Genomic DNA, 55459 nt, shown 5'->3' with positions numbered 1-55459 from the left:
ATATATATACATTCAGCGAAATCAGTAACTTATAAATGGGCTTGTGCAACTTACCGGACCAAGATATTTGATACACTGTTGTTGAAGTTTTGATCTACGACATCTCTCTAGATTTACTTCTCTACCGTCTCCAATGTCTAGCATGAAGTGTTAGAGTAGATGTCTTGTAAGCCAACTGTTGGCTGGGGAATTTATTGACTCAAGTGTAATAAACAATCTTTATTTTAATATAATTTACTTTTTAATGGTTTCGTTTTACTTTATCTGTATACCCATGCAAGCAACATAGATAAAGTCCTTGATTATGCTTTAATACAAATGAATCGTAATTCGATGTTGAAACTCATTTGTAAACACTGCATATTCTAAATTCTTTCTTAGTCGATTCAGCTGCCTAAAACATGGATAAAGGTCGCTTGAGCTTGAGATTAGCATCTGTGATGTTGTGTGCTGCGTTTCTTGGTAAGAGCATAGAGATGTCCAAACATGCAGATGGGTGGTCATATGATGATTATACCAAACAACCCTCCGTCGGACTTTCCAAGTGATTATCATTCATCGAGAGGATAAGTCCGTGGTTATGATTGTACACCATTAGTCCTTACGACCCGGGACAACACTGAGGCTCTATATGCTAGGGCTGTGCTTTGACTCGTTTACCGGCTCCAGGAGAGTCATAAGGTAGCGATGTTGGGTATAGTTGCGACACATATAGTGTAGTCGGGGATTAACACTCACCTACGGGTGTGGATATCCTATGTGATCTGAAGTAATAATAGTGCATGGAATCTCTGGCCAGAGTATGAGATGTACGTTGGAGAAGGAGTTTTCCAAATAGTACACGCGATGCCACTATTATATGTGTCACATAGTTATCGAATTAATATGCAACCCTCGATGAACCAATGGTTGCAGATTCGATCGGGATATATGAGATGAAGGGACAGTACTGTACGTTAATCATAATCGACTGGTTTTTGTAGGCACTATCAGTGATACATAGGGGATCATGGGGTGATGCTACTAGACGCTCTTACCATGATCCGATGGGTGCAATCAGAAATGAGTTCTGACATTCTTGATCAAGGTGTTGATGAAAAGAATGGGGCTAACTAGGGTAAGCCCGAATAAGAATAAATGTTATTCTGAATCACAAGGAGTTGTGAACCCACAGCTAGCTGTATCCCTGAACCATTGAGGGTCACACAAGCACTGGATCGTTTGTTCCCGTTGAGAGAATAAATTCAAGGAGTTGAATTTATATTATGATATAGTAAATTCAAGTAGTTGAATTTATGATAATTAAATTATGAGATAGTAAATTCAAGAAGTCCAATTTATGAAATTTGGAGAGAATAAATTCAAAGAGTTGAATTTATAAAATTTGAGAATTTAATTTTTTAAACTCAAATGTTGAGTTTATTAAATATTAAATTTTGTAGGTAATAAATTCAAAGAGTTGAATTTATAATTTAAATGTTAAATTCAAATGTTGAATTTATGATGGATTTAATTTATTAAGCTCAAAAGTTGAGTTTATTAAATATTAAATTTTGGAGGTAATAAATTCAAAGAGTTGAATTTATAATTTAAATATTATATTCAAATGTTGAATTTATAAGGTATTTAAATTAAAAGTAATGGGTATATGTATAATGGGCTTGTAGGAGTACAAGACCAACATACATATTAAGGTTTTTAATTATACTTTAAAAGATTAATTAATTAATTAAACTTGTTGGACTAGAATAATTAATTGATTAAGCTTATTAAGTATTTAATTTTATTAATGAGCCATAAGCTTATATATATTTGTATTAGGCTTAAGGTTAAACACAATTCATTCATAATTTTTCGAAAATCCTCCTCCTTCTCTCCACAAAATTTCGGTCACTTCCTTTTAAAGGAGAAGTTTGAGCCGTCTCTCGTTTTCAATCTTCAACGTAAAAACTTCTTCTAATTTTTCTAGTGCAAATTAGAAAAGGAACAAATAATCTAGTCGTGGACCTGATTAGAAGAATAAAGAAAGGATTTTTCGAAAAAAGTTCGTAGAGATTCATCAAGAGCTATATCCGTCTAAACCGGATAGTTGGAGCCAAGTGATTTAATTCACCAAAGGCATAAAATTCCAACGTTCTATGAATGTTTAATTATAAAACCATACGAGTGCCTAAAACAAATAAATTTTGATTGTCAAAATAAAATAAAAATTTTAAAACTTCTGCTGCGTTGGGCACGAGAAAACCGATATCCAACAGTGGTATCAGAGCCAAGGTTTTTCTGAATCATATGGTTTTGATATTGAATAACTTGTTTCTAACCACAAAAGAAAATTTTTCAGAAAATTGTAGCACCATAAAATTATTTTTTTTTTCCAGAAATCAAAAAAAAAATTTTGAATCTGCCCGGAATTGTTCCGGGCAGTCCGTGCGCACGGCGTCGGACGCCAGCGCGCGCAAGCGGAGTCTGGCAAGCCAGCGCGGGCGCGTCCGGCATGCCAGCACGCACTGTTCCTGCCTGCGCGCGGCACGCCTGCGCCTGCCTGCGTACGCCTGTGCGGGCGCGCACAGCACGCCCACCGGTTCCCGATACGATTGGGCAGCCGGCAGGTGGTGCGGTCAGCTGCCCAGGAGTGTCTCGGGAACCGTGCTGGATAATGGGCCTGAATTGTTTGGGCCTATGGTGCGATTTTCTGATTTTCTGGATAATGGGAAAATGATGGAAGCACCGATCTCTAAGATCACCTGGGGCCGTTTCGAGAATGCGGCAATATTATATTGCTACCTTGATCGCATCAAGTGAAAAGTTTTACGCAATACTCTAAGAGGAGCTTCCCAACAATGGTTTGATAAGCTTGAGCTCGAGACAATCACCTCGTTCGTAAAACTCAATAGCAGTTTCCTCCATCACTTTAATAACAATAAGAGGAATAAGAAAACCAACTTCGATTTGTTTGATGTCAAGCAGGCCACGGATGAACCCCTAAGGGAATACATTCGAATATTTAACATCATGGAAGTCGTGGTACTTAGGTGTCCCGTCGAGGTCCGAATGACAACCTTTTACTCAGGGATTCCGAGGTGGAGACCTCTTCTGATTCCTAGGAAAGAAGCCGCTACTGGACTTTGATGATCTGTTGACCCGGGCGGAAAATTATAACAATTTGGATGAGGCGTAAAAACAAAAATGGGAAGACAAACGATATAAAGGAAAGCTCGAGGATAATCCACCTCTATGGAAAGAGAAGAGGTCAGGAGAGAAGGGGGATTATTGAGGCGTTTTTCTCATTACACATCCATGAAAGTCTCAAAAGGAAAATTTGTGCAATTTTGTGAAGAAAAACAAGCTTTCCAAAGGCGACCTGTGTTAGAGTAGGTGTCCAGAAAGCCAACTTGTGGCTCGGGATTTATTGACTATAATGTAAAACAATCTTTATTTTAATAATATTTTACGATTTTATTTGTTTATGGCATTATACTTTATCTGTATACCCATGCAAGCTGCATAGATAAAGTCCTTGAATATACAATAGGTACCATGAGGTCTGCGTCGCAACGTAAGATCATAAAACTCAGTAGAAAGTGTACCGTATATTCTAAACAGGTTCCTAGTCGAATCACCAGCCTAAAACAAGGATAAAGGTCGCTCGAGCTCAAGACTAGCATCTGTGATGTAAACGCCATGTTCCATTGGCAAGGACATGGAGATGTCCATTCACACAGATGAGTGATCATATGATGACGCACTGAACAACCTTCCCTCGGACTATCCAAGTGGTTCCAACTTATCGAGTGGAATAGTCCGCAGTTATGGTTGTACATCATTAGTCCTTTGACCCGGGACAATGTAGAGACTATACGTACTAGCATGCAATTTGATCCGTTTACTGACTCCATTGAGGGTCATCAGGTGGCGAGGTCGGGTGTAGTTTCGAAATACGTATGAGCAAATGCATTGTGGTCGGAGATTCACCGTTCGCCTACGGGTGAAGATATTCTATGTGATCTGATGAGTTAATAGTGCAAGGAGTATCTGGCCAGAGCAAGAAATGTACTTTAGGGAAATGTGTTTTCCTAGTTGCACATACCATGCCACTATTGGTATTCAAAAATAAACCGCATCGTTATCGAATTCATATGTAACTCTCGATATACCAATGGTTGTAGATTTGATCGGGATATATGTGTTGAAGAGACCGTACTATACGCTAACCATTACTAAAGGTTCTTGCAGGCACTATCTGTGATACCTAGGGGATCATGGAGCGATGCTACTAGACGCTCTTACCATGATCCGATGGGTGCAATCAGAAATGAGTTCTGACATTCTTGATCAAGGAGTTGATGAAAAGAATGGGGTTAACTAGGGTAAACTCGAATAAGAATAAATGTTATTCTGAATCACATGGAGATGTGAACCCACGTCTAGTTGTATCCCTGAACCATTGAGGGTCACACAAGTATCGGATTCTGTGTTTCCGTTGAGATAGTCAAATTTCAAGGAGTAGGAATTTGGCGACTATAGTTTGATAGAGATCAAACAGGAAGCTTATAAAGGAGTTTATGAGCTGGTTCCATAGGATGGAAGAAATGGAAGTTAACATGATTGCTAAATAAGGAAGGAGAGTGGAACTGCCTATTTTGTGAAGGAGTTCACTAAAATGGCAGCTGCCCAATATGGTAAGTGAAAATTTTGATCTTCGAAATTTTCGATTTTCATTATATGAACAAGATTTGTATCCTTGGTACATCGACGCTTTCGGATCGTCGATCGGGGTTATAATGAGTTCGGAATCATTTTTTTTGGTAAATTTAGAATTTACTAATTAAATTATTGTGCTAGTAGTGGTGACTACTAACATACATAAATTCTCATAAATATTTTAGAGGAGTCTAGAATTAAATTAACTAAACAGTTAGTTTATAAATTAAATAATGGTTATTTAATTTAATACACATATACATGTATATATTTTATATGGTGATATAAAATATGTGTATATGATATTATTATATCATGTATTATTAAAATTTAATAAATACATTATATATTAATTATATATATGAGAGTTTTAATATAATGAAATTATTAGAGTCCTTGTGGGAGAGGGACTCCTAATTGGATTAGGAGTCTCACTCGATATATACACCAATAGGACTCATAATTTACACCCTAATTTTTGCACACAAAGCAAACAAAAAATATTCCCTTCCTTGATGAAAAAACCCACGGTCATGTGTAGGAAGAAAATCATGTCATGGAACTTATTTTGGATTAATGACATAATTAGCTTCTATAATAATTGATTAAGAATCAATTAATTCCCACCCTTGAATTGATACTCTCGGCCAATTTCAAAAGATTTGGGAAAATTTTGGCCAAGTGATTTCCTTCCACCACCGCGGCGTCGACGCTACACCGTCATCGGATTTATGAAATTCGGATACTGCAATCTCAACGCATAAATCGTTTGGATTTTCTAGTGCAAACCAAACGAGGAAAACAGTATCTGATCGTGGACCTAATTAGGAGATCAAAGTTGAAGAGCCGTTCGTAGGGATTTACAAGAAGGACTATCTCCGTAAAAAAATCGGAATAGTTTGGAGTCCAAGCGTTGAGAACGCAAATGTATAATTCTAAACACCCTATGAATGTTTTTAAACACACGACGCCCAAGAACAAAATTTTTAAACTTCCGCTTCGTCTTGGGTGTGAGAAAATGATGTTTCAACAACCTTGACTGAAGGACACTTTGAAAAAAACTTCTGGAAAGTATGTTCATTCCATTAGCTATACGATCACGACACAAGTGAGTTCTAGAAATTGGATAAAGATTTAGAGAAAGTAATCAATAACAATACCCAAGTGAAGTCCTTGTTGACTGAGTACGAAGGTACCAACGACAGAAACCTAAGGAAGCGAGTGCGGGGAGAGAAGAAAGGAGGGAGGAGAGGAGAACAGAATGAAAGAGAAGGTTGAGACAAACCCATCCCAGGTGTCATCAATATGATCTCGGGAGGGTCGACTGGTTTTGACTCTAATCGGGCAAGAAAGGCGTGGAGCAGAAAGGGAGTTTGGAGGAAGTAAACGTGGTTCAATAAGACGGGCCTGTGATCAGTTTTGGGCCAAAAGACACGGAGGGAGTACGAGCACCTCACAATGATGCTTTAGTCATTTGGGAAACGGTAGCCAATTATGAAGTGGATGCGTGTTGGTGGATTCAGGAATCCCCACTACGTCATTTTACGAAAGGCATTCGACCAAATGGAATCGGAAGAATACAAACTACAGCATGTGCACACTGCTCTATTTGGATTTGCAGGCCACAGCGTTTTCCCAAATGGAGAGATCACACTACCCCTCTTGATGGGATCAGATGGCTTGCGAAAGACGAGGTTTACACTTTTCATGGTTGTGGAGGCCTCTCTTTCGTATAATATCATCCTCATAATGCCGACCATGATTGCCTTCATGGCCATCACCTTGTCATGCCATCAGAAGATCAAGTTTTTGGTGGGTAGCAAGGTCGGCAAAGTTCGAGGAAAATAAATCCCCCTCAAGGAAGTGTTATACTTATATTTTTAGTTTTCTCTGTTTCATATGCTAGTAGTTATTTGAGCGTCGGAGTGGTAACGCCGCAAAATTCTTCTGACGTCCCATTCACAATTTCTTTGTTTGAGTTTGTGTGACAGAGCTCCACTGTTGGAGCTCGGTCAATACCTGTAGATCTCAGGCATTATTTCTGGAGAGAAGGCTTCTAGCTCGGGAATCAGACACCAACTCTACCTTATTTTTTTCGAGCTGCATCAACTATTGTTATGATGTGGCTGAAAATCGATATGTTTTTACACATAGTAGTATATGAACGATCAAATTAGGGGTATCATAAGTTTTTTTTCCAACAACGCCACTCGTACTCAGACTCAAATTAGGAAATGTATATGAGAGAAAAATATGCATACTCCCGTGTATGAAAAGGTTAATGAGGACTCAAATTTATGTATTTGATATATTAAGACACCGAGAAAATTCTTGATTTTTCTTTATCTACAAGGATTTATTATATTTTGTTGAATTTTTATTATATTAATTATATTATATTATATCAAATAAAAGACCAAGGGAAAATAGGGAAATTTAGGGAAAAGGGACTGGATCGTACCTTATTTAAAAAAAAAGGATCCACAAGTTAATTTACATAAATGTCTTTTTGTTTAAGTGTAAATATACTATTAACTTAAATTCTTAACATTGAATCCATCTATCTCATTCAGTCGACTTCAAACTATGTTTTTCTTCCGTCGATCTCCTTTCATTTCCTTTCCGACGACGATTCTCAGTGCAAATCGTCTTTTTCTTCCCATCAATTCTCGATACAGATCCTTCCAATCTAAGCAAACTCAATCGAACAAATGACTGACAAAAATATGATAATATTAACGTTTATTTCGATTTATTGCTTCTGTTTCTTCGACTCGCTTGAAGAAGAAATAGTCGAACTACAAGCCGTAGACCAAAATTTTGATCTACCCAACATTTTATTTGAGTCGACCAAGATTTGTTCTTGTTCGACCAAAATATTGGGTCGACCAAGTTTTGAGCTTGGTCGACCAAGAGCTTGGGTTGAAGCTTGGTCGACCAAGAGCCGACCAAGCTCGCCGATCAAGAGCTCGGTCGACTCTTGGTCGACCAAGATCTTGATCGACCAAACCAAACATTTTTGGTCGACCAAGCTTATGGGTAGACCAAGCTTGGTCTACCCATGGGTAGACCATCGGCTCTTGGTCGACCAAAGAGCAAATGTTTGGTCGACCAAGCTTATGGTCTACCCAAGCTTGGTCGACCAACAAGCTCTTTGGTCGACCAAGAGCCGACCCATGGGTAGACCAAGCTTATGGTCTACCCATAAGCTTGGTAGACCAAAAATGTTTGGTTTGGTCGACCAAGCGCAGACTAAGCTCGCCGAGCAAGAGCTTGGTCGACTCTTGGTCGACCAACGGTTTTGCTTGGGTAGACCTAAAATTTGGTCTATCCAACATCGACCCAGTGCTTGTTGATTAGTTTTTGGGTCGATCATGGTGATTTCTGGGTCGGCCAGGTTACTTCTGGGTCGACCATGTTAATCTCTCGGTCGACCCATGTTGATTTTGGGTCGATCAAGGTTGCTTTTGGGTCGACCATTTTTCTAACATATGAATTCATATATTTGACAAATATGACCGATAATTACTTAATTTTGACGGATAATTAAACAATTTTGACCAATGTTGCATGTTTTTAACATATGAATCACATAATTTCATAATTATGTTCTATAATGTTACATGATTATGTTACATGTTATGACATATGAGTCACAATTTCACAACTATGTTACATGTGTTTTGACATATGAGCCACAATTTCACAATTATGTTATATGTTTTAATATATGAATCACAATTTCACAATTATATTATATGTTTTAACATACGAATCACAATTTCACAACTATGCTACATGTTTTAACATATGAATCACAATTTCACAACCAACTATGTTACATGTTGTTTTAATATATGAAACACAATTTCACAACTATGCTACATGTTTTAACATATGAATCACAATTTCACAACCAACTATGTTACATGTTGTTTTAACATATGAATCACAATTTCATAAGTATGTTATATAATATTACATGTTTTAACATATGAATCACATATTTAGCTGGGTCGACACAAAGTAGACCTTGTTGTTTTTGGGTCGACCTTGTTTCTTTGCTTTTGGGTCGACCCAAAGGTATATCCTACAAAATTCAACAAAAATTAAGAGAATAAGATAATTAGAATAGACAAAAATTAATAATAATAATAATAATAATAAAAAACAAACCTGACATAATTGTGGATTTTCTTAGTCAAACAAAATTAGTTGACCAAAAAAATTTTCTTGGTTTGGTCGACCAAGATGAAATAATAATAAAAAATAAACATGTCATAATTATGGATTCTTATTGGTCAACCAAAATTAGTTGGCCAAGAAGAATTTCTTCTTGGTTTGGTCGACCAAGATGAATTGTTACTTGGTCGACCAACTTAATTTTGGTCGACCAATTCTTCTGGGTGGACTCTTATTTTTTCTCAAAGTAGATTTTTGGTCGACTAAATTGATTTTGTGTCGACAGATCTTGATTTGGGGAAAAAAAGGTAGATAACTCATAAATTTTAATTGGGGAAAGATGTGTGACAATCAAGAAAAAAAAAAAATGAAAATTAATTAAGTTAAAGAGTTTAATTACAGTTAATATAATAATCAAAAGTCAACTCCTTGTTTCTTAAAAAAAAATCAGAGTCCTTATTTTTTAAATACTTTCTGTCTCACTCCTATTTTTTTTAATTGGCCCAAGAAAATGTCGACCGACCGCAAATAGGGTAAAGGGGACTCGCAGAAGCAATAATTTGATTCCCTGAATTTCCATTTGTCCCGAACCTTCTGATGGCGGTATCGGAACATGAATCTTCTTCATCAACATCAGCAAGGCAAAACACTAACTGTAACTCGCGATCAGCCTCCAACAGCAACGCCGGGGCTTGTTATTTGGCGAAGACGGTCCTCAGAGGCAGCGTCGTTCTTCAAGCTGTCCGCGGTCACTTCCGCTCCCCCTCTTCCTACGACGTCGTCTTCGGCAAGGTTTTTGTTTGTGTTTATATGTGAATTTTATTTGCTCGCAGTGTTTTTTGATTGCCTATCAGAAATTCGAGGTAAGCATTTAAGCCGTTGAGCTACGTTTTGGTGTTTGTGTTCGTGTGCGTGATTTGATTTTACTAGGTTCAATCATTTTGTTTTATAATTTGTTATTGATTTTCATGGAAAGATCGTCGGTTTTGTCACTGGCGATTGATTGAGTCCAAGGACCCTATCGGTTTGGTTCGAAACAGTAACAATGATCATGAACTGATCGAATTAACTGCTTTTTCTGAACAAATTGAGTGATTTTTGTTCCATTTTTCTTGGACACTTAATGTATGTTGTGTATTTTATCAGTGGCTAGATTCTATTTCTCTGTGACCATGACCAAAAAATGTGCATGTCAGCATCTACCATATTCAGCATGTCATGACAGAATCACAAAATTGCTTTACAGGACTTCAAGTTGTTGATGAACCTTAATCAATAACTTCTATTGAGCTGGAATAAATTTTTCAGAGATGCAGCCATAAAATTCTTACTTTGTGGCGAACCTTGTTTCAGGAGACATCAATAGAGCTGGCTATAATAGATGAAGACGGCGTTGTGCAATCTATCACCGAACAACCTGTGTTTGGTACAATAAAAGATATTGCAGTACTTCCTTGGAATGAGAGTTTTCAAGCACAGGGTTCAAAGGTTTTTATGCTAATTCATTCTTTTTTCGTTTACCAATTTTTTTCTTGTAAATTGTTAATTGTTAAGGATTAATTGATTGATTGTTTGGTAGTTACTAGGGAAGGATATATTGCTTGTCATTTCTGATTCAGGGAAGCTGTCGTTTCTTTCCTTTTGCAATGAAATGCACAGGTTCTATTCGGTGATATTTTATTGCCATCTTTGTCTTGAAATCATTTTTTCTAGTTTGAAGCTTCAAGCTTATTTCACAAAGTAGTCTTCTGACAGTGGCTGCTTATTTATTAATTAATTAATTAAATCTTGCAGGTTTTTCCCATTGACTCATTTTCAACTTTCTGCTCCTGGAAACTCAAGACATGAAGGTGGAAGGATGTTGACTGTTGATTCCAGGTGATTTAGTCCCTGGCTATTGTTGTTTATATTTAGAGTTTTGCCAACGATAAATAGCTACATCAGTTTCCACTCAGAGCTGTTAGAAATGCTATTCATGTAGGTTGTTTAATGCTTTGCCATATACAGTGGTTGCTTTGTTGCTGCCAGTGCGTATGAGGACCAGTTGATTATTTTCTCGCTTTCATTTTCCTCCAATGGTGAAATCATTGATAAGGTTGGGATTTAGCGTATACTCTACCACCATTGATTTTGTATTAGTGCTGTCCTCTTTATTCGTTGTGAAAATTATATTCAATTAAATGCTGAAAAAATGTTCTAACGTTTTTTTTTTCTGTTTTTCTAATTTTAGAAAATCTCTTGTCCTCCTGAAAAAGATGGACTTTTGCAAACTGATAGAGGTTCTACTAATATCTCTGGAACTATATGGAGCATGTGCTTCATCTCAAAAGAAAACCCTCAGACCGGGAAGGAGTATAAGCCAGTTTTGGCCATTCTTTTAAATAGGTATATTATATGTCTTAGCTTTGAGATTGAGAACTACTTTCCTATCACTTAATTTTATCTCTGCACCAAATTATTTCTTTTTTTGTGCTTTGGTTGTATTCAAGAAATAAGACATATTCATGTACCATTCTTAGAAGGTTTCTTCTTGTCTACAGGAGGGGATCTTTTTATCGGAATGAACTTCTTTTGTTGGAATGGAACATCGAGGAACAAACAATCCACGTATTATATAAGTTTGCTGAAGCTGGACCCTTGGCACATCATATTGTTGAAGTCCCTCATGTTCGAGGATATGCCTTCCTGTTTAGGGCTGGTGATGTTGTCCTGATGGATTTTAGAAACGCTCATAACCCTTCTTGTGTTTATAGAACAAGTTTAAATTTTACTCCTTTTGAGGAAAAAAAATATGAACATGTTGTTAGAATACCAGATATTATGGATGAAGAAGGTATGTATAGTGTTGCTGCATCTGCGTTGTTGGAGCTTAGTGACATAAATAAAAACGATGACCCGATGAACATTGATGATTACAGCAGCGTGAAACCTGGTTGCAATTATGTCTGCTCGTGGAGCTGGGAACCTGGTGACTCATATAATCCTAGGATAATTTTTAGTGCAGATTCTGGAGATATATATGCGATGGAAGTTCTTTTTGAGTCTGATGGCATCAGAGTAAATCTATCTGCTTGTCTTTACAAAGGTCTACCATCTAAGGCTCTTTTATGGCTTGATGGTGGATTTGTGGCAACTTTTGTTGACATGACTGATGGAATGGTATTAAAATTTGAAGAGGGATTATTGTGCCACAGAAGTCCGATTCAGAATATTGCGCCGATCTTGGATATGGCATTTGTTGATAATCCTGAAGAGAAGTCTGATCAAATGTTTGCTTGCTCTGGGATGGCACCTGAAGGATCTTTGCGAATCATTCGAAGTGGTATCAGTGTGGAAAAATTGTTAAAAACTGCTCCTATTTATCAGGGTATTACTGGTACTTGGACATTAAAAATGGAAGCGTCTGATCCCTGTCATTCTTTTCTTGTATTGTCATTCGTTGAAGAAACCAGGGTGCTCTCTGTTGGCATTAGTTTTTCTGATGTGACTGATTCTGTTGGTTTTCAGCCCGGTGTCTGTACTTTGGCTTGTGGTCTTGTTGCGGATGGGGTGATGGTCCAGATCCACCAATATGGAGTCAGACTCTGTTTGCCTAGTGGATCTGTGCATCCAAAAGGTGTTCCTCTAGCATCTCCTATTTGCACTTCATGGTTCCCCGATAATATGTCCATAAGTCTTGGAGCTGTTGGAGATGGTATAATCATTGTAGCAACCTCCAGTCCCTGCTTCTTATTTATCCTTGGTGTTAGATCTTCATTGACACATCATTACGAAGTATATCAGATGCAGTGTGTGAAATTGCAGAATGAAGTGTCTTGTTTTTCCACGCCTCAAAAACACCTTGAAGAGAATAAATCATTAGTAAATTATGGAGATAACCACCATATGACACCTCTTATAAATGGAAATAATGGCTACATGTTTGTTATCGGTACTCATAAGCCTTCAGTGGAAGTTGTATCCTTTACATGTGACAAGGGGCTGCAAATTTTTGCTGCAGGTGTTATTTCATTAACGAACACCACGGGAGCTACTATTAGTGGTTGTGTTCCTCAAGATGTAAGGCTTGTCTTTGTTGATCGTCTGTATGTTCTTTCGGGATTAAGGAATGGAATGCTTCTTAGGTTTGAGTGGCCTGTTACTTCTACACTGTCATCAGCTAGGTCTCCTTGTCAGCAGTCTGCTGTTGGTTCAGGTATGGTGAATACTCAGGCCACGTTGAAGTCTACATCTCCAAATCATAAAGTACTAATATCCATGTCCAATACATCTGGAAAGGCTAAAGGAGAGTTTCCAGTGAATCTTCAGCTGATAGCGGTGCGCCGTATTGGTATCACACCTGTTTTCTTGGTTTCTTTGAGTGATTCCCTTGATGCTGATGTGATTGCTCTCAGTGATAGGCCTTGGTTAGTGCATACTGCAAGACATAGCCTCTCGTATACCTCCATCTCCTTTCAACCTTCCACTCATGTCACTCCTGTGTGTTCAGTGGAATGCACTAGAGGAATTTTATTTGTTGCTGAGAACAGTCTTCATCTGGTAAAAAAGTCTATACTTGATGTTGATTGATTCTGCCTCTGCTTCAACTTTTTCCCTCTTTGGAATACTTTTTCCTTTCACTTTTATTTTCCAAAATTGGTGTGAAAGCCGAAAGGCCTCTTTGTGGGCATATCTTTCTCTGTGTTGAGGGCATACACGCATAATTATATGAAGCAATTGAGATGGACATGAAATTGATTTTGAGAAATATCACTTTTGCCACATTTAACCAGCCACCGGTAGAATGACCCATTCTCTGTACAGCACCTCATGAGTCAGAAATTACTTGATGGATATTTGAATTGGGATTTCTTTGGTTTTTGTGAAAATTGCAATTGAAGCCCAGAACTACCATATATATCCTCCATCTTCAAGGGAATGGTGGTGGGGTAGTTGTTGAATTGAGTCCCATGATTTGGCACTAACTTTTTCACTGTTCTACTCTCTGTTTTGCTGTTTATCCTATATATTTAGCTCTATGTTGGATCCAGTACAAGCAGTTAATTTAATACGTGAGAATAATATCAAACATGAAAACGTAATGAACTAAATTGTGGTTCAGTAGTACTTTGTGCCATAAAAAAGGTTCTACACGAATTCTGGATATAGCACTGAACTACAACCATCTTGTGTAATTGGTCATCATAAATCTGTACAGTTTTGAGAACATTTTATAAAGCTCAAATCTTTTGTAGAACGCTGCCTGGTGGCAAAATAGTCATATTCCTATGCAGATGGCTTGTTAACATGCTTGCATGAAATGTCTGAGGCACAATTTTTTAGATAAAGCCTTCCATTGACCTACTTCCTGGTGATTTACTAAAAATTACATAAAGAAAATCGTTGTGATAGATTAGTTGGTTACTTTGGTATTTTTAGCTACGCCTTCCTCCTTACCAGCTGAGCCTTCCTCATTACGTCCCTTAACCTTTGAAATAAACATCGAAGTTATTCACCCTTGAAAAGTTTCTATAGAATACACATATTTAATGTTTACCGAAACAATATGTACATTGTTAGAGAGAAATGAAGGGTATTATATTAGCCTTTGCACCTTTTTGCTCATAATGACTTAAATCTTGTGGTGCCGAGAAATTTATTCTAATTGCTTTTGACATTAGGATACTGTCTAATTGTGTCATAGGTGGAAATGGTGCCAAGTAAAAGGCTCAATGTGCAGAAATTTCATCTTGGGGGCACACCTAGAAAAGTGTTATATCACAATGAGAGCAGATTATTACTTGTCATGAGGACAGATTTGGATAATGATTCATGTTCATCTGACATCTGTTGTGTGGATCCAGTAACGGGCTGCTTCTTGTCATCTTTCAAATTTGATTCTGGGGAGACAGGGAAATGCATGAATCTTGTGAAAGTTGGAAATGAGCATGTGCTGGTGGTTGGGACGAGCCTATCTGCTGGTCCGGCCATAATGCCTAGTGGTGAAGCTGAAAGGTTATATATTTACCTTTTGGAGGGCTTTTATGGTTTTTCCAGGAAGTTTTCGTATTATTGTTACTTAGGGTGTATAGCTTTCAATTAGTTAGTAGATTTTACTGGAGTTCTTGTAATTTATGTACATGCTGAATGTAACTGTGGGGTGTTTTTTACAGTACAAAAGGTCGTTTGGTGGTTCTTTGCCTTGAACGTATGCAGTATTCTGACAGTGGTTCTGCAACACTATGTTCCAAGATTGGTTCATTGTCCCAGCAAAATTTATCTTTCTCCGACATTGGTGGTTTTGCTGCAGAACATCTTTCAAGCAGTAGTCTCTGCAGCAGCCTGGAAGATAATAGCTGTGATGGAATTAAACTTAAAGAAACTGAAGCATGGAACTTGCGATTCGCTTGTTCAACCACTTGGCCAGGGATGGTCCTTGCTGTGTGCCCTTACCTTGATCGGTATTTCTTGGCTTCTGCCGGTAGTTCTGTAAGTCAGTAAATTCTTTATTCTGCTACGGGAAACCTTCGTGGAGATTGTTGGGGATCTTCTAAAGAGTGCTATTTTTGTTTTCAGTTTTATGTTTGCAGTTTTCCAAACGATAACTCTCAGAGGGTCAGGAGATTGGCTGTTGGAAGAACGCGTTTTACAATCATGACTTTAACTGCACATTTTACCAGAATTGCTGTCGGGGATTGTCGTGATGGTATTCTTTTCTATTTGTACCATGAGGTCAGCAGCTGTACTGTTTGTTTTCTGTGTAATAACTTTTTCATTTTGCCTGTTTCAAGATGGAAAGGAGAAAATTTTAAATACTTGAGATGGCAGTATCAAAATATATTATTAAGTATTGTTTTTGAATTACAATAAACTACAATTTACTGTTTGAGTCCAGGATTCCAGAAAACTTGAGCAAGTATACTGTGATCCTGTCCAACGGCTAGTTGGTGACTGCATGCTTATGGATGTAGATACTGCTGTTGTTTCAGATCGTAAGGGAAGTATTGCTGTCATGTCATGCGCAAATCATTTAGAAGGTAAATTGAAGAGTTCTTAAACTCTGTTGTGTGTGTGTGTGTGTGTGTGTGTGTCTTGAATTAGAATTCAAACAGCACTACTTTATACAGGTGAAGATATCTCCCCCTCCTAAATATGAATTACAATAAAAAAATCATGCCAAAGATACGTCTTACTTTTAATATTGTTATATCCAATGCCAGAATATATTCTTAAATTTCGAACAATTTTTTATGTTTCGAGTACTTCATTTTGTTAGCAAACTGGAAATCTTTGCTATCCTGTCCAAGACCTTTTGGACTTGTTTTCAATTAGGAGCATCTTAAGCTGCTTCTCTAAAGTGCTTTACCTTTTACTTGATTATCCAACTAGAGGACTTAAGAAGTCTTAAAAAATGCAGTGTTAAATAAGTTCTTCCTTGAGTTTGAAATTTACTGACTTTTATGATAGAGTAATCAATTACTTGAGATACTTTTGAATTGCTAGTTATCATGGTGAACCTATACATATTATAAATTGAAATGACTGGCCTATTGTTGATCAGTTAGTATTTACAGATATAGTAAGTAAATTTTTTCTGGCTAGTCATATATATATATATGTCTTTGGGTGGATTTTCAGTGCTCACACAATCATACAGCTGTGTGCGTGTACGAGTGTTCAAGATATTATGACTTCCATATCTAACTATTGTGTACCTCGTACCGAAACAAAAAATATATATTTTGATCAACAGAATTTGATTAACTTCCTGTAACAGATGATGCAAGTCCAGAGCGGAACTTGACAGTTAGTTGTTCTTACTATATGGGGGAGATTTCCTTGAGTATAAGGAAGGTAATTTTTATTAAGAGCCAATAGTTTCTGATAGCTTGGACGCAAACATGCTTATTAATTAACAGGGACTAGAGAATTCATGCCTCCTTTTCTTGTATTTTATGAAATGACATGAGTACCAGAATATGGTAGAAAGTAAGTAAAATGTGTTCATCATGTAAGTAAATTAAGGGTTGTACGGAAGTAAGGTTCTTGCTTTTTCTTTTTTTCTTGCTGAATTTGAATAAGTAATTGTACTGAAGGGAGCCATAGGTATGTTTGTTGAATGCTAGAAAATCCAATGACATAATGTTCTTGAATATTTTGATATCCTGAAATTTTTGTAATTTTTTACTCAGTATAACTTTTTATGAGCTGATTCATATGACAAAAGTTTGTGCATTAAATTGATGCAATTTGTTCGGATTAGCTTTGTTTTACCAACCGTGTGAGTTAACCATGCCTTGTAATTCTTAATCGACTTAATGATTGTTTTAAATTATCAGTGACTGTAAGGGCAACAGCCAAAATCCGGAAACCAAGTTTGATCTTGTAAAACCGACACCGGTGAAGCCTGACTTAAAACCTGTCTGTGTTTCCCATATATATTTGAAAATTTTTATAGTGGCAAAATATATGCTGGGTTATATTTTTAAATAATTCAAAAATTTTAAAATACTAACTTATTTTAATTTTGTATATGTATATTTATACCAAAAATAAATTTGGGTTACCAGGCTGGGTATTTTTAATCCTTTGGAGGCGTGTACGCTCCTTGTACATGCTCCAGCTATCCATCAGATGGCTCTTTGCACCTGTCAAACCATACTTCAAACTGAATCTTAGCTTACCAAGTTCGGGCCTAACAAGTGTACGCGAGTTCCAGATTATAGAACTTTATTGAAAGCATGAATTCAGGACTCGGAGCTAGTGATTTTTCTACATATCACTTTTTTGTATTTAAAGTTTCGTTAGAAGTTGATATCAGCACACACAACTCTGTATCAGCCAAATAAACTTTCGGTTACCGCCTTCCCGGTCACTGGAAACTAAGAAAAGTCGATTGGAAAATTCAGGAGCTTTTACAAATATGGAAGTGCAGATGTCACGCGTCTTTATAGAAATTCAAGATTTGGATTTCTTGCCAAATCTTGTTCTTAGGCCGAATCTCTGGTCTGTCTGATGAAATTTTTTCTCAGGTCCTTCGAGGAAGCCTTTGGTGCAACAAGTTTTTTCATGGCCCTTGGGTCTCCTCTAACTAGTTTTTGTGATAGGACCTTGATGGCATCTATGTTATACTGGATGACTTATCCTCTTTAGTTCAGTTGTAACAATGTAAAGGTTGGGGTCGTGCCTAATACACACACCCCACCAAAGCTCTGATTACGGTCTTTTTGTTTTAGTAAGAACAATTTTGTTCTCTAGGCATCATTAGGATATACAACATATTGTTCTTTATAAATCATTATTTCTCATATGTGATTTTTCATTTTTATATCCTCTGCAGGGATCATTTTCATACAAACTCCCGGCAGATGACCCACTGAAGGACTGTGATGCTGCTAGTAATGTTGTTAACCTGTCACATAATTGTATCATGGCATCGACTCTGTTGGGCAGCATAATAATCTTTATTCCCTTGACAAGGTATGTTATCTATCTGTTCATCTCTTTTTTTCTCGTTTTTCTTTTCATGGTTCAAGCATCTCTTCATTACTTCCCTTTTTTCCATGTTATTTTCTTGACTGTAAATAAGCAGCTCTGAAAATGGCCTCTTTATTAGCCATGGGCGTGTGCATCACTTTTAGATTTTAAAGAGTACTATATTTCCGTGTAAAATATGGCTCTATGCTGTAATATTTCGAGGCTATCATATTTATTATTTGGAATATTCGTAGGTTTTTGGCCTGTTCACATGAATATGTTCATTGCAGGGAGGAATATGAGTTGCTGGAAGAAGTTCAATCTAGGCTGGTGATTCACCCGCTTACTGCTCCTATTTTAGGAAATGACCACAATGAGTATCGAAGCCGTGAAAATCTGGTGAGCCTCTTTTGAATTTAGTTCGTCTTGTGCTATCTCCGTGCTCGTAAGCACAAGTTCGTGTGTGTGAGGAACTGAAACCGACTTTTTTTTTTGGGGGGGTTGGTGGATAGGGTGGGACAACTAAGATCCTAGATGGTGACATTCTGAGTCAGTTCCTGGAGCTAACAAGCATGCAACAAGAAGTAGTGCTGGCATTGCCGCTTGCCTCACCGAATACTGTAATGTTAAGTTTGAGAACATCCATGCCAGTTATGGTCAATCAGGTTGTCAGATTGCTTGAACGAGTACATTATGCCTTGAACTAAATGTATTTTACCTATTTTTTGTGTCCAAATTTGTTTAGAAACATTAGCTGTATTTTAGTGTTAGGGACAATGTCTGTGTGTGGATCGCGCACATGAACACCACCATACTCGACTTAATAAAGACATTTTTATTTTGATATGAACGAAAAAGAATATTTTATGGTTTGGGGTTTACGGGGTTGCTGGTGTGCTGCAGAAATAGATGTAATGTAACACACGGCTGACCATTCGGTTCCAACTGGATGAAGTTCTATAATAGAAGTAACTGGATCCGATTTGAACCCGTTCGAACTTAATCATCGAAGCCTCAAAATATTGGTTTATTATAAATATTACGAAACCTAGTAAATTCAGATTTCGTTTTGAAATTACATCTGAACTCGAGGAGTCTCAACTCAAATTCAAGAATTTAAATTCAATAGTTTTAAGTGAAATAAATTACTCTTGAACAGTTGAAACGAGTATTCATTTGCACGCTATATCTTGAAAATATAATGCTTCTTGTTTTTGAATTTTCATAGGACCAAATGCCATTTGCCCAAAAATATTCTAATGTATTTGCTTAAGATGACGCGTTGTCGTATGATTGTCGATTAGTTAAAAAAAAAATATGAGAATAGTATATTCGGAAAACGAAAAAATATTTGATTGAAAATTTTAAAGGATAAGTTTTGAATTGAAATTTTCAAATTGTGTGTAAAATTTGCGAACTCAAACAGGCCCGACCATCCAAACGATTAACCCTTTGTGAGTAGACGTAAGGCCCCCTCAAACCTTCTATAAACTAGGTTCAAGATTTTTCTCCACTCCAATTGAGATTTCAATTGATTCATTATATATGTATGTGTGCGCGCGCGCACGCTTTAAAAGCTTTGTTTTCCAAATGTGAAAAGATAAAAATAATCTCCTTGTCAATAAATCAAATCCAAAAACTCAATAAGGATATATATATGTAAAATTCTAATTACTACACGCACAAAAATGAGATACCAAAATTTTATATTTATTCTACTTAATATATAATTAATGGTTAGTGAATTATCACCACAATACACATTGATTGTAGTAATTTATACACTTCAAAAATAAAATGCAACTCCTTTATTAGTTTTATCAAATAATCCATATTTATACCATATTTAAATATTTTATCCTTTTAATTTTTTCTCCACGTGTTTTTTTTATAATTTTAGTGTAATTTTGTAATTATTTTTTTAATGCAATTTCTAATTAAGTAGTAAATTATAGTATCACAAGAAGATATATGAAAAAAAAATTAATTATATATGCAAATATGCAATAGAATAATAACATGATAAATATAGAATAATATGATTAGATGAAGTGTAATACTAACATAAATATGATTTTTAACTAAGAATGGAAAGTAAATAGTTTAATAAATTATTTAGGAGAATTAATATCAATAATTATGAATGTTAATATATTAATAATCTCATAAAATATAAATCTTGTAGTTTAGCTATGATAAAGAATTTAAAGATTTTAACATCATTTTAAAAAAAATTATATATCAGACAAATTTATAAATTTAATACACAAAATTTGGTAGTATTTGAAACATCTACAAGAGTTTCTAAGATTTAGATAAGGGTTTAATGGTAAACCAGACATTGGTTCTAAAAAACAGTGGAACTAAAATCAGAACTAAAATATTTTCTTTGTTTAAGTTCCAAATCAGCTCTCATAATACATAAATTTTAATGCATAATTGTTAAACAATTAATTTCATTGTCTCACATGTTCTATAGTTATTTTATTTGATATTTAAAAATTGATTATAGTAGCACATTTTTTAAAAATGTATATCAAACAAATTTATAAATTCAATACACAAAATTTGGTAATATGAGATCTTTTGATTTATAATTTTCACTTTGGATATATATTTTTTAATTATTTATGAAATTTTAAGAAAATAAAAATTAAATAATAAGAAAATAAAAAATTCCACATTTAAGTGACATAAATATTGCATATAATTTGACTATACCACAATTCTATAACTTAAAAATAAATTATTTCAAATGTTTTATATTACGACCTATTTGATATTAAAAAATAGATTATCGAAAACAAATAGTTTGAAATTTTCAATGTACATACGTAAATAAGAACTAAGCATACATAAATACATAAAAATATATATATAACAATTATTCGTATTTGAAAGACTTATGTAAAATATAAATTATATATTTTTTTAAATAATTCTTCATTAACCAATATATATGAAAATTACTTGATTGTAAAAAAAATATTCATATTTTTTTTTTCAAGTGAGATAATAATTATTCATATGAAAATTTATAATATGACATATATAATTTTGATTTTGATTTTAAAATATAGAAAAAATTCAAAAATATATGAAATTTTGAAAAAAATATTATCTATAACAAATGTATATGTTATAGGAATGATTATTTTATTAATTGTATAACTAAAAAATTACATGTATTTGATTGTCAAAATCAATCATCAATCAAAATCCTAAATTTGTAATACATGAAAAAGATATATTAATGATCAATTAAAATGCACAAGTTATTTTCTCCTATAAAAACAATACATGGCATAATTTTTATAATAAATATAATTCTAATAATCATCTATTAACATTTGTCGAGTATTATAGATTTCCCAATGATATTTTAATATCTTTATTTAATAATTTTGAAATCAAACTAACTAATTCAATAAATACAAAATATAACATTTTTTATGAAAGTTTATTTTTTGGGTTATATTTCAAATTTTAATGGTAAAAATTATGTCAATAGTTTAAAATTTATATTTAATAATTATTATATGAGTTTATTTGATTTTATTTTATATTTACCATAAAATCTTATTTAAACTTGTATTTATTATATATGTTGATTTATTTATTAATTAAAATTATATTTAACAAAAAATTAATAATCATCGATATTAGCTTACAAAAGATATATTTTAATATAAAATTAATTATCTGTGATATAAAATTCTAAAAACAAAAAATAAAAAAAAATTATGTTAAATATTATTTAAATTGAATATTATGAATTATATTTTACTATCAATATTATTATTTTATTATTCTGTCACACGATATATATATATATATATATAAAATTTGTTTACATTTATTTTATTCTATATATCATGTTTATTATCATTTATTATATAACATAAAATCAACTGCTTGAATTTTAATTTGAAAACAATTGTGAAAATAAGTTAATAAATTCTTAATTCATTTATTTGTCTAACATGACAAGATATTAAATTCAGATAAATAACAAAATGATTTAAATTGTTTTTTTAGAAAATTAGTTTTAAAATTTTTATTATATAATTAATATTTACGTTAGTAATAATATATATATATATATAATTTGTTTACATTTATTTTATTCTATATATCATGTTTATTATCATTTATTATATAACATAAAATCAACTGCTTGAATTTTAATTTGAAAACAATTGTGAAAGTAAGTTAATAAATTCTTAATTCATTTATTTGTCTAACATGACAAGATAATAAATTCAGATAAATAACAAAATGATTTAAATTGTTTTTTTAGAAAATTAGTTTTAAAATTTTTATTATATAATTAATATTTACGTTAGTAATAATATATATATATATATAATTTGTTTACATTTATTTTATTCTATATATCATGTTTATTATCATTTATTATATAACATAAAATCAACTGCTTGAATTTTAATTTGAAAACAATTGTGAAAGTAAGTTAATAAATTCTTAATTCATTTATTTGTCTAACATGACAAGATAATAAATTCAGATAAATAACAAAATGATTTAAATTGTTTTTTTAGAAAATTAGTTTTAAAATTTTTATTATATAATTAATATTTACGTTAGTAATAATAATAATAAATAAATAAATACATGAAAGTTGCAGACATTAATCTCACAATTTTATTTTGCCATGATCTCCCTATTTATTTCACACATGTTAAGCAAAATTCACCCCGAGGATTGTTGATTTATGCTTCCAAGGATGAATACTGAAGATGAAAGAGATAGATAGCTCAAACTAATTCCATGAGATGGGAGCCACTACTTGCCACTAATCTACAAAACTTAGCTCGTCCCGCTCGAGTGTGCTATGCAGTAAGCCCATGGTTGCCTCAACAGAAAGCTCTGCAGATCAATAATTATTAGTCCTCAAAATAATGGAGACACGTTCCCCTTCTTTTAACTCATTTATGCCTCGTGAGGCAAGGAAAGATTAACCATCAAGTAAGAGTACTCTCAGCATAATCCAGCGCCTTCTTCCTCACGGACTCGATTCTTTCTTCATCACCTATGGTCTTCTCATACGCAAGATACTTCTTAAATAAGAACTGCAATATTAAAAAAGAAAAACCTCTAAGTATTGTATGTGGTACGTAGGAGCAACACTTAAGGTATAAGATTAACCAAGTATAAGCAATCACCTTCATCTTCTTCGGGGGAAGGCACAAACTTATTGCTCTCTCAAATAAAGCACGAACTACATCCCCATCACCGAGCCGGATCTCCTGTCATCACAACACGAATTACAAAATATGGAAAGACAAAACACAACAGTTGTTTTGGTTGGTTGCTGATATATTTGTAATTTCAAATATTCTTCATTCATCCATTTATTTATTTATTTATCATCTTCGGACTGAGAATTAGGTGTATGATCTTTACCTGATCAAGATAAATGCTCCACAAATCTGTTCTCTTAGGATACTCTCTAAGCATCCCCTCAAACAGGGATCTCCCTCTCTCTGGAACGCCACTTTTAAACTCGAGAATCGCAGTCTGTGAAATAAATTTTATATGCTTGTGTCGAGGAAGGCACAGAAGAGCACGATTTACAACAGACTGAATCCCGTCAGAGTTTTGTTTCAAAAGAGATTGAATGTGACACAGCCAGACCTGAAAATGCCAAAAACTACATTATAAGCCACATCACAAGGAGGCCAAAGACATGGAAAAAGAAAACGTAATGGCAATGTCTGAACCTTGCATGAACGCTTGAACTTCCTAGCCATTTTGTCAAGAAGCTCGCAAGCTGATTTGTGTTGTTCTGTTCTTTGGTACATTCCTAGGAGTGCAAGATGCACCTTTTTGGGATCACAGTACTGCAATGCTCTCTGAAATACTTTCATAACAGCATCCTGGAAAGGAAAATCAAATAAAGATTTTATAGACCAAAGAAATCAAATGACAAGGAATTTTCCTTTTTCTTCTTTAATGTAGTGTGTAAACTAGCCCAAGAAATTCAAAAAAGTGAATGAAATGTGGAGGAGATTCTTTTAGCACCTCAGGAGGATTTCCGTACTCGTTCTCCAGGTTGAAGTAAGCAACCCAGATATTCAGTTTCTCTAATTCTTCTCGAATATTAATTGTTCTCAGAGCCCTGAAATTATAAGATAGAACGATGGATAAATTCAAGGATGATTTGGCCCTTCAAGTGAGAGATACGCAGTACAAAAATATGCATGGTAATTAAGTTGGGAAGCTCTGGAAAATATACAGAACCTAATTAAGCACACATTAATTACCATATGTGATGGTTTGTACAGCTACAATTAAAAGATAAGTAACTAGATGTCGATAAAGCACCACAGTCTGTTGTAGCATCTATACATCATAATATAAGTAACTAGATATCAACAAAGCACCAGCGTCATACATTAACTTTTCACTACTGATCAACAATAACAAAAGCAAATTTCATATACAAAAGCCAAATGTTTGTCATACCAAAACCCTATAAAACTAGAGCTCATTAGTATAAGATAGAAATGAATATTGATTATACTACCATTTACCTCTCAGCGATGGATCGTGCCTTCTCAACATCTGCCAAAGAGAGCATAAATTCCATATATTTTATCCATATAAAGCTACTGTTAGGCGAGCTTCGAACAAGTTTCTCACATTCATCGGCACTCTTTGGAATGTCTTTTTCCAGCAATCTGTCTTCAGCAGCCCTTATTTCTTGTTCCCTGCTCAGAGATGTTAAAAACATTACACTGAAGCTACAATGCAACCGACATCTATGGTTAAATAAAAATCATTAGCAGCAATTGTTTCTGTGGTCCAAAAAAAAATCAGATGAAAATTGCACATCTTCAGAGGTACATCAAAACATCACAAACTTTACCATAAATATCCAGTCATTTTAATGGAGAGTTAAAGGAAACATGAGATTTTTTTACACCCCAAAACTAAAGCATGCTTAAATTTCAGTGGACATAGGTGTGATTGTGATTTCCTAAGAGGAGGTTAATGAAATTTGGAAATGTGTTAGACCCTAACAAGCTAAATACAATTTTCGGTTCTATGAAAGCATATTATTTATGCATTGTGCCCTTACCTCTCCTCTCTAGCTTTCTTTTTTGCCCTCTTCTTATTTTCCTCTTCAACGATTTCTGAATGAGCAGCATTTGGTACATTATCAACATCAACTTCATCATCTGGTATTTCTATATCATCAAGAGGAACCTCAAGTGGTGGAACAAGAGCCCTATTTTCAAAATCAGCTAGCACCGACTGATATCCACTGTCAACTTCAAGATTAGCATTCTCAATTGCAGCAGAAGTGTTTTGTAGCAATGATTTTGATTCCGCTACCACCATAAAGCCATTTTTCTCAACGTCATCATCAACGCTTTGTCTTGAAATCATTTGCAATGTTTCCTCATCTTTGAAGTATGATTTCTTCATCCCAAGAGAAACTCGATTTCTCTCTTCATCCACCTGGAAAAAGAATTTCAGACCATGAATTGATATGTGATACAGGCTTAACTTCAGCCAAAAGAAAGGACTTAAGTGTTGAGGCCCATCATTTAAACCTCAAATTTACAAGGTATTCAAGAAAAGAGAGAAGGGATTTGAACACGTGCAACAAGGGAGAGGAGAAAAGGATAAAAGGATGGAAGATGGGATGGTGCGAGAATCAGAGAAAAATCTAATTTCAGTTATAGTAGCAGTTGGTAGGGGCGAAAAAGAAGGCTCTCTCTTGCTGTTTTTTCCCAATTTGATAGCTTCTACATGGATAGCATCGAGTTGATACCTCTTGCTTACAATCATTACAACTTCATATCATTAGCATAATTATACTCTTTATACCAAAGGCTGTGTTTATTTAAAAGTGGTGTGGGGAATTTTATTCTAATAATATGATTCTAGCTTCAACCATTTGCTGGTGGCTGAAGTTTTGAACACTTACGCTCAACAACAGTTTAATCAATTAGCAGTCACACTAAGGGTTTGACCACATGAATGACCTAAATATTATAAAGAAACTTTTTACAACGGAGTTAGTTGCCATAAATAATTCAACAAGGCCAAAGTCCAAGCGAATATCAAGAAGTGCCAGCATTCATCTTTTTGCACTCCCTTGTCTTTCCATTCTAGACATGTCACAGGTCGATTTGTTGGCCACACGCTGTTCCTGATGAGCTTAGTGAATAATGGACTTACCTTCAAAACTTTTGTGATCACTCTTTCCCCTGCATTAAATTCTGTCTCTATATTGTCCAAATGAATATCTGAAAGCTCCGAAACATGGCATAGCCCAACCTGTACAAGGTAAAGTACCATCAGCAAATGAGTACAGTTTAAACAGAATCAGCCTGTGGAAAACTCTAAGCATTTGCTGATGGGCCGGGGGCATACTATGTATAATGAGCACGATAAATTAAAAAAAAAAAGTCATTCCAAAGACCCACACCCAAGTTCCATAGCTTTTGGTCCGTTATCCCGATCATTATTTTCCTACCCCCAGAGTTGTGTGATATATAACAGCCTGAATATGGAAACAATGAGTAAGGGGCCATGCTCTTTCATTGATGAGTAAATTCAAACCTTTGATATGATGGGAAGCACAGAATACCACCCTCCGCCCCCACCCCCCAAGGAAAAAACAAACTCAGTCACAATCAGTTGGTCAAATCTGGAAACAATGGGTGTTACAAGAACAAGTTACCTTATGATATCCATCAGCACAAGAGCACAATGTCACAAGTCATTGTAGTTGAACATCTCTCAACATAACTATTAAAATCAGGCTTGGAAGCAAGAATTAAGACTCAGAAAAAAGTTCACTAACCACATTTGTTCGATCGATAGATATAAACAATCCATAAGATTCAACGCGCTTGATTCTCCCAGAAATTATGTCTCCAACTATAATGCTATTTAAAGAATAAGCATCAAACTTTGGCCCACTGGTTGCAGTTGGAGTCTTGAGAGTTAATTCAACACGGTTAGACAACGGCTCCACAGAAAGCACCCTGCATTAGACATGTCAATGGTTGCATAGTGACATTAACATGGAGGTGCACCAAACAAATACTTACCGGCCACTCACGTGTTTTCCAACAGGGAAATCTTTTTCTGGATTATCAACAAAATTTACTGACAAATTAGAAAGGAGAACTTTTGCATCTATCTTCCGTGAGAGCATCACAAAGCATCCTTTTGCGGAGATATTTTTAACATAACCCTGCAGCAAACAATGAATGTTTATCTAGAATTTGGGCCGAAGAAGAAAGAAATGAAAATAACTATGTAACACATCAGCAAGGATATTTTTAAAATTTCACCATAACATTTGGACATGTAAAATTACAAGACGACTGTTATAAAGTTAAGTTTCTAATACCAGTGCTGCACCAGTGTTGAGGGGAAAAAATCTTAACTTCACCGGGGTGACATGGACAACACAAATGAAGAGCAAAGGACGCACAAAATAAGTAATTACTAGACAAGAGAAAAAAGTAATGCTTGGAAGACCATTTGAAACTTTTATCACTACCTGAACCACCATATTAGGATAGAGGTCGGTTAATTTGTCCACGTGCCGAGTAGATGAATGCCTGAAAACAATTAATAAGAAGAGCAATTGTGACATCAAGTTCCGGAAAACGACTCCATACTCTGATTAATATATGACTATGTGAGAAACAACCTATATCAATGCAAAAAATAAAACAAAACCCAGGTCGTAGGTCAGAATTAAAAAATGGAACCAAACCACAAATATTTTGTGCTGCTACAGTTTCATATAAATGAAAATTAAACAAAAATCCAGGCTGTAGGTCCGAATCTAAAAATATAAGCAAACCACAAATATTTTGAGTTTTTACAATTTGTTTTATATCATTTGTCCAACTGACAGATGGATATCAAAATAATTGGGCAAGTGCATAAATGTTCGCCCACATGTCTTTTCATAAATTATAGTTCAACAATAAAAATACAAAGCACGAATTGTTTTTGACATTATTCTGATTTAGATATGAAAAATTTGGCTCAACTGAATAATAATAAATAGGAAGTATATCTGGTGTGAGCACGTCTTTTCCATATATGTGGTCGTAATTCATAGCCTGAAAACGCAAAATAATCTTGCCTGAATCTTTTCTACAACCCTTCCGTCATAAGCTCATCACATGTTCAGAAAAATATGTGAAATAAGAGCAACCTTGAAATTGCATGGCAAGAAAAAAGGGAAACATAAGTTGCGGAGGAAAAGGTAGGAAATAATTTATCAAAAGAGAATGCATTATTTAATCAAAGGCTCTTTAGGTTTTTTGCTATCAATAATTGATGAGATAAATTATCAAATAAATCTTAAACTTCTCCCCTTTCCATTCTCTTCCATCCTATTAATTTTCTCAACACCAAAATGATTAAATTCAGACCATGCCCTCTCCTTAAACAAAATAAACTGCATTCCGAAGTGGTGTCTGACCCAACAACGCCAAGTAGCATGCATGTGTCTATTTCTCACTCTAAATAAGTGAAGGTAACTCCAAAATAAACTGCATTCCGAAGTGGTGTCTGACCCAACAACGCCAAGTAGCATGCATGTGTCTATTTCTCACTCTAAATAAGTGAAGGTAACTCCAAAAAAGAAAATATAAACTTACATGTCACTATTATGTTCAGTGAGCTTCAGATCATGTCTATCATTGGAAGTTGATCTCATAGACAAATCAATGTGGATTTTCCCATTTCCAGCACGATTTATTTCCAGAACTTTGCATTTGACAAACTGCCCTTCGCGATAACCAGAAAGTGGGTCAGAGACCCATGCATCTGTCAGTTCAGTAAAATGAACCTTACCGTAGAAGTGCTGATCAATTTGGACAAGCAATCCACCAACACCAGGAAGAACTTTAGAAATCCTGCCACCCACATAGGTACCTTCAAATATATGGAACTGTGGATGACAATAAGGATCATTCTTTTTAAGTTCCCCAAAACCAACAGCCAATGGGTGTAAAACCACACGTAGTAATTTCTTCTCCTCATTTACACTAATAATATAACAAGACAGTGCTTTGCCCACGAGAAACCTCTTCTGGAAGTCCGCAAGTTCAGAAGGCTCACATGAACTGTCAAGAACATACAAGTGAGCCTTCACCTTTCGCGATATAGTCAGCCAAGCCCACTGATTGTCAATTTTATACACATAACCAGAAACATTTTGTCCATATGAATAGTTAAAATCTTCAGCAGGAATTAAACCATTGATGTCACTGGATCCTGTATTCAAAATGCAATTTAAAAAATCATTCGCTAATTCTGTTCACATCTTAAAAGTACCTCAATTTGAATGTATACAGTAGTATGTGTATGAGGTTCATTTATTTGGAAGATCATTGATGGGACAGCAAAGATCAAATTTAAGACTCTCAGTAAAAGTAAGGCGTATCATTCAAGAGGGAAAACTAACAAAAACAAAATAAGAGGTGTATTAAATCCACCAAGGTAATAGGCAATCAGCAACACAAAATCATAAAAATGTAGATACCAGTGGTTGAACAAAATCAGATTATGAACGAAAATAAGGACTGCATAAAACTGTAGTAATTGGACGAAAGGGAAACCAATGCACATAAAAAGCATGTGTCAGGAACTAAATGAAGAATTTTGTTTCATTTGCATTTGTATAAATGCATCCAGAGGTTGAACACTTTTTAGTAAGAACCATATTCAGGATGCTCTTCGGTGGATCAACATGTTTAATCTTATCTTCGATAAATATAATCAATTCATAGGATTACAGCATCATTTTGATGCTTTTCTAAATGGAAAACCACAGACCACATAATTGCTTCCAATAATACTCCAGCTTGTCATGATTGACACCTAAATTGGAGAACTGGCGAGAGAACATTCAGGATTCGAGCATACAAATCATGGTAAAAATGTTATGGATAACCTCATGTTCAAGAAGCAAAGGGAAGAAAATGGTCAGCAAAATAATGTGGTTCAATCAATAAATATGCTAGTAAACAAGAAGCATGTGCTCATGAAAGAGTAATACATAACAGTAACATGATCATAAGAAATTAGGTTTTACTTGTATGTTTCAAAAAAGAGCTCCTGATCAGATGGTCATGATTTTTTTCAATTCATTAATTTTATACACGGAGTCACGAACACTACCACCTTTCACATGTAGTTCAAATATAAAGGATGTTGATGATGCCTACCTTTTAGAATGGAAGGCTTTATGGATAACTCCCATGAATATCTTCCTTTACTACTGTATGGCATACTACGCTTTGATACAATCCTTGCTGACAGTGTTTGGCCAATTCGGTATTCACTAAATGGATTTTCACTAGAATTATCATCAGCTGCCTGTTGATGCACATCCAAATCATTCAGAAAATTCCATATACATGTAGAAGGATGAATAAACAGAAACTCTCTTCAATCGCATATAGATTCAATAAGATAAAGATATCCACCTCTGTCACATGTATTCTTCCATGAAATACAGAACCAAATTTCAGTCTGAGTTCAAGAGGCTTTATTTCAGTAATCTGAAAATTAACATACGCGTTCAAACAAAGAAATAGAAATAAAGGACACAATTGCCCTGAAATATAATGGTCACTCGTCATTTGAAAGCTATAAGAGCCATGAGACTTGAGTAAGGAAGAAATTATCCCCACCTCCACCTGTACAAGAGAACCAACATCATGTCTAGACTTGTTCTTAGATCGCTTAGAACTGGAAGACTCCATCCCATCGCCTAAAGATTTAAGCAGGAGTAACAATCTCCCACATGTTGTAGGATTTGGAAGAGCCACTACAGTGGCGATGACACTGCATCAAAAAGTTCAACCAACAGGTTCATGAAAATAACAAGTAAAACAGTTCCTCAAAAGTACAGTGACACAAAAAAAATTACATCTCTTCAGAGATTTCACAGGTTAATATGATAAATGGAAAACCCAAAGGAGATAAATTAATAAACAAATCAAATAAAAAAAGTCGACACCACAAACTAAGGCATAACGAAGAGAGGTTTAACTTTTTGGTATTTAGAGCCTGTCGAATCAGATTTGCCAGCTCTCAATTCAAACCATCCAATCTAATCAATATCAATATATATGTATGAATGTGTATATTTATCGACACTTGGCATAATGCATTGTCCACAGTCTTTTTAGAATTAATTACAATATTCAAATACACTCCTCGGCAGGCCTCACAAAATTTTTGAAATGCATTTGAATACCGCTTCCTAAAGAAAAGGAGAAGGAAGGAGTTACTCCTAGATAAGAAGTCTCTCCACTATGCTGAAAGCAAGCACTTTGGGAGAAAACTAGAACTGCAAGTTCAAGCAAAAGATTTCTTTAACGTAAATGTTAAATAGTATAGACCACATTCTTCTATGTTTACACTGCCCAAAATTTATTATATATAGCACCATTGACTTATTTTTGCTAGCATCCTCTACATCTGTGAGGTAACTGTACCTTTTAAAACCTTCGCCAATATAGCATATACTACAATTTTATAAAGATCTTTAACTGTTCTCAATAGTTGATAAATCAACATTGTTTTGACCCACACCAGGAACATAAAAATAATAGCATACAAAATGTGTGGTTATTTCTTCAAAAAAATAATTGATGTCAGATGTGCATTCTTGACCAGAATTATGCTAAACCACTTGTTACCTAAGAACAAGATTTTTTTCTATACCATGATGCAAAAAAAATAAGAGCCACATTTCCCAAAAAAAGGATGAAATAAAAGGTTGACCACAAACTGCCAGGCAGGCCTTGGGAACACAATGGCAGAGTTACCTTTGTCCATTGGTATATTGTTTAGGTGGCAATTTCTGGATGTTATAATCAGTTATTGATGCATAGCCAATGGCAAAATTATGAGATGGAATTGAGAGAACCTGAATCAAGGAAAAAAGAAATGTTTAACATTCACATGAAGCTTATCAAGTAATAAGTGAAACACATAATAATTAGATTAAAAAACTAACCAAGTAAGTTTCCTTCACAACTTCGACCAAAGCATTTACAATTTGATTCAGTTCCAACTTTTTATATTCTCTTATTTTGCGTTTCTGCAATTAAGAATAGTTGTCAAAATACGAAAGAATAAAAATGTGAATCTGTCACCATATAAAAACAGAAATGTTTAGACCTACAAGCCCTAGACACAAATGAAATGTGAAGTCTATATAGACTACCAATAGATGATAATCACATCAAAGCATGCTTGAGTGCAAGAGGAAAACGACTGTAAACATCCTGACTTGGTACTCGTAAAAGTAGAAGGCTAACCTTTCCAATTTTCATGATGGAGCTCTCTTCTTTTGGTGTATCAAGAAACTCTGGCTTTAAAGTTAGATCCACCAGGCGTTCTATCTTAGAAACATCGATAATCAAAGCTCGAATAGTAGAGTTGTTTTCCACAGTGGTTCCAGCCACTGAAACATTTTATGTTGAATGTCATTTTCAACCAGGCAAGTATTATAACTGATAACATGATAATTTTCACCTGACTTACACTGATAATGTGAAATGAAACCATATACGTCATTGTATTTCTCAAAGCTGATTATAACACCAAAATCCTTAGTTTCATGAACTTTTCCTTCAATAATGGTGCCAATATCAAACGCAGAAATCCAGCTCAACTCAGGGCCTTCAGAATCCAAGAGTTGCACCTTCGCAATCTGGACAAAGTAACAAAACAAGTCCAAAATGTTATACAAAACAAGCATTACATATAACTTATAGTAGCAGCTAGTTGAGGACAACACTAAATAATGGCTGGTTAACAGAAAGAATGGATGTCATGAGGGAAAGTCTGCATTCATGATGTTTGATACCCAGAGATAAGATCAATTCCTTCAACAAAGACTCTTAGCTCTTGTGGGAAATTCCAAACCCCATGAACAGTGGGATCAGTAGAACCCGTTTTGTTTGTTTCAAAAACTTGTATTTACAAAGATGCTCTAAACGCAAGTGTTGTGGCACTTTTCGTTCAATAAATCAGGCTTTTCAATTCTGTTTTCCTGGTATCAAGAGCCAGGTAATCCCGCAGCCGGTAACAAAACTTTTTAAAGTAACCATACATAGAAACAAGTATTTATATATTATATAATATTTTGCCTAGTGATGACTGATTCTTTTCAGTCAGCATCATCAAACGTAGATTCATCCAGCATTTTGTCAGCGTCTGTCAACATACTCGCTCCTTTTCTCTATCAAAGAGTAGTCTGACACCCCGTGGCCGATTATAGCTTTTTAGATTTATTTCATCATTCACAACATTTAGCGAGGAACATAATCTGTCGCTGAGTATTATTACACCTAAACAGAAATGTGGCTGGCGAACGATTCATTCTACACAACCCAATGGAAGTGCATAGATGACAATACTCTATACCATAAAATGCTTAAAAAGGATCAAGATTTTCTTCCTGCAAGGGTTGAACAAATATTTGAACGAAGTTGGAGTGAGTATTGTGGACTAAATCACACCCACAGCTTTTTGAAGCGGTTTCTAAGGTTTTCACAAAGAAATTCAAAAAAAGATCATGCCAATTAGCTCTTTGAATTCCTAAAGTTCTGAAGCTTTGCGAAATTCTGCATTTGATATAAATTGCAACGCAGCTTGTAACTCTCAGAATTCAAAGAATAATAATAGTAAAAACCAAAGCAAGCAAAGGAGAATCGCCATGAGATCCATGGATAACCAGAAGGTTGGAAACCTAGAACTTGGTGAATAAAATCTACGGCATATGTGGATGAAACTGCAGTAGCAAGCCCTTTCCTGAGATGGAAATTTTGAGGAGCCTTGTACAGGCCTATCAAATACGATCAGTTTAAACTCCTGCATCAAGTGCAATGATGGCACGGCAAGCGCAAGGTAAGAAGTCATTATCCTTTTCGTCATAAAGGGATATTGGTGAATATTAGATTGTTGATACTAGAGCATCTGACCACATGATGGGATTTCAATATAAATTATTTTTTTTGTTAGAAACGAAATTTTATTAAAATATGAAAACAAAGTACAAGTAGGCAGATGAGAAATCCGCAAAAAAACCACAAAGAATGAAAGCAACTACACTTTCGTCAATAGCATAGAAATTTTCAATCCCTCACTACGTCTGAGACAATTAGATGGTTAAACTCTGCCAACTTTGTCGTCCAACTAGCGAATCAGAATTTGATCTTCTCTCAAACCTCATTTCTAGACTCTGCTGTGTCGGTGAAAATTTTTTTGTTCCGCTCCAACCAAATTAAACAATGAACTACCACATACCAAAAACACCTAGTTTTCCTCCCGGTAAGTAAACATGGCTCAAAAAAACATGTCTCGTGCCTTTCGTGGAACATTTGAAACCCAATTCCTGCAATACTATGATCCAAATTTCGCTCGTGAAAGATCGATGCAAAAGTAAATGGTCTTGATCCTCCACTTTGTTCCGGTATAGGCTACACCAGTTCGGGCATAAAGCACAGTCGGGCCATCGTTTTTGCAACAGAAGTCGGCAATTTTCCCAAAGCCACAGTCCACGAGAAAACTTGAACCTTATATGGGATAGGTACTTTCCAGATATCAGTAAAATACGGAAAAATAGGAAGTTGTTGATCGGAAAAAAGTAGTCATGAAATGAATTAACAGAAAAAGACAATGAAGAGTCCCCCAACCAAACCCTAAATCCTCCATACCCACCTCCAAATGAACTGTATCTAAGACCCCTAGTAGAGTGCTGAACTCAACAATTTTGACCTCATTTAAAGCTCTTCTGAAACACACATCCCAGGCAAAGTTGGAATTAACCGGGAGGTCCATGACACTGATGAAATTGCTGACATGTTTGTTAAGAATCAAGAAAATCTTAAACAGAGATAGAAAACAATCTTTGAACGACGAATGTAGAATCATGAGCAAAGGCTCAAGGCATGAGTGATAACTCTGCTGAAATCATAAACGTAGGATTGATAGCGCTCACAACCTGGTATATCGAATGAAGCACATCAAAATGAGACACTTCATCAAGGAGAAATTGGAGATATGGTTGATTTGAATGCAGTATGTGTCTACACAATCGATTCGCGAATGTACTTGCTAAGTTGTTAAGTACTTCACTTTCATCTTGAAGGCAAGTGTGGGGAAAAAACATGACTAATGGCTTAGGAGATTTTGTAATTAGTCGGCATTCCAAGAACTGTGCATATTCGTTTGGTTTTTTATTTTATTAGAATATCCCATAAATCATGTGATCAGGTATAGCCCGATTAGTTTCATTTTTCCTCGTGGTAGGTTTATTATATGTAGCTAACTCAATGTGTACTATTTGTATCACTGAAGAATATTTTCCCACAAAATTGCTCACTTCACATCAATATAGGAACCTTTTGATTTACTAATCTTTTCAACCGGAAGTCATTAGTTGTAAAACCTGTATTGACTTCTCGCAGATTAGATCCTTAGGGGCTACATGACAAAGAAATTAGGTGTTACCTTCTCTTCCAAAAGAAAGTGTTCCTGTATAAAAGATGAATCTGTAGAACAGCACAATGACTGCTTCAGTGAAAGGGTTATTCTACCCGTCTCACTATCAACCTGGAAAAGAGAGCGGAGATATTAAAGCTAAACATCTTTAGTGTACTGAAAAACAAAATCCCAATTTCTACTTACATCAACTATGTTGCTACGAACAGATTGACCAACAAAAAAGACCTCAGACAGATCTGCTCTCCAATGATCAGTAGCCTTTACAAGATTCCAAGACCTCAGAGTTAATATAAAATGTCAACTGCTCACGTATTATATACAAATTTCAAGAGAAAAAGGAGACTAAGCTGAACACATACCTTGCTTTTGGGAGCAAAACCAGTTAAACGTCCTATAAATCGAACGAAGCAACCACTTTCAATTATATTACACACATAACCCTGGTCCAAAAATGTCATGAGCTCTTAAAGAAGCAATGGAAGAAAGTAAATGAGGATTGATTAAATTATAAGCAAAAAACTTGCGCTCCAAAAATATGAAAATTATCGTTCTTCCATGCAAACTAAAATTTGCTAGCAACTGATAGGCAGCGAAACACTCGAGCTCCTAAAATATGAAAATTTCTGATTGTTCTTCCACATAAACTATAAGTTTGTTAACAACTTAAAGGCATCGGATAGAGGAAAAATTATTGGTAGGAGATTATTGTGCAATCATATGATAAGAGAACATGGTCAAATGCGACCAAAACCAGTGTGCTTACAGGCACCGTAGAATGACAACGAATTTGGGTAGTATCAACAGGAAGCTCATGAGCTGAGTTAATTAGTGAATACTTGGCAGTGAGTACAAGACTGTTTCCTTCAATATCTGCATAAATGACATTCAGTAAAATGACTAACAGTAAAAAGTCGTACTCATTACTCCATTATTCTTAACACAGAGAAAAATAATTTGTAAAGCAATTATATGAAATTTATAAGCTTAGGTGCGCAGTTATCATGATAATAATTATGATATGTTGATAATAAACTACTTCGTATTCACGTTGTTTCTTTCATACAGCAAATCTTACGCGAGAGTTCATAAGACTCCGTAGATTTCCTATAAATCATAGTAGGATATAAAACTCAGCTTGGAAATGTAAAAATTTGTGCAAAAACTACTGATAACAAATTGAAAGAACAAGATTTTTGTGTCGTCGCTTAAAACAACAGTCCAGAGAACAATTTAATTCTTTTGTTGCAGTAGTACTCTCACATAAAATATATTCTCAATAATTGCAAATAAATTTCAATTGCAATAATCCTTATGATATTTAAGCTTCCCTTTCTACTTGTAGCATCATTATACTTTCAAGTAAACTTGAATGGATTATGTTACATTGATTCATGATGAAATGTTAGCACTCCTTAATGCAAGGTTGGGTACAGTTTCAAATGTATCTTTTTCTTGAGTTAGACAAGAACAAAATGCTCTTTATGAGTCTATTGTTGTAGCATTCTACATACTGTAATGTTGGCATTCCTTAATGCAAAGGTTGGGTACAGTTGCAATTGTATCTGTTTCTTGACTTAGACAAGACCAAAATGCTCTTTATGACCCTATTGTTGTACGAATATGACCAACATAAAAGAAAGTTTTAAAAGTTTGCCAAATAAAAAAGGTGGCCAGTAAAAGAAAAATTAGGCTGATTACCGAGAACCAACAGTTGGTCAAACTGATAACCTGGCTTCAAGGCAGACATCATCAAAGTGGCAAGGCCTGTTGCATTTTGGAATCAGAATCAAACACAAGCAACATACTGGGGAAAATCAGTGAAATAATTCTTGAGCAAAATTAAGGAATCTGCAGTTTCATACTTATAAGCTGAATCACCAAGCAACTCTACACTAAAAACACGGTCAATTTACCATGGTGATCAGCCAAATGCTCGAGGGAAATTGTGCCTTTCATGTGACCTGAGGAAATGACGTCTACTAGAATCTCATGTGGTGATACCTGCTCAACAACTCCAGCAACTAAGCTGCCTGGTTTCACACTCCCAACCCCTACTGCCCTATTATATGTTCAAATGAAAAGGACCGAGAAATCAATATTTTACAGATGAATGGATATGTAACATCAAGGAATAAAAGACAGTCATGGAGGCGCTCACAGGTAGTATTCTAATTTGTCAACATAGACAAATCATTCACAACCCACAATTCATTTCCAGTGGAAAAATTAGTAAAAACTAAATACCCTATCAAAGAGGTGACTAATTTTCTTTAATTAAAAAAGTACTTCTAATTTATGAAATTTGTGTTGCTAAAAAAATAATAACTTTTGCCACAAAATTGCAGCTTCTGATAAAACCACGTAACAATCCCCAGTAATGTGAAGCAAAAGGCATAGTTAATCATGTATTCATGTTGACATAACAAGGAATGACCATAGAGAGAACTGAACCTCAAAATTACTCAAATTTCAGAAAACTCGTATCTGCAAAACCCACGGAAAAAATTTTCCAAAAACCATTTCCATTAAATATTGTTCCAAAAAACCCAGCCACATCAAAATCTAACACAACTTTTACAAAATTAACCTTGGTTTCAAGTCATAAAGGAATTATTGAATTAAAAACCTAATGAGCAAAAGAAAATTTAATACATACAATCATTAAACAGATTAGTTATTCAAAAGAAACAAACCTTTTAAGCGTCATGTTCAAACTGAGATGTATTCGGCGAGATGCAGGAATACATTTCACAACTCTGCATTTGACAACTTGCTCAACATGATACATGGAACCTATATCACTCTCTGGATTCAAACCAAGTTCATATCTGCAACAAGATCAACACGCACTTCAACTTGGATGGAGATCGCAAAAATCATAAAAGCATAATAATATATACGAGGGATGTCAGTCCCTGCAAGATGTTCACAAAATGCTATTCTCCAGCGCCCTGTAACTAACCTTGGGGCAAATCCTTGAACCCCATTGTAAAACCTAACAAAGCACCCATGGTTCTCAATCTTTGTAATCCACCCATGTGTGACTAATCCATCGGTTGCATCAGCATAAGAACTAAGAATTTCTAGTTTTGACTTCACCTGTAATGATCCCAATGAACTTCATATTAAGAAAAGTATGGCAATTACATTTAAAAAATGGTGACAATTAATGTTATAAGAAATTGTCAAAACTAATAGACCAATCCCTTTCTCTACCATATCGTGCAAATGAGCATGCCAACTGAAAATTTTGCCAACCTTAATGTCAAGCTTTCAATTTTCAGATTACAAATCTATCAACAGAAAATACCTGAGGAAGAATGTAAGTTACTTCAATAGTTGACAACCTGTTTCCACTCTCAGTCACGCATGAACAATGAGATGACCTCTAAAATGGTACGCATCAATAGATCCACTAAGTTCAAAATATAAAACCCTAGCCCAGGTCCCCTTCTTCACTTACACTGAAACCAAGTTGACTTTACACTTTTCTGTATAAATCTCAGTTTTTCCAATATCCTCAACTGCAGTATTTATTCAAACCACCAAAGGTTTAAAACCATAGGCCAGCTTGATCCACAGATTCCACACACTTTTGATGCCAGATTAAATAAAATGACAAAAGTTATGAACAATAAACAGGAGAGCCATAAATCAGAAGCAAACTCAAATTGGAGTGAGTGAGTGACACTGGCGAGTAACCTGAATCTATATACAAAAAAGTACACAGAAGAAACAAGAAGAAAACTCAAGTAATTTTACGAATTAAAAGCCCAGGAGAAAGCATACAAGAGTTTTCTTGTGTGTAACAGTTATCCGCTTGGACTTGCAACCAAGAACACGAAAAACTAACTCAACTCCAACCTGTAAAATTTCAGAGAAGGAATGACTTTCACTGAATGAATGAAGAAATGTAAGATCGTTCAGAAAAGCATGCGTAACAACCTGAAATTTTTTCCTAGGCTTCAGTATTTCGAACTCTGACATATGCCGGAGAGGACATAGGGCTTTGACGCCACTGGAAAATTGGACAATAGCACCAAAACTGTCAACTATGATGATTTTAGCTCTTACCACCATTCCGGGCTTTACATCAGAGTGAGTGAAAACTGAACCTTCAAATGCACTAGTCTGATCAGCAGAAAAGACTCAATCAAATCAGCGCTAATTATCAAGCAAAAATATGCAGTTTGGTTTGATATGCAAATAAGATATATTGTTGGGTATAATACAAAGAGAATTCACAAAATTATCAAATAGGAACTAAAGAGAATATATGCCATCAGCAGATCACCAAATATTGCTCCAGGATGCTCCAGGTAACATTTCCAAATGTCTGGACCCCTCCTGACTCATTGTATGACAACCATCTTCAATAATTTTTTTTGAAAACGTAATACATACTGTTCAGCTGTTCCTGAGGCCCCAATGCTCCCGATCATAACTTCAGAGTTCTAAACTTACAGGATCTATATGAACTAATTTATCAGTCTCGGTTACAAAATTTCTTTTCATGGACATCGTTGAAAATCATCTTTCCCCACACCCAATTCCAGTTTTAATTCAATAACTGGTGAATGGCAAATTATTCCTGCAGATTATTTGTTCAAAACACTTTCTACCAGTCTTCTATGCTTATCTCAGAGGAGAAAATTTGCTGTCATTTGGGGTATTTCATAACATCCATCAAGTAGCATATGTTTAATGAGAGCAATTCCCTGTAAGTATGAAGTTGAGCAGTGAAAAGCACATAGAATTACAAACATCGATTAATAGAGTGAAAACAACCTTCAAAATACCCGTCGCAAGCCCCTCTAAGCGCCTAAATCCAAGTACCCTGACACGAACAAAGCTTCCTTCTTTAAAACTCTTCTCCAAATTTTTAACTTGTTTGTCCGCGACATCGGTTACCTGAAATTGCCTCGATGATATTATCAATCAAAGTCCAGTGCATAGATAAAACATTCAGGAGGATGCATAAAATAATCCATATACTTACATTCACATATATAGGGGTAGGAACTGGTAGTGTAGGAGTTTCCAGAAGAAGACCTGACCCCTTATCAACCCTGATTACTTTAGAATGATCGAAGATATCGCCGACTTTAACGAGCTGTTTGATAGATAAAATCATATCAGGGAGAAAGAATGGGTCATATCTCATTTAATATTTTACCCCTCCATTTGAGAAGTGCAATGAAGGGGACATTGCGGACCAGGAATTTATAAAAATGGAACAAAAGCAGCACAGTCAAACAGCTAAAGCAAGATAGGATCAGAAACTTAAAATTACTAAGACTTGAGTTTGCAAGGATTGAACGTTAATGCCAACCTGAAAGATGGCACAAAAAGTAAAAAACTACAAGTGCATAAAAAAACAAACTTACAGATGGTGGGGCTTTGTTGCCGACTAAGTAAGGATTAAGTGTTAAACCAACAGCCCTAGTTGAAGGATCAATAAATAGTATCCGAGCATTGATCTATGGCATTAACAAACAAGAGTGAAATTATCGAAATGAACCCGCACTAGAATAAGAAAATTTATTTGAGAAAAGCATGAACAAACAGCGACAGACTACTTCAGGCTCATGACATATGCAGCGGTTCACAAAATAATGAAGAGTTAAAGACTAATCATAAAATCTAATTAAAACGGGCAAAAGCATCACCTTCATATTTTTAGAATAGCCATCCTTCCATTTTGAAGAAGGAAAAGTTTTATCCAAATTGAACACATCAACCTGCCATGTCAAGAAAGATAGATCATATTAAACATAATAATGGAACACATTGCTCGACAATAGCAGGAAGCAATTTAATCCAACAAAGGATGCCGTACATACAGTTCCAGTAAAATAGGCAAGGAAAGATAACATGATTCCATTTTCAAGGGTTGATTGCACACGAGCATTAACCATCATGCCTGGAATGAGAAGATCTAATGAAACACCCTTAAGCTCCTTGGTCTACACAGATAGTAGCGGATAAGAACCAGAATAATTTTTCAGAAAAAGAAAAGTTGGCACTTTAAATAACTAGGAACATACCACACATTTTGAAATGGCGTCAGAGTCAGAATCCATATGGACTACCTTACGAGCTCTATCAATACTTCTAACAACCCCTTGTAAAATATGTCCCACTCTTGCTTCACCACTTCCTTTTTCTAAAAAAAATGGGCACAGAGATCAAACATTCTATTTAAGATCTTAGTTCGTGAGGGATTGTTGATTTTGGGCTTTTGGCACTATCATAAAGGACAGTATTCATTTGGTAGAGTTATATTTATCTGATCACACAGAGAAGAAAGAAGCGAGCGAAAAACCACAGACTGCTAAACAAGCAATTGCTTGCCAACACATTGCTAATATTCAAATACACTTCAAAATTTTCAATCTTCCTAAGAGTAACTTTAAACAATTACTCATATTTATATTGCAAATTTTCAATCTTCCTAAGAGTAACTTTAAACAATTACTCATATCTATATGCAATATGGTTCCTTGATAAGATATGATGTCCAATGATTGGAGGAAGCAAGATGGAGTAATAATCACCAGATTTGCTGTGTTTTGACATAAATCCTGCAAAATAAGGACATCCAAAATGGAGTATAAACCCATGATCTTCGATGCTCTTCACATATGCACTCAGCACCTAAATATAAACAAAAGCACGTTATTACAAGTAGTTAGCAGTTGCATAACCAAGAACGATAAATATGAGAGCGACAAAGAAGAAAAACACAGTGCACAGCAATAGCAAGAACATCTCTGAAAGCAATTATTATTTAAAGCAAGTGCGAGTAAACCATAAAGAATAATCGACGAGGCGGATGCTTCCATAGAATAACAAATATGTGGTTATGGCAACTACCCAACTCTGATAATAGGAACAGTACAGTTAAACAAAATATTTTGTCTCCCGTTAAATATAATCACAAAGTTTATTTTCAGTTGTTCGCTTGACTGAATGAGTGAGAAAGTCTAATTAACTCTAGGAAAATTCTAGCACACAAATGATAGAAGTTCTTCAGACTGAAAACAAAAATCCAAAAGCTGCAATACCAAAACAGAGAACAGAAATATGAACCTTTTCTGAGCCAAAAGCAATGGTTTTAACGGTTACGCACAGACATACCATTCCTTCTTGGATGACATCCAGGGTTAAGCCTTTGTGCAACAAAGATAGACGAAGAGAAAGCCAGATCTTTCGATTTGCTATCTCCTTTTTATCATCATCTACTTGTAGGACAATGCAAGATACAAGCTGCCCAACATATATGCTAGAAAGGACATTATTTTCTGCGTCCTGTCACAAACAATTAGAATAGGGGCCAGCACATTTTAGTCTTAATAATATACTGATTTGATATCTTCCCTAGACAGGAGACGAAAAGAAATCAGTCCTATGAATTTAATGATGAAAACAAATATAGAGATCCAAAAGGAAAATACCTGTTCCACTTCACCACCCAATATTGGGTCAAAGGCCTCACATGCACGAACTAGCCCCCGTAAACCCCCTGGGAGACTAACTACAATATCTTTCTCGTTCACTTCAGCAATCACACCCCACAATTTCATTCCGGAAGAGACGTTCTGAAATATTAAAAGAAAGAAGAAAGCTGAATCTTTTTACAACATTCAGAAGGCAATTATGGAGCAAAAAATTTATAAACTCAAATGATATCATGAACCACCATTCACGTGATTAGAATGTACAAGCTATAGCTACAATATATTCCTGATCCTCATTTATACATGACTAAACATGAACAATAATCAAGCATCTACTCTAAATGAAGACAAAAAAAAAAAAAGAAACTCCGGTCGTTAATGGTGTTCACAAAGTCACGAGTGCGAGCACTGGAGCACTGGTCCAAGGCTCGAGATGAAATCGTGTTTTTTTTAATCGAAGCACAATAATCCACACTATTACAATATCTAGTTGTGAGTAAAAACTATCTAAAAGCTCTAGTTTGCAATTAACAAATTATTAAACAATAAAACAAATATTTAGCAATATACATGCAACAATGAACGATTATTATGTTGTATCTCACATTCATGGCCTCAAACTTTTAAAGTCCCATTGACCAAGAAATTAGGGTCAAAACATATGCTTTTCTAAATGGCAACACTTTGCCTCGAACTTGGCCTATATGTGTCATGTAATCTTTTAATAATGGTGAGCAGAAGTGTATATATGCTCTACAACTAAATAGAGCTCAATAAAGCTCAGAAAGTTTCGATAAAGAGTGAGATATTCAAATATGTTAAAACATAGCAAAATTTGCAAATAATTATTATTACATGCATGTACACATGCAAAACATTCTCAGATTCAAGAAAGAGAAATATGCCAATGGATAAGCTAAACTCAAGAGGAAACAATATAGCAATTTGGATTAGACCTTTGGAAAAAAAGAAATTGGAATAGCCATTGCAGTCAGGGAAAACCCAATACATTGTTAGATTTGTGTGTTTCATAATGACTAAGTTGTATTGGTGTACACCGTTATAGTTTTCAAAAGGGCCTGATTATATATGATTTTGTTGCAGCTAAGTTGGAGTATATGACACATCGTAACTTAAAACAATTTTAACAATGGCTGCCATGTGTACAACATAAAAATAAGGCCTGATACATGATTCATGCAAGTGTATCTGAGCATGTTCCCCATATGTACTCTCCAAGAGCTCAATGGGTCCTGCTGCAAATGAAGACTGAAGAAACTCCAAACTTTAAACATCCTTAACATTTAACTCTCCAGGTGCAGTCCAACCTTTATTTACAGTACTTGTGCAGGAATTGAAAATATTTAAGATATACTAGTCAAAATATCATGCATATACACAAACTAAGAAGCTAAGAAAAGCAGGCATGCTAATTCACATGATCTTTATAATTTTAAGGACTTCACAAGCTTAAAAGTTTTGCACGCCGAGTAAACTGAATCACCAAAAGTCATGTCCTATTATGAATTTCAATCCATTTCTAGCTATTCCCCAACTCAAACTTTATTAAAAAGACAACACTTATCAACTCCTTACATCTCAAATTGCATCATACCATCGAAACACATTATCAAAAAGTTCCGCAGAGGATTTGCAAAACAGAATTAACTAGAATAAGTAACAATAACATGGAAATTTATACCTTTAAAGTGATCCTATTGGAAAATCTAGGCAATTTACCCATAATTCCATCTCCAAATAGTGAACCTATATCATCCTCCCCGGATTGATTCCTTTTTTGCACCTTCTTTCCCTTCCTTCTTTTCTGCAATAATCTGTGATCGGCCTCAATCTCATTGTCCAAAATTGCTCCAACCACGTCTTTCTTTTCATTTCTGAAAGATCTTCCCCCACCTAAAGCGCCAGTAAAAAGAACCATTCGTTAAATTTGAAAGAAGAATTCTGACAACGAACTAAAATATGTTATAAATAAGCAACAGTAATCATTTTGAACTCATGGAATAATTTGTACATCTGGAAAAAGTTAAGGCAGATGTCATCTCTTTAACAAGACCCTTTCCTATAATTTTTACAGATTATCGATAAGCATTCAACAAAAGCAAGATAAACTAGACTCCTCAAGTTTGTCCCTTTTCCATTTGTCATTCTAGGTGAAACACATCCTAAATATCTTCAGATTAATGTTTATCACAACTCAATAGACAAACTTATATGCCTTCCACCCTAAAAGGTGACTTTTTTTGTTAATTCACCATGCTTAGCCCCACAAGGCACAATTCAAACGGGCAAATCCTGCAAGCAGATGGGTGAAAAACCTCGGGGGAAATCTGGGGCCTCGTCTTCGAGCTGAATAGGTAACTTTTGCGACGAAACAGTGCGGCTACGGCGGTTTACTTTGGATATCGCAGCTTTGCTGGATGGATTCCGGAGGTTTTTCGAGTGAGATTTTCTTGAAGGAGGTGCCATTCCTGCTTGGAAGCCAATGAATGAATGTTTGGGTAAGCAGTGATTAGCAGCGGAAATACGTGAACTTCAAAGTTTAAAGGCACGGCGGAGGAAGAGAGCAGCGCAGGTTGGAGGAGAGGTTTTAGCTTTTAGGGTTTAACTTAAAATTTTCTACATGTGAACAAAAATAGCATTACCTAATCTTTAAAAAAAATTTAGTTATACAATATGTAATTAGTGGATGGTGCTGGTAAATTAAAAAAAATAGGTATATTGTGAGACGGTCTCACGTTTCTTTATCTGTGAGATAGGTCAACCTTATCGATATTCACAATAAAAAGTAATATTTTTAGCATAAAAAGTAATAGTTTTTCATGGATGACCCAAATAAGATATTCGTCTCACAAAATACGACCCGTGAGACCGTCTCACATAAGTTTTTGCCAAAAAAAAATAAAGATGAATCTTCAAAGATGTTCATTTTGTAGCATTATTATTATTATCATTTTTTATTATATATGCTAATTTTTAATTTGAACCAAACTATTAAAATAAAATAAATTATGTAGAGAATATGCAGGATGCATATTTTTTATGGTATTTGATCTTTAAAATTGAATTATTCTTTCATGCATTATAGTAGTAGAGTGACACTATAAACTGTGATGGATATATATTTAAAGTTTTACCAACAAGAATTTGAAAATAATATTTCAACCCTAAAGTCATGGCCTATAACCTATTCCACCATAAGAAATGTCAAATCTTCCATTTGGAAAATTGGATATATTCAGTATCAAAATTATATTTAGAATGTTTCTAAATATAATATAATTAGGTTTTGTTTATTAATTTCTTTAGATTAATATACGATATATAATTTTTAAAAACTAATTAGGCTGATTTTGTGATGCGGCGAAGGGTGATTTTTCATTAAAATTGTCATCATATCATAATACGCGGTGAAGTTTGAATTTTACATTTAATCACGATTTTGGTCAAAATTTTGAACAATGACATTGTGATGTTCGATTCGATCGATTTGGGCAGTCTCAATAAATTTTGATCAACCTTAATACCAAATGGATCTTGGGGTCTCACCTTTATCGCTAAACCAATATATCACTTATAACTAAGTTTTTTAGTGTAAAAAAACGTAAGATTCTTTTCTAAACAGGAAACAAATACGAAAAGATATTTAAAAGATTGCTACCTAATAAAAAAAATAATATTTTTTAGGGATCTATTGTTGTAATTATTTTGTGAGCTCTCATAATTTAATTAATTGTCAATGAATGAACTATCTAATAGAGGACTAAATAAGGTGATCTAATTAATTATGGGTTTTCAAAATATTAAATAAATTAGTATGGTCCACCTTATGTGTAGAACTCACCCAATTAAGTCTTTTATGATGAGCCGAAGACTACTAAGGTTATATAAAGTTATGCTCCATAAAGCACAGAGAACTCACATATTCTAGATATATCTTCTTCTCTCATCTAAGACGAGAATAAGGTGGTCGATTATATGTTGCCTTGTAAGATCCATAACTCCGATGCTAGATCAATCAATGGATTCTGGTACGTGTTTACTGTTATTTATATTTTTGGATAATTCGCCATGAATTCTTGTCGCGTAGTGATATATAGATTTAATCACATGATTTATAGATTTATTTTATTAAATCTCTAACAATTCGTATCACAGCCACGTTCATGTTGAATTATAATAATTTTGTTTATTGATGGATTGAAACAGAAAAGTATGTTTTATTCCCAGATCTAAGCGATTTTCTAATCTATAAATTTTTTGGATTCAGATCTGATTTTTTTTAAGTTTTCTGAATTTGGATATGAATAAATTCATGCTATTTGGATCTAGTATTTTTGAATTTTACATCCAAAAATTCAAATTTATTTTTGAATAAAAAAATAAAAAATTCGGATTATTTTCGAATGAGGTTAGGGTCGCCAGATTTTTGGCAAATCGGACGTTCTCCAGCCACTCTCCAACAGCAAATGCTTAGAAGTTTTATTCACCACACTCAGGCGCTTCATAACCCTCGACTAATTGGCCATAAAAGATTCTATATTGATCAAATTTGTCGTCTGAATCGCGAGTTCATGTGCGCTGTGAATCTGGCCATATTCTGGTCGATTTCCGGCCTAAGGTGGACCGATGACAGTTCACTGGCGGTCGCTGCCTTATGGGTCGTCTTTTACCGGTGGTAGGTCGGAGTTCAGGCCGTGGCTAGCAGCGGATTTTGTTGTATGGTTAGGGTTTTTTGAATTTGGGAATTTATTTTTGGTTAATTAAGGCGTTGTTTGGTTGTCCAATTTTGAACCAAATTTTGAAATTCGGACCTTTTTTAAAATTTTGACATACACAATTATTATTTGGGAAATTAATTTCGACCATTTCAAAATTTAATTGCATGAAATAAAATTAATATGGAATTATTATCGTCTTTGTTTATTTCGATAAAATATTTGTGGATGAATAATTATAAGGTGCAATATTTTATTTATTGCATATTTGATATCTATGCTTTATTTGACCAAACTAAAGTAAATTAAATTTTTTTGTGAAAATTTTAAGCTAAATCAATATTTTGTATCTCAAATTTGGTTAAATTTAAATTACATTTTAATAAAGTGTTTTTTTAGATATCTAGATATTGTTAAAGTTCAAAATAAATTGTGTTTCAATTTATGCGAAAAATAGCTGGTCCAAAGAGAGACTATTTTTTGGCCAAATTGCAAACACAATATATGATTTTTAAGTGCCTCTAAATATATGCTGAAAATAATCGACCCAAAGGAATATTTTTTTCTGACCAGATTTTAGATTCAATATATCTTCTTCAAATGCATTTATATCTATGCGAAACATAGTCGGCCCAAAGGAAGACTATTTTTTTGTCAGATTGCAGACTTAATAAATGACCAAAAAAATTGTGTTTATATCTATGCAGAAATTAATTGGTCCAAAGGAAGATTATTTTTTTGTCGGATTGTAGACACATTATATGATTTTAAATTGTGTTAAATATATGCGGAAAAAGATCAACCTAAAGGAAGGTCGTCTTTTGGCCAAATTTTAGAACAATATATGTTACTAAATATTTGATAATTTTGGATTTATCCATGCATGCAATGGTCTGTTCAAAGAAAGATATATTGTTGGTCAAATTTATTATCAATATTTAATAACCACAATAATTGAGTTTACCACTTACAAATTGTTTTTTTGTTCAAAGACTATATATCAATGTTGTGTTAGGTACTTCTTTTCGTGGGCCCACCACTTGCGTGCATAAATTTTTGTGATTTATTTAATTTAAACATATACATGGATTATAATTTATTGTGAGCTTTTTTGTTATAGCATATTCTATATCTATTAATCTAAACAGCATTCCAGTAATTAATGGCTCAAATTTCAAGACATGGAAAGAGCATATTATGATAGTGCTCGGCTGGATGGATTTTGATTATGCGCTAATGGAAGATCGCCCGGAACCTTTGACTACTTCAGGAACTGCTGATCAAAAGGGTACTTTGGAAAAGTGGGAGTGATCAAATCTCATGAGTCTGATGATTATGAAACATTTCATTCCAGATACTATAAGGGATGCAATTCCTAAAGAAAATAATGCCAAAAAGTTCTTTACTCAAATAGCATATTGTTTCGCTGCAAACGAAAAGGTCGAGACAAGCTAAAATTGTCTCAATGCGGCACAAAGAGAAAGAGAACACAAGGGAATACATAATGGAAATGTCAAATCATGTAACTCGACTAAAAGCATTCAAGTTGAAATTGTCGGAGGACATAGTTGTGCATTTAGTCTTGATCTCTCTACATACGCAATTTAATCAATTCAAAATAAGTTATAATACTCAGAAGAAAAAGTGGACTTTGAATGAACTTATTGCACAATGCGTTCAGGAAGAGGAGAGTTTGAAACAAAAATGTGATTGAAAGTGCTCAGTTGACATCAAACTATCAAGATAATTGCATCAATAAGAAAAAGAAATGCATCAATAAGGAATGAAACTTTGAGACTTCACAACATATGGAGCAACAAAAAGAAGATAAAGTGATCACTTGTTTCTTTTGCAAAAAGACTGATAGGCATGTGAAGAAAGATTGTCCCAAATACTTCAATTGACATGCAAAGAAATTGTTGCTTAAGGAGCTGATTGCCAACTGATGGTGAAAGAAACATCTTATGTAAAATGGCAATAAGACCGTTGGTGTATTTAGGAATTGTTTTTTTTTTTTGGTATTTAAATTTGGAAAACACTTTTGTTGCACATTTTTTTAGACTAAATTTGATTTTAGTTTCATGTTTAGAGAAATCAAGTTTTTTTTATCCATGTGGTAATGAATCTTTTCAATTTTTCGAAATTCAAATATGTTTGGTATTGGTTCCTTGATTGATAAGCTTGATAAATTGAACATCAAAGTTTTAAATGATATCGATATTATGCATGCGTGAAATTATGAAATTAAATGCAAATGAATTTTGTATGTTGACTTTAGTGAGAGTGAGTAAATTGAAAAGTCAACATTGAGAAGGATATATCGATATCTATGTCCATATATGTGGTAGTATAAATTTTAACAGGTGGTAATCTCATTCATATTTATAGAGAACATCGTTTGGATATTATGTACATCATTGGAATGTTGGGCAGATATTTAAGAAACCGACATTGGATCATTAATCAGGTTGTGAGGTACATAAAGTGAACTAAGGATTTTATGCTCACATATCGAAGATATTAAATTTTGAAATAGTTGGATATTTGGACTCCGCATAAAATTGCGGAGTTTTATCATTGGTAATGATCATTGGTCTAAGACACCATTGAGGATCAATTGTGATAATAAAACCGCTATATTATAATTAAAGAACAATTTAAACTTGTCAAAGTCAAAATATATTGACATGGAGTTTCTAGTTGCAAGAAAATGATTCAGAGTGATTGTGTGTCAGTTGAGCATGTTATTGCAAACTCTGTAATTGTGGATGTGTTTGTCGTGGGTTGGCCACCCAAGATGTTTATGGGCATGTTACACACATTGATGTTGTCCATATAAACGATATGCCTGTACAGTGGGAGTTTGTATTCGGTTTGAGGATTGACTCATTTGACGTGATTTAAGTTTCTGTACAGACAAATGTTTATCTGAATTACTCTGAAATAAAGTAATGACTTTCGTTGCGGTTTAGCATTTGGGTGGAAGTCTGTTATTGGACTCTTTGAGTCATTAAGAGGACCAGTTGGAAATGCAGGTTTTATTCTGGGATCACATTTATGTATTTTTATGCTACACATAAATAATTGATCTATGTTATTGATTATGCTAATATTGTGATCATCGATGGGTCTAGTGATTTTAAATGTAGCGATTATTGTTTTGGTTCAATATTGGTATAATTGATAGACCAGATTGTTAAGGAATATTTTGGTTTAGATAACAAGAGCTCAATCCAGTTTTTGCATGTACAATATACAGATAACTTATGTGGCCCAAGTGAGAGATTGTTAGAATTATTTTGTGGTCTCACATAATTTAGTTAATTGTACATTTACGAGCTATCTAATAAAGGACTCATGAATAAGGTGATCTACTTAATTATGGGTTTTCAAAATATTAAATAAATTGATATGGTCCACCTATTGTGTAGAAACTCTGCTCAATCAAGTCTTCTATGATGGGTCGAAGACTGCTAGATTATATAAGGTTATGCTCCCCAAGGCACAGAGAATAACTCAGAGTGTATACGGTGTATATATTATAGATCTCTCTCCTTCTCTCATCTAAGACAAGAATAAGGTGGTCGATTCTATGTTGCCTTGGAAGATCCATAACTCCGATGCTAGATCAATTAATGGATTCTGGTACGTTTTTATTGTTATTTATATTTTTTTGATAATTCGACATGAATTCTTGGCGTGTTGTGATATATGGATTTAATCACATGATTTATAGATTTATTTTATTAAATCTCCAACGTCTATCACATCGCTTTGGTATGAATTATGTTGTGAGCTATTTCGACTTAATGATATTGTGTTAATTTTTAGTAATTTGAGTATGCATAGCATAAAGAGCTAATTAGAGTGGGTCTCACGTGAGACCGTCTCACGGATCTTAATATGTGAGACGGGTCAACCCTACCCATATTCACAACAAAAAGTAATACTCTTAGCATAAAAAGTAATACTTTTTCATGGATGACCCAAATAAGAGATCCGACTCACAAATACGACCCGTGAGACCGTCTCACACAAGTTTTTGCCAGCTAATTATAGCGATATAATATTATTTATTTTTGGAATAATCCCACAAATAATATTTAATTATTTTAGGCATTGATTTTAAAATCGTGAATTGAGATTATGAACAATGTATGATATAAAGATGATAAGTTAATATGCAAAATATTGGTTGATTTTTTCACAATAATAATATATAAAATATTAGGATGTAAAAAAATTGATTTGCCAATTTTCTATTAGAATTCGGGATAAAATAAAAATTATCTTAGATTAAAATTATTTATTTTGTTTTTAATTTTTTATCTTGTGATATTGAGAACATAGTTTCTATAATATGAAGATATTATTTGAACTCCATATGCAAACTAAATATTAAAACTAATTATGTCTATTATGTTTTTATTTTGAAGAACTTTTTAAGACACAAATATAAATTAGTTATGACCTTGATATATAATATTTTATATTATAATGACAATTTTTGAGTAGTTGTACATATTTTATAAGATATTATGACTAATTCGGAAAAGTTAATTTTTTACATTTTAATAAAAAAAATTAAGGAAACATGGAATAAAAAACTAAAATAATAATAATAATAATAAAACATAGTTTCATTCGAAAATTAATAGTAGAATATAAATTAAAACGAGAATTAGAATTAAAAAATATTTTTTAATATTTTTTATCCTTTTATATCAATGATAACAAATTTAACTACAATATTTTGAGTAAACATATCTTATTTTTAGAATTGAAACTACCAATGAATTTACAAAAATAAAATCAATCATGTCACGCCCTCGAATCGAGGTGCTACTTACACCGACATCGCTCTCAAATATACATTCGAAAACAACGAGCCTCGGAAGTACGGATTTTAGAAATTCAAAACCAGAATATTCATAAAAATCGAAATTTCATTGTCAGATACAAATTTAATTATTGTTTTACAGTGGCAGAAATGTGAAACAAAGTGTACATCAGGAATCATGAAACAACTATCAAACATTGTACAAAAACACAAACTAAGCAGCAACAACTATTTATCTTCTACACCAGCCCCAGAACTGGAACCATTCTTCATCCTCAATTTCTATCTCATTCTTACTCAGGAAAGTGTTGGAGTGGGCGAGCAATATGGTCGTCATTCAGTAAATGGGGAATCATCTCAGCCTTTAAATCATTTTCAACGCAATATAACAATAATACATATATGTAAAAATTTTCAAGACTGAACTTGTATCAATATTATTCACTGAACATATTATAATTTCATGGCTAATTGATATCAGTCTCTTATATTTTAATCCTCGAAGAGGTGATGCCGATAATCAGTAATAACAGTGTCAGTAATGTCCAAAATATATTCCTACCATTTTGTTCATAAATATCAGTGTTTTGAATTTACAGATTTCAAGAACCGGACTTTTAACACATAATATACATGATGGTTTGTTTTAAATCAGAGTACATCAGTTAAAATAGAAAGCCCACTTTCTGTAATTTGCTTAATAAATTTCGGTCGAAGTCTAAAAATGGCTTGCCATCGCTAATGAATTTATGTTCAAAATTAAAGCGGCTACTTGCTCGAATTTTAGGTGATATGTTGCAGATTTTGTGTAAAACTAACTTAGAAATTTTTGTGATATTTATAGACAACAATCTAACTGTTAGCCTCTCATTTAATGGTTGTTATCTGCTATGATTTTGAGTTAATGGTTCAGTTACATGTTTGAATCAGCAGCTGAATGTTGGGATGGTCTGCTGAATTGGTCCGCTGAACTTTCAGGTGATGAATTCCTCGGCTGCTTCTCGAATTTACTTCGGTTTCTGAATTTCGTGCTACTGAACTTGGCTACTGAAAATGATCTCTTGAATTTTGAAATTGCTAAAATTTATATCTTTGCGTGGCAGTTGAAATTGTTAGCACGACTAAAATTCAGGGATCTCACATCCTTCCCTCCTTATGAGAAGTTTCGTCCTCGAAACTTTATTCATTTTGCTGTTAAAAAAGATATGGGTATCTTTTGCGCATGTCTTCTTCTAGTTCTTATGCAGCTTCATGCTCCGCATGGTTGGACCATATGACTTTCATGCATGGTATAGACCTTCGCCTCAAAACTCGATGCTTGGTGTCAACTATGCGGATGGGGATTTCTTCGCATCATAGGTTCTTCTTCATATTCTCTTGAACAATCAAGGGTTTTGTTTCAAGTACATGGCTAGGATCGGGTATATATCTCCCTAGTTGTGATATGTGGAAAACTACGTGAATTCTAGACAAAATTGGATGGTAAAGCCAATTGGTAAGCTAGAGCTCTCACCTTCTTTAGTCAGATGGTCTCACATATATTGGATTCGATTTTCCAGTTTTGTCGAATCTAATTATTCCTTTCATCACAGAGACCTTCACATAGACTTTTTCTCCAACTTCGAATGTTAATGATCTTCTTTTTAGGTTTACCCAACTTTTCTGACGATTTTGGGCTACCTTGAGTCATTCTCTAATGATCATGGCTTTATCGACAGTTTCTTGAATGAGTTCAGATCTGATGATGGTTTTCTCCCATTTCATCTATATTTAGTGAATAACATAATGTATCCATGCATCAATCGATGTCATGTAATTCAATACTATATAGAGCTTGAGTGCATTTCTTTTTCTTCTCTGTGTCTTGACTGTTAAGATAGTCTATCCTTATAAATTGTGCTTTAAATAGGGTAGACATTCTCCCAACTATCTCACTCAGAGATTCTCCGGATAGAACTGACTCTTTGGTTTCTGCCGAAGTCATGTCCCAGGTGATTTTTAACTGATCTCATCAGACTCATTTCTAAAAGTTTAATGAATTCCTCTTTGTTGAGATCAAGTGTGCCTGCTGCGATTTAATAGCCGATATCCAGTTATCTATGAGATCTTCTATGTTTTTGAAATCCAGCACAACAAGATTAAGCATAACCCCATAAGGATGTAGTGGCTCTAAATAGATTTCACATAATGTGTTTGGTGTAAGAGAGTTTGATTTATCCTTGACCTTGTTCCTGCTGGGTGTGCTTCTCCACCTACTTGAAATGTGTTAAGCGTCATCTTATATTTGTATTATGATATCTCACACTTTTCTTTGGTGGTTTTTGAGAAGATGACCAAGTTATAGAGGGAGGTTCTCTTTGTTGTATTCATCTTTAGATCTACGACCTTGAAATTCTCAAAAGACTCTGCAAGGTTTTGAAGATCTTCTAGACCAATCCTTTCTATAGTTGTCATCGGCTTGATTTCTTTTCTGAGACACTTTTAATCAGATTGATCATTTTTCTTCGTCGGTTAAATGCTTTGGCATTATCTCGGCCTTCCCTCTT

At 34.4% G+C, this 55459-nt stretch overlaps 3 protein-coding genes across 5 annotated transcripts in view; 1 reads left to right on the top strand and 2 right to left on the bottom strand.

The window, feature by feature from the left end:
• Positions 1-144, bottom strand: part of LOC140957374 (IQ domain-containing protein IQM6-like) — a 2099-nt gene extending 1955 nt beyond the window's left edge. The window contains exon 1 of the mRNA XM_073414606.1: positions 55-144. Coding sequence (XP_073270707.1) covers positions 55-144 — 90 coding nt within the window. The remainder of the gene's footprint in view (positions 1-54) is intronic.
• Positions 145-9397: 9253 nt separating this feature from the next.
• LOC140968662 (uncharacterized) lies at positions 9398-19181 on the top strand. Of its 3 annotated transcripts, XM_073429689.1 has the most exons (15): positions 9398-9675; positions 10237-10371; positions 10463-10542; positions 10678-10761; positions 10891-10978; positions 11114-11268; positions 11424-13422; positions 14567-14877; positions 15036-15351; positions 15439-15594; positions 15758-15899; positions 16640-16716; positions 18203-18342; positions 18630-18738; positions 18852-19181. In XM_073429689.1, the coding sequence occupies exons 1-15, from the start codon at positions 9481-9483 to the stop codon at positions 19044-19046; spliced, it is 4182 nt and encodes a 1393-aa protein (XP_073285790.1). In that variant the 5' UTR covers positions 9398-9480; the 3' UTR covers positions 19047-19181. The 3 variants fall into 3 exon arrangements, 2 of the variants coding, with proteins under 2 accessions (XP_073285790.1, XP_073285803.1); XR_012173817.1 differs by lacking the exons at positions 18630-18738; positions 18852-19181 and having other exon boundaries at positions 16616-16716; positions 18203-18327; XM_073429702.1 differs by lacking the exons at positions 9398-9675; positions 10237-10371; positions 10463-10542 and having other exon boundaries at positions 10743-10761; positions 10865-10978.
• Positions 19182-22971: 3790 nt separating this feature from the next.
• Positions 22972-45969, bottom strand: LOC140968652 (rRNA biogenesis protein RRP5). Its single transcript, XM_073429679.1, has 40 exons — positions 45674-45969; positions 45040-45251; positions 43335-43478; positions 43018-43188; positions 42435-42534; positions 41925-42043; positions 41721-41843; positions 41547-41618; positions 41265-41357; positions 40877-40990; positions 40666-40788; positions 39823-40008; positions 39667-39741; positions 38840-38976; positions 38571-38705; positions 37791-37936; positions 37576-37641; positions 36641-36747; positions 36237-36317; positions 36061-36135; positions 35884-35985; positions 32911-33079; positions 32685-32830; positions 32381-32464; positions 32190-32290; positions 31047-31200; positions 30840-30914; positions 30579-30729; positions 29007-29625; positions 27890-27950; positions 27432-27577; positions 27182-27365; positions 26554-26652; positions 25445-25827; positions 24897-25073; positions 24385-24481; positions 24084-24239; positions 23767-23997; positions 23526-23609; positions 22972-23432 (listed from the first exon to the last, which is right to left on the bottom strand). Exons 1-40 carry the CDS (start codon positions 45822-45824, stop codon positions 23325-23327), a joined length of 5757 nt encoding a protein of 1918 aa, XP_073285780.1. The 5' UTR covers positions 45825-45969; the 3' UTR covers positions 22972-23324.
• Positions 45970-55459: the final 9490 nt, after the last annotated feature.

Source organism: Primulina huaijiensis, chromosome 2 (assembly GCF_012295235.1).
Source record: "Primulina huaijiensis isolate GDHJ02 chromosome 2, ASM1229523v2, whole genome shotgun sequence".
NCBI lineage: Eukaryota > Viridiplantae > Streptophyta > Magnoliopsida > Lamiales > Gesneriaceae > Primulina > Primulina huaijiensis.
The sequence above is the reverse complement of the archived record's forward strand: the minus strand, read 5'-3'. Positions and strand labels throughout refer to the sequence as shown.

Coding starts and splice junctions, on each gene's coding strand:
- LOC140968662 (XM_073429689.1), top strand. CDS start 9,481: ATGGCGGTATCGGAACATGAATCTTCTTCATCAACATCAGCAAGGCAA. Junction 13,423..14,566: donor CTGAGAACAGTCTTCATCTG/GTAAAAAAGTCT, acceptor ATTGTGTCATAG/GTGGAAATGGTGCCAAGTAA. Junction 16,717..18,202: donor TTTCCTTGAGTATAAGGAAG/GTAATTTTTATT, acceptor TATCCTCTGCAG/GGATCATTTTCATACAAACT.
- LOC140968652 (XM_073429679.1), bottom strand. CDS start 45,824: ATGGCACCTCCTTCAAGAAAATCTCACTCGAAAAACCTCCGGAATCCA. Junction 41,619..41,720: donor TTGCCTATTTTACTGGAACT/GTATGTACGGCA, acceptor TTGACATGGCAG/GTTGATGTGTTCAATTTGGA. Junction 27,951..29,006: donor ACTGAACATAATAGTGACAT/GTAAGTTTATAT, acceptor AATTGTTTTCAG/GCATTCATCTACTCGGCACG.